The sequence below is a fragment of the Salmo salar genome, chromosome ssa13 (genome assembly GCF_905237065.1).
Source record: "Salmo salar chromosome ssa13, Ssal_v3.1, whole genome shotgun sequence".
Taxonomy (NCBI): Eukaryota; Metazoa; Chordata; class Actinopteri; order Salmoniformes; family Salmonidae; genus Salmo; species Salmo salar.
The window spans coordinates 80,441,630-80,513,718 of NC_059454.1; the positions used below are offsets into that span (position 1 = coordinate 80,441,630).

General features: G+C 43.2%; 1 protein-coding gene across 1 annotated transcript; it reads left to right on the forward strand.

Moving 5' to 3' along the window:
• The first annotated feature begins 36,335 nt into the window (after nt 1–36,335).
• Nucleotides 36,336–53,257, forward strand: LOC106568063 (WSC domain-containing protein 1). Its single transcript, XM_014138067.2, has 8 exons — nt 36,336–37,036; nt 37,285–37,399; nt 38,441–38,634; nt 40,578–40,699; nt 47,286–47,466; nt 47,665–47,829; nt 48,087–48,287; nt 51,539–53,257. Exons 1-8 carry the CDS (start codon nt 36,628–36,630, stop codon nt 51,883–51,885), a joined length of 1,734 nt encoding a protein of 577 aa, XP_013993542.2. The 5' UTR covers nt 36,336–36,627; the 3' UTR covers nt 51,886–53,257.
• The last annotated feature ends 18,832 nt before the right edge of the window (nt 53,258–72,089 follow it).

The window sequence follows — 72,089 nt, forward strand, 5'->3', positions numbered from 1 at the left end:
CATCACTAACACAGAGAGGCTGCTGCCTACATACAGACTTGAAATCATTGGCCACTCTAACAAATGGATCACGAATCACTTTATTAATGCCACTTTAATAATGATGTTTTCATATCTTGCATTACTCATCCCATATGTATATACTGTATTTTATACCCTCTATTGCATCATGCCTTTGCCGCTCGTCATTGCTCATCCATATATTTATATGTACATATTCTTATTCCATCCCTTTACTTCAATTTGTGTGTCTAGTTAGTTGTTGTAGAATTGTTAGATTACTTGTTAGATATTGCTGCAATGTCGGAACTAGAAGCACCAGCATTTCGCTACACTAAGTGACAGTAAGTAGGAATACAGTACATAAAGAGAAAATACCCTCAGTAAAGAGATGACTGAAGACTTCAAGATCACATACAAAAGAGCAATCCTTGTCTTTTTAGTGAGATGCATTTCACAACTGGCTTTGATTAAATTATTCAGGGTCAATTTGTCATCATTTAAAACAGTGTGTTCTTCACTATTTGACAATACCAAGCCATGACAGTGAAGGAGGAAATATGCAGCGGCCCTTTACGGTACCAAGGTCAAGAGGACTCATCACTACACTCACACACTCAGTACTGCTGTGGGAAGACTAACAGGGACTTTTAAAGGTCACACTTTCACATGCTACAGAACTACTATGCACAGATTTCTGACAAACAATATATACAGTATCTAGTCCACCCACAGAAATGAGACCACCGCCTAACACTGAAATGGTGATGGTTTATTTATCATGCTTCATATATTGTCTGTGGACAACAATAATCAAATATAAACATGCTCTGAAAGTCTATGGGATAAAGACTGCATGCATAATGTTCACCCCAAAGGTCTCCCTGTAATACTATAAATCTGTTATGGTAGTTAAATTGTGTTTCATTGCACCGGTTACAGGTAAATTCTCCCAAAGCATTGGACCTTGACTGATTAATTGTAATGACTATTGGGGTAGAAAGTTGCCTGGCTTCTCCGTAACTTAACATCACTGATTTGGTGACTGCTATGAAACCGGCTATAAAAACAGACCTTTTCAGTTCCTCCATGATTTTTCTGTCTGCTATCTCCTCCCATAGGAGTCCTTTTATATCTGCACCCTCTCCTCTCTCCTTCCTCTCCCAATTTGCCTGTGTTTCTCCTAAAAACACAAACATCAACAGTACTTCTCTCTCAACACTACTTCTCTCTACTGCTACATTTCCACAAAGACCAGAGCAATGCACTAAAGTGGTGACAACAATGTCCGCTTGGGCGACTGCACCAACCATGTAAAAATACACACACACACACACACACACACACACACACACACACACACACACACACACACACACACACACACACACACACACACACACACACACAAATATTGAGAGTTGGGTAATTGTGTTGTTGACTGGATGAGAAATTGTTGCAAAGCTGGCAAATTTGACCCCTGGGCTTTTCCAAGACAATAGTTCAAGAACGACAAGGAAATCCAATAAAGTGGCTGTTAGCAAGATACATACTAATTGTAATAATAATCGTATTATCAACATAGCAGCAGCGTAATGGTAATAGTGATCAATATAGTCACTTTAACTGTAGTGTATGTGGTGAGTGGGTTTGTGTGTGGTGATGAGTGTGAGTGCATGTGACTGTTTGTGGTGGCAGATGTGAGTGTGTGAACATGTGTGTATGTTAGACCTGGGTTCAAATGCTATTTCAAATATCTCAATTACTTTCACCTACATTCAAAGTAAGTATTCAGATATATTGTATTTGAATAGACAAGTAGTTTAATATTTGAATGTATTTGGAAATACACTTGGAAAATATTTAGAAAAACTCAAATACACTGACTCAAATACACTCCCTTGCATTTAACCCAGGTATTTGAAAATAGTATTTGAAATAAATATTCCAACATTCTATCAAATACAATTTGGCAGACGATATGGTTTTTACAAATACTCAAATAAAAGTACATGTTTTGGGCTGTGCATTAGAAAATACTCAAAAACAGAAAAAGTGTTATTTTTATTATTTTTAAAAATAATAATACAAAAAAAAATGTCACACCAAATGCAAACATACACAGATTTTTATTTTACTTGGCAGGTCAGTTAAGAACAAATTCTTATTCACAATGATGGCCTAGGAACAGCGGGTTGTTCAGGGGCAGAACGACAGATTTTTACCATGTCAGCTCGGGGATTTGACTCTAGCAACCTTTCGGTGACTTGGCCAACGCTCTAAATGCTAGGCTACCTGCCACCCCTATGAACAACAACTTACAGAAGCACACAAACAATGACTACATCTCCTCTGACCAGACCCACATGCTCACACCGCCATCCCTAGTGCCTGTGTTACTGTTTGCCATATGGCCTTAAATTGTAACAATTCGTTTTTCTTGGTTGCCCATGGTATTTCAATATGTAACACCCTAGAGTTGATTGACGCACCAGAGTTGATTGACGCACCAGAGTTGATTGACGCACCAGTCAATCTAAGTAACATAATAAAAAAATCCCCATTAAAATCTGTCAATTTAAACTAGAGATATCTCAATCCACCGTATCTGCCAATGTCGCACTTCGTGGCAGAGCTAGAGCAGTGTTTGTCAGACCATGAGACATCCCGAAAATCAGTCTTCTCACAAAAACGTATGTAATGTCCGAACGGTTTGACCTACAGATTATTATGACCACTCTATGGCAAGGGGAGACTCTCATGAACACGATGGTGTTCTCCGTCTCAGGACTCAACTGAAGGTAACTGGTACCGGTTGAAAAACAATTGTGAAGAGTGAAGGTAGTTTTGTGCCTACCCAAAAATATTTTTTAAATATGTGTAAAAAAATAGCTGCAAATATTTCCTCAGCTTTCTTATATATCCTAGATATAGGACAAACACTTCAAAACCTTGTTTCTCCCAGAGTCCTGTGAAATACTGCAACAATTGGAAGTGCCCATTGAAATCCAAGATATGGTCACTATGCATGGGTTCCCTTCAAATAAGAGAGGCACTGTGCCACCTTGTTGGCTTGGCTGTGCCTCTATGTAAAGATTTCAGAGCAAATTAAATTGATATTTACTAATGATAGAGTAACTATCTATCTTTGATCGCCAGCACATTTCAGCAGTAAGCTATCTCGACACAGAGCGTGCTCATGACGCACAGAGTGCACTGAGTATAACGTTGTCGTATTATTCAAACTTTTTAACGGCAGTCAAACAAAAGTCAAATGACCAAAGTTGATAAACTTGCTAGATAACCTCCTTCAACAAATGACACAATATCTCCTATTTGGCAAAATCGAGTTGATCTACTCTCATACCGTTTGTTGATCACACATTCTGTACCGAAGCTCTCATATGGGCAACAAGTACGAGACAGCACAGAGAAGCTGGCAAAAGATATAGCGGTATTTTGACATGGACAGGCAACAGACTTGCTTTGAACATCTTGGCCATGTTCTATTATAATCTCCACCCGGCACAGCCAGAAGAGGACTGGCCACCCCCCATAGCCTGGTTCCTCTCTAGGTTTCTTCCTAGGTTTTGGCCTTTCTAGGGAGTTTTTCCTAGCCACTGTGCTTCTACACCTGCATTGCTTGCTGTTTGGGGTTTTAGGTTGGGTTTCTGTACAGCACTTTGATATATCAGCTAATGTAAGAAGGGCTATATAAATACATTTGATTTGATTTGATTTGATTGATAATGCAACCTATGGATTACAGAATAAAGTGAGGAATTTCCATGCGAGACAGGAGTTAGGATTTTGGGTTTCAGTGGGATTAGGACTGGATAGCAAAATAGCCTCAGCTCTAGGACAGGAGAAGATTGACATGTCCCTTATGGCTCTGAATTGTTAACAGACATAATTTCTGTGACAGAAATGCCTATGTAGTTTTGTTGGGTGGTGATTTTGATGGGTGGTGATTTTTTTATGCAATTGAGAAAGGTCATGATTTAATACAGTTGAAAAGTTTACAAATTAGATGCGCTGAAATGAAAGTAATTTCCTAAAATGAACACTCGAATTATAGTGATATTATGTCTGATCCCACATACATATGTAAAATCTGTGTATGTGCAACGCATTCAGAAAGTATTCAGAGCCCTTGACTTTTTCAACATTTTGTTACATTACAGCCTTATTCTAAAATCGATTAAATAAATGTTTATCCTCATCAATCTTCACACAATACCCATATTTACAGAAGCATTCAGACCCTTTGCTATGAGACTCGAAATTTAGCTCAGGTGCTTCCTGTTTCTTTTGATCCTCCTTGAGATGTTTGTACAATTTGATTGGAGTCCATCTGTGGTAAATTCAATTGATTTGACATGTTTTGGAAAGGCACCCACCTGTCTATATGAGGTATCACAGTTGACAGTGCATGTCAAAGCAAAAACCAAGCCATGGGTCAAAGGAATTGTCCGTAGAGCTCCAAGACAGGATTGTGTCGAGTCACAGATCTGGGGAAGGGTACCAAAAATGTTCTGCAGCATTGAAGGTCCCCAAGAACACTGTGGCCTCCATCATTCTTAATTGGAAGAAGTTTGGAACCACCAAGACTCTTCCTAGAGCTGGCCGCCCTGCCAAACTGAGCAATTGGGGGAGAAGGGCCTTGGTCAGGGAGGTGACCAAGAACCCAATGGTCACTCTGACAGAGCTCCAGAGTTCCTCTGTGGAGATGGGAGGACCTTCCAGAAGGACAACCATCTCTGCAGCACTCCACCAACCAGGCCTTTATGGTAGAGCGGCCAGACAGAAGCCACTCCTTAGTAAAAGGCACATGAAAGTGTTTGCCAAAAGGCACCTAAAGGACTCAGACTATGACAAACAACATTATCTGTTCTGATCAAACCCAGATTGAACTCTTCGGCCTGACTGCCAAGTGTCATGTCTGGAGGAAACCTGGCACCATCCCTACGGTGAAGAATGGTGGTAGCAGCATCATGCTGTGGGGATGTTTTTCAGCTGCAGGGACTGGGAGACTAGTCAGGATCGAGGGGAAGAAGAACAGAGCAAAGTACAGAGAGATCCTTGATGAAAAACATCTCCAGAGTGCTCAGGACCTCAGACTGGGGCGAAGGTTCACCTTCCAGGAGGACAACAACCCTAAGCGCATAGCCAAGACAACACAGGAGAGGCTTTGGAACAAGTCTCTGAATGTCTTTGAGTGGCCAATCTAAAATCTCTGGAGAGACCTGAAAATAGCTGTGCAGCAATGCTCCCCATTCAATTTGACAGAGTTTGAGAGGATCTGCAGAGAAGAATGGGAGAAATTCCTCAAATACAGGTGTGCCAAGCTTGTAGCGTCATACCCAAGAAGACTAAAGTCTGTAATTGCTGTCAAAGGTGCTCCAACAAAGTACTGAGTAAAGGGTCTGAATACTTATGTAAATGTGATATTTCAGCTTTTATTTGTAATACATTTGCAAAAATGAAATTGAAAAACCTGTTTGTGCTTGTCATTTTTGGATATTGTGTATAGACTGATGAGGGACATTTTTGAATATGGCCGTAACATAACAAAATGTGGAAAAAGTCAAGGGGTCTGAATAGTTTCCGAATGCACTGTAGGTGTAATCTAGAGCTAAGCATTTAGATTTTAATTGGCATGGATATCCTTCTCTTGACCCACTTGTTGAATTATGCAGTTGAATGTGACAACAACATGATTGATTAATTAATGAGGCAGTCTAAACAGTGCAGGTGGGCCTAGAGACAGAGCACATTTTTGGTGGGTGTAGCACTGTTCCACCCTTCTAAATCAATTAATTAATGAATGCAAATACACCCAGTGTTTTATATGGAATTAAGGCACATATCTTTTTTTTTTATCAAAAACTATATTAAAAATCCTGATATAATAAGAAAATGTAATAATGGAATTCCCACCAAAATGCCTGAACATTTATTATTTATCTGTGCCAGTACAATGTTTTATGTGCTAATTCAGTCAATATCTGATTGATTTGACAATACAAAAAGTTTGGAGTCTCTTCATCCATTGTCCAATTGTTGCATTTATTACTATTGTTTTTAAACCTTTTAACAATTTCAATGACTTTGGTCACAGTTGTACAGTAGTGGCATGTACAGTAGTGGCATTTTCCTGAATAAAAACCAAGATGGTGTCACTATGGGATTACAACTCTGAGAGAGTTACTGTGCGAATGCAGTGTTTGTTATGTGATCAAACCCAGGTTGAGCATTGGGTATACTCCTGTTATAAATATAAGCAATGTGCTTAATATTAGGAAAGTTGAGAAATAAATATAGTTGAACTAGTCTATAGAAAGCTGATGTGATCCTCTTCTTTTTAGTAGAGGCCATCACTCTGTTTTCTCACACAATTGCATAGCCTATAGAAATGTTGCACAACAAGAGCTCATGGGCTCTCATGAACTGTTTGATTACATTTTCGTTTACATTTGCATTTTTGTCAGAGTGATTAGAGGGACAATAGAGTGCTGAGTACCAGGCAAGTTTTGGTAGGCAATTTTTGGTAGACCAGCAGCAGCATCAGATCATGGAGAAGCCTAATTACCGTGATTAAATGGTCATGTGGAATTTGACTGGCTTGTAACCGCTGGTGTGGCGGTAATACGCAACAGCCCTAGTTACATTCACTCATTTTGCCCTCAGAACAGCCTCAATTCAACGGGGCATGGACTCTACAAGGTGTCGAAAGCATTCCACAGGGATGCTGGCCAATGTTGAATCCAATGCTTCCCACAGTTGTATCGAATTGGCTGGATGTCCTTTTGGTGGTGGACCATTCTTCAACAGGAAACTGTTGTGCCGTGAAAAACTCAGCAGCGTTGCCGTTCTTGACACAAACTGGTGCGCCAGGTTTCACCTGGATTCACCCTGTCAGTCTATCTCGTGTAAAGAGCAGGTGTCCTTAATGTTTTGTACACTCAGTGTATAGGCAAACTGCTTGAACATCACCTAGTTTCCATTATAATTTTGTAGATCTTTACGTATAATGTCTGTAAATAAATAAAACCAATTTGGAAAACCGTATGGTAAACTATTTACATGGTTAAACAATGTTTCTGTGCTGAACAAATGTGTATTATAATTCCATATAGTGTATAATGAATAGTGCAAATACAGAAATGTAAATTGTCTCAAGGCTTAAATAGAAGACGGGAGAGAGTGAGATGCCTTCTCCCCCCTCTAAAGCAAGTCCTTCACTCTTCCTCCCCAGAGGTCGTCTACAGCACGTGACCTGGAAAGACCAACAGCTCACTCACTCTCTGCCAGAAACACCACACATTCAGTTCAGTTGGTATTCTGCAGCCATTCATGTAGATTTCAAATTATGCAGACGCTAAAAGGTTTTCACTGGGATCATAAAGGAGAGAACATTACATCATTGACTCAGTCTGAGCTTGAAATACTTAAATAATGTAATGTAAATGGACAGACATTGGAGAGTACACAAAGCCCTCTGCCTCACTGCCTTGAAATGCAATATGAACATGTCATCATTATTCATTATCATGTTTACAAATCCAGAGGACTACAGCAGTCAGGCACTGACAGAGCCTGTACTACAGTACACTTCATAGTTGATGCTTCTGTTAGTTTCGTTCTTTGTCTAATTGGCTGATTGAATAAAGGGTCAACCAACAATCCCAATGTTTAACTTATTGTACACTGTCTAACGGGAACATACTCTCCATCTAGTGAAATCAACTCAAAGATAAATGACAAGATGGTCTACAAAGGGATATTTAATTAACCAATACGAAAAAGAAAAAAAAGTGTAAATGCCTCAGTGAATAGTCATCCACTAAACATCAACAGTCACATGGAATAGAAACATGAAGGTGAAGGACCCTGTGAGTAGCCTACACAGCAACCTCTTGTCACACAGATTATGAGGATCACATCTCTCACTAGCTGTTTTCCATCAGCTTTGGAATCCAGGGGAGTTTCATTTCTTCCCGTGATTACTTGTGGATGATTGAATCAGAAAAAGGCATGTACAGATGTAGGATCTTAATATGATCACTCTTTTATTGCTGAGAATTCTTCTGCACATCAGTGTATTAGGTTTAAAAAGGCATCCAACGTTTGCAATTTCCACTTTAAAATGTCAGAGTTGATTTGCCCTAACGAAAAATGCAACCACCTCTAAAATAATATTTGTTAATTATAATCGACATAATATTTCACATTTCCTGTTTACATTTTAGTCATTTAGCAGACGCTCTTATCCAGAGCGACTTACAGTAGTGAATACATACATTTCATGCATTTTTTTTTGTACTGGCCCCCCGTGGGAATCGAACCCACAACCCTGGCGTTGCCCACACCACGCTGGTGTTGCAAACACCATGCTCTACCAACTGAGCCACAGTTGCTGCAGGATTACTTCCCTGCTGTAGCAAACTGGCTCAAATTAAGATCCTACATTTGTAGAGACATACTGAAGCCTTAACTCCACAGCCATCCGAGTGCTTTAGTCCAGTTTATCCCCCAAAGGCAGACATGGAGGATTGATCATAATCAATCTCTTGATTGTTCTGTGACCTTGAGCAAACCAATAATAGGATTACTCACAATGACGAGATCCGAGCTGGGCCATGGTTGGCAGTTGGTGGTTGATACTACCATTGTCTGCCCGTGAGATCCACACAATGAGACAACATTGGCCCCTGAGCTGATTGATCCTAACAAAGAGAATTAAAGTGAACTCATCTCATTTAACTTTTATTCCAAGCTAGTTTAGTTGGGCCCCTAAGATCAGGGTTGGCAATAGATCTGTAGAGGGCAATAGCCTAAAGACTTGCACCCACTGCTAGCTTTCATGTAGCCAATGTGGATTTAATTTAAGTCGTAAAATCTTGAACGGTTTTCAACTGTTTACAATCTTAATTTGATCATGCCTCCTTGCAAACACCTGTAGCAATGTGACAAAATCAACAATCAGCTAATAATAGATAGAACAGTCCAGTCTAAACCAGCAGCATCACCAGAAGCTTGCAATCCATCTGAACAAAGAGGTCTCTATTAAAGCAGTGGTGAATAGCACTACTTGATTTACAGTGTCTGGGAGGCTTGGTCGATGCACTGGACATCACGTAGGTACAAATGTCACTCATTCCCTATCTGATTTCATCAACTTTTATAGCCAAGGTCAACACAGAGGATACAACAGTGGTGACTGCTGAAGTGGTGTGGCCAAGTTATTAAATGGACAGGTCACCATAAAGTGAATTGTGGACATTTGGCCGTGAGCATACAAACGTATAGTATAACTTTGCCTGTATCCTGCTATGAACCAGTGAATCCAGTGGTGGTGAGAAGTGTAGAGAGACAATATTACAATCTCAAACCCTGTGTGTGGGCAAGCTGCTTGTTCCTGTGTGGCTGGACAGGGCCCAGTTTTAGAGGGTAGAAAAGCTCTTGGCAGGATTAGTCATAAAACAGAGAAATGAGGCAGATGTCTCAACAAAGATTTGTTAGAGGAGTAAAAAAAATAGAGCCATTTTCTTTTCAAAGTTATAGAACACAACACATAGAGGTGATACAGGATCATTAGTCCCAGAACATCCTATTATTGTCAGAGCCCAGTTAATGTGTGTGCGTATGTGTGTGTGTGTGTGTCAAATCAATTAAAATAAAATTGCATTGGTCGTATACACATATTTAGCAGATGTTATTGCAGATGTAGTGTAATGCTTGTGTTCCTAGCTCAGCAGTGAAGTAATATTTCACAATTCACAACAATACACACAGATCTAAAAGTAAAATAATGTAATTAAGACATTTATAAATATTATACAGTGCATTCGGAAAGTATTCAGACCCCTTGACTTTTGCCAATTTTCCAATACTTTTTAAATAGTTTTTTCCCTGTCACAACGTCCACAGAAGGTGGCGCCACTCCCCGGTCGGGCAGCGCTCGGCGGTCGTCATCGCCGGCCTACTAGCTGCCACCGATCTATGTTTCATGTGTCTGCTGGTTATGTCTATTTAGTACGCACCTGTTCCTTGTTTGTAATTAGTGGGAGGGTATTTAGTTTGTCCGTTTCTTGTTAGGGATTTGTGCGGGATTGTTTTGTGTTACGTCGAGGTTAATGGGCTGGATTATTTTTTATATGTGTTTATGTACGCGACTATTTTGATAGGCCTTAGGGTTGCCGGGCTGCGCCCAGTGTATTTTTGAGTTTGGAGCTGTTCTCCCTCTTGTTTGTGGTTTGCACCCTGCCTAGTCTCTGTATTCACTCTGGACTTTATTAAACATATATTCTACGGACCTTTAGTCTCCTACGCCTGACTCACCCGTTTCCTGCTACCTTGAAATCCGTGACAAAATCCCGCACCACAAGATGGAGTCAGCAGGAGCCGAAGCACCATCCATGGCAGATCAAGTGTCACAAAATGCCAGCCTCCTTCAATGACTGGGCACGGCCATGGATCAGGTGCTGGCCCGTTTGGAGAGCTGGGAGAGAGCTGCTCCCTCACCCCCCCAGTGCCTACTCACCACCCTGTGCCCCTACCAGCACCCACCGAACCCAACACGAGGGGATCCGGATCATGGCTCCCAGGGAGTTTGATGGGGCGGCCGCCGGGTACAAGGGTTTTTTGCTACAATTAGATCTGTACCTGGCGACCGTTCGCCCTCTCCCCTCGGGCGAAGAGAGGGTGAGCGTCCTCGACTCATGCCTCATGGGTAGAGCCCTAGAATGGGCCAATGCAGTCTGGGAGGGCCCAGACTTGGCAAGGAGCGACTACCCGGAGTTCGCCCGCCGCTTCTGGGCGGTATTCGATCATCCCCCGGAGGGCAAGGCGGCGGGTGAGCGATTATTCCATTTGAGGCAGGAGACGAGGAGCGCTCAGGACTTTGCCCTGCATTTCCGGACTCTCGCCGCCGGATCGGGGTGGAATGAGCGGGCCCTGATTGACCACTACAGATGTAGTCTTCGTGAGGACGTCCGTCGGGAGCTGGCTTGCCGGGACAATACGACCACTCTGGACCAGCTTATTGATTTGTCCATCAGGCTGGACAACCTGCTGGCTGCCCGGGGGCGTTCTAGTCGGGGTCTGTTTGTTCCACCTCCCAGCCCTCCTGCTCCAACGCCCATGGAGATAGGAGGGGCTGCAGCTAGGAGGGCCGGAGGGGGGGGGCCTCTCCTGCACCCATTGTGGTCGTAGAGGGCACACTGCGGACCGGTGCTGGAGAGGTCCACCCGGGAGTTCGGATGGCAGGCAGAGCACCACATCGACCCCCCAGGTGAGTCAGCACCAGTCACACCCAGAGCCCCCTGTCGATCACAAGTACACCTCTGTTTGTTTCCCTGAGTTTTCCCCTCACTTCCAGTATAAGGCACTAGTCGATTCAGGCGCAGCTGGGAGTTTTATGGACCGTGGGGTCGCCCCTAAGTTAGGTATACCCCTGGTTCAGTTGGACCAACCCTTTCCTGTGCACGCCCTAGATAGTCGACCACTAGGGTCCGGCCAAGTGAGGGAAGTCACAGTGCCACTAGTCATGGTGACGCGGGGGGGGTCATGAGGAACGTATCAGCCTGTTCCTCATTGATTCCCCGGCGTTTCCGGTGGTACTGGGAATTCCCTGGCTGGCCACTCACAACCCTAAGATTTCGTGGAGGCAGAGGGCTCTTAAGGGGTGGTTAAGGGAGTGTTCAGGCAGATGTATAGGAGTTTCCATCGGTGCGACCACGGTGGAAAGTCCAGAACCAGTCTCCACCGTGCACATTCCCTCTGAATATGCCGATTTGGCTATCGCCTTCAGTAAAAAGAAGGCGACTCAATTACCCCCTCATCGTCTAGGGGATTGTGCGATAAACCTCCAGGCTAACGCGGCCTTTCCTAGGAGTCACATGTATCCTCTGTCTCAGGGGGAGACAGCGGCTATGGAGACATACGTCGATGAGTCCTTGAGACAGGGATACATTCGGCCATCTAAGTCACCCTTCTCCTCGAGCTTCTTTTTTGTGAGGAAGAAGGAGGGAGGTCTGCGCCCGTGTATTGATTATAGAGGTCTAAATTCCATCACGGTGGGTTTCAGTTACCCACTGCCTCTCATTGCCACGGCAGTGGAGTCTTTTCACGGGGCGCGCTTCTTCACAAAATTAGATCTCAGGAGCTTGGTGCGTATCCGAGATGGAGACAAGTGGAAAAACGCATTTAGTACCACATCTGGCCATTATGAGTACCTCGTCATGCTGTAGGCGAGGTTCTTCGAGACCTGCTCGGTCAGGGTGTGGTGGTATACATCGATGACATTTTGATCTACTCCGCCACACACGCCAAGCATGTGTCTCTGGTGCGTAAAGTGCTTGGGCGGCTGCTGGAGCATGACCTGTATGTCAAGGCTGAGAAATGTGAGTTCTTCAAACGAGCCGTCTCTTTTCTGGGATATCACATTTCCACCAATGGGGTAGAGGTGGAATGTGACCGCGTTACAGCCGTGCGTAATTGGACGACTCCAACCACGGTGAAGGAGGTGCAGCGGTTCTTGGGGTTTGCCAATTACTACCGGAGGTTTATCCGGGGCTTTGTTCAGGTAGCGGCTCCCATTACCTCACTGATGAAGGGGGGGCCGGTGCGGCTGCAGTGGTCGACAGAGGCGGACAGAGCCTTTAGTCGTCTGAAGGCTCTGTTTACCGAAGCCCCAGTGCTGGCTCATCCGGACCCCTCTTTGCCATTCATAGTGGAGGTGGACGCGTCCGAGGCTGGGGTAGGAGCAGTGCTGTTGCAGCGCTCGGGCGCGCCTCCAAAGCTTCGCCCCTGTGCGTTCTTTTCTAAGAAGTTGAGTCCGGCGGAGCGCAACTATGATGTGGGGGACCGGGAGTTGTTAGCTGTGGTCGAGGCCCTGAAGGTGTGGAGACATTGGCTTGAGGGGGCACGTCACCCTTTCCTCATCTGGACTGATCACCGTAACCTGGAGTACATCCGGGCAGCGAGGAGACTTAACCCTCGTCAAGCCAGGTGGGCCATGTTTTTACGAGGTTCCAATTCACCTTGTCGTACATTCCAGGTTCCCGGAACCGGAAGGCCGACGCACTGTCGCGTTTCCATGACATCGAGGAGCGGACCATCGATCCTATTCCCATCCTCCCTGCCTCCTGTCTGGTGGCACCAGTGGTTTGGGAGGTGGATGCGGACATCGAGCGGGCGGGGCAGTCAGAACCTATTCCACCTCAATGTCCCGCTGGTCGGAAGTACGTCCCTTTCGGTGTTCGCGATCGTCTGATCCGGTGGTCGCACACTCTACCCTCCTCGGGTCATCCTGGTGTGGAACAGACAGTGCGGGCCCTGAGAGGGAAGTACTGGTGGCCCACCTTGGTTAAGGATGTCAGACACTATGTCTCTTCCTGTTCAGTGTGCGCCCAGTGTAAGTCTCCTAGTCACCTGCCGCGAGGGAAACTACAGCCCCTCCCTGTTCCACAGCGACCGTGGGCCCACCTGTCGGTGGATTTCCTTACGGATCTCCCGCCTTCTCAGGGGAACACCACGATCCTGGTCGTTTTGGATTGGTTCTCTAAGTCCTGCCGTCTGATCCCTTTGCCCGGTCTTCCTACGGCCCTACAGACCGCGGAGGCCCTGTTTACGCATGTCTTCCGGCACTACGTGGTGCCCGAGGACATCGTCTCTGATCGGGGTCCTCAGTTCACGTCCAGGGTGTGGAGGGCGTTTATGGAGAGGCTGGTGGTCTCGGTCAGTTTGACTTTGGGTTTTCACCTCGAGAGTAATGGGCAGGTGGAACGTATTAACCAGGATGTGGGCAGGTTTCTGAGGTCCTATTGCCAGGACCGGCCAGGGGAGTGGGCAAAGTTTTTGCCATGGGCCGAGATGGCGCAGAACTCTCTGCGTCATTCCTCTACTAACCTGTCGCCTTTCCAGGTGGTATTAGGATACCAGCCGGTCCTGGTGCCATGTGGCTCAGTTGGTAGAGCATGGTGTTTGCAACGCCAGTTCGATTCCCACGGGGGACCAGTACGGAGAAGAAAAAAAAATGAAATGAATGCATTCACTACTGTAAGTTGCTCTGGATAAGAGCGTCTGCTAAATGACTAAAATGTAATGTAAATGTGCCTTGGCATCAGAGCCAGATAGAAGCTCCTGCGGTGGAGGAATGGGTTCAGCGCTCGAAGGAGATCTGGAGTGCCGTCCAGGAGTGCCTTAAACGAGCTGTAGGATGGCACAAGGAGAGCGCTGACCGCCACCGCAGTGAGGCCCTGTGTACAAACCGGGGGACAGAGTCTGGCTCTCGACCCGGAACCTGTCCCTCCGCCTGCCCTGCCGGAAGCTGGGGCCGCGATTTGTGGAGCCGTTCAAAGTCCTGAGGAGAATAAACGAGGTGTGTTATAGGTTACAACTTCTATCATATTACCGTATTAACCCCTCGTTTCATGTGTCTCTCCTCAGGCCGGTGGTAGCTGGTCCGCTACAGGACGCTGAGGTGCAGGAGGTCCCTCCGCCCCCCCTGGACATTGGGGGGGCCCCGGCATACACAGTCCAGTCCATTTAGGACTCCCGACGTCGGGTAGGGGGCCTGCAGTACCTCGTGGACTGGGAGGGGTACGGTCCGGAGGAGAGGTGCTGGGTCCCGGTGGGGGACATTCTGGATCCAACCCTGTTGCAGAGATTCCACAGCCTCCGCCCGTGTCGTCCCCGAGGTCGGCGTCGGCGTGCTGCGGGAGCCGCGCATCGGGGGGGTACTGTCACAACGTCCACAGAAGCTGGTCTTACTCCCCGGTCGGGCGGCGCTCGGCAGTCGTCGTCGCCGGCCTACTAGCTACCACAGATCCATATGTCATGTATCTGCTGGTTATGTCTGTTTAGTACGCACCTGTTCCTTGTTTGTAATTAGTGGGAGGGTATTTAGTTTGTCCGTTTCTTGTTTGGGATTTGTGCGGGATTGTTTTGTGTTACGTCGAGGTTAATGGGCTGGATTATTTTTTCTATGTGTTTATGTACGCGACTATTTTGATAGGCCTTAGGGTTGCCGGGCTGTGCCCCGTGTATTTTTGAGTTTGGAGCTGTTCTCCCTCTTGTTTGTGGTTTGCACCCTGCCTAGTCTCTGTATTCACTCTGGACTTTATTAAACATATATTCTACTGACCTTTAGTCTCCTGCACCTGACTCACCCGTTTCCTGCTACCTTGAAATCCGTGACAATCCCCCTCATCAACATACACACAATGCCCCATAAGGACAAAGAAAAAACAGGTTTCTAGAATTTTAGCAAATTTATAAAAAATAAAAAAATTAAATATCACATTTACATAAGTATTCAGACCCTATACTCAGTACTTTGTGGGAGCACCTTAGGCAGTAATTACTGCCTCGAGTACGCCGTCATTGTAAATAAGAATTTGTTCTTTACTGATTTGCCTAGTTAAAAAAGGTTAAAATAAGAAAATATTTGGCACAACTGTATTTGGGGAGTTTCTCCCATTCTTCTATGCAGATCCTCTCAAGCTCTGTCAGTTTGGATGGGCAGCATCCAAACTGTTCTCTCCAGAGATGTTTGATCACTTTCAAGTCCGGGCTCTGGCTTGGCCACTCAAGGACATTGAGAGACTTGTCCCGAAACCACTCCTGCATTGTCCCTAGAATTTCTAAGCAAACGGCTGGAGGTAGGGCTTTCTCCTATAGAGCTCCATTTTTATGGAATGGTCTGCCTACCAATGTGAGAGACGCAGACTCAGTCTCAACCTTTAAGTCTTTACTGAAGACTTATCTCTTCAGTAGGTCCTATGATTAAGTATAGTCTGGCCCAGGAGTGTGAAGGTGAACGGAAAGGCTGGAGCAACGAACCGCCCTTGCTGTCTCTGCCTTGCCGGTTCCCCTCTTTCCACTGGGATTCTCTGCCTCTAACCCTTTTACAGAGGCTGAGTCACTGGCCTACTGGTGTTCTTCCATGCCGTCCATGGGAGGGGTGCGTCACTTGAGTGGGTTGAGTCACTGACGTGGTCTTCCTGTCTGGGTTGGCGCCCCCCCCTTGGGTTGTGCCATGGCGGAGATCGTTGTGGGCTATACTCGGCCTTGTCTTAGGACGGTAAGTTGGTGGTTGGAGACATCCCTCTAGTGGTGTGGGGGCTGTGCTTTGGCAAAGTGGGTGGGGTTATATCCTGCCTGTTTGGCCCTGTCCGGGGTATCATCGGATGGGGCCACAGTGTCTTCTGATCCCTCCTGTCTCAGCCTCCAGTATTTATGCTGCAGTAGTTTATGTGTCGGGGGCTAGGGTCAGTCTGTTACATCTGGAGTATTTCTCTTGTCTTATCCGGTGTCCTGTGTGTATTTAAATATGCTCTCTCTAATTCTCTCTTTCTCTCTTTCTGTCTTTCTCTCGGAGGACCTGAGCCCTAGGACCATGCCTCAGGACTACCTGGTATGATGACTCCTTGCTGTCCCCAGTCCACCTGGCCGTGCTGCTGCTCCAGTTTCAACTGTTCTGCCTGCGGCTATGGAACCCTGACCTGTTCACCGGACGTGCTTGTTGCACCCTCGACAACTACTATGATTATTATTATTTGACCATGCTGGTCATTTATGAACATTTTAACATTTTAACATTTTGACCATGTTCTGTTATAATATCCACCCTGCACAGCCAGAAGAGGACTGGCCACCCCTCATAGCCTGGTTCCTCTCTAGGTTTCTTCCTAGGTTTTTGGCCTTTCTAGGGAGTTTTTCCTAGGGAGTTTTTCCTAGCCACCGTGCTTCTTTCACATGCTTTGCTTGCTGTTTGGGGTTTTAGGCTGGGTTTCTGTACAGCACTTTGAGAATATCAGCTGATGTACGAAGGGCTATATAAAAATAAATTTGATTTTGATTTGATTGTCTTGGCTGTGTGCTTAGGGTCATTGTCCTGTTGGAAGGGAAACCTTCACCCCAGTCTGAGGTCCTGAGTGCTCTGGAGCAGTTATTCATCAAGAATCTCTCTGTACTTTGCTCCATTTATTTTTCCCTCGATCCTGACCAGTCTCCCAGTCCCTGCCACTGAAAAGCATCCCCACAACATGATGCTAACACCACCATGCTTCACCGTAGGGATGGTGCCAGGTTTCCTCCAGAAGTGACGCTTGGCATTCAGGCCAAATAGTTCAATCTTGGTTTCATCAGACCAGAGAATCGTTTTTCTCATGGTCTGAGAGTCTTTTAGGTGCCTTTTGGAAAACTCCAAGCGGGCTTTCATGTGCCTTTTACTAAGGAGTGGCTTCCATCTGGCCACTTTACCATAAAGGCCTGGTTGGTGGAGTGCTGCAGATATGGTTGTCCTTCTGGAAGGTTATCCCATCTCCACAGAGGAACTCTGGAGCTCTGTCAGAGTGACCATCGGGTTCTTGGTCACCTCCCTGACAAAGGCCCTTCACCCTCGATAGCTCAGTTTGGCAGGGCAGCCAGCTCTAGGAAGAGTCTTGGTGGTTCCAAACCTCTTCCATTTAAGAATGATGGAGGACACTGTGTTTTTTAGGATCTTCAATGCTGCAGAAATGTTTTGGTACCCTTCCCCAGATCTGTGCCTCGACACAATCCTGTCTGGGAGCTCTATGGACAATTCCTTTGACCTCCTGGCTTGGTTTTTTCTCTGACATGCACTGTCAACTGTGGGACCTTATATAGACAGGTGTGTGCCTTTCCAAATGATGTCCAATCAATTTAATTCACCACAGGTGGACTTCATTCAAGTTATAAAAACATCTTAAGGACGATAAATGGAAACAGGATGCATCTGAGCTAAATTTCAAGTCTCATAGCAAAGGGTCTGAATACTTATGTAAATAAGGTATTTCTGTTTTTTATTTGTAATACATTTGCAAAAATGTCTAAAAACCTGTTTTCGCTTCATCATTGTGGGGTATTGTGTGTAGATTGATGAGGAATTTATTTGATTTCATCCATTTTAGAATAAGGCTGTAACATAACAAAATGTGGAAAAAGTCAAAGGGTTTGAAAACTTTCAGAATGCACTGTATATGTGTGTATTGTATGCTCCGTTTATCATTCCCTCCATCCTGAACAGTCTCCCAGTCCCTGCCGCTGATGTATGTATGTATGTCCTGAAATGCCTTTCCTTTTTAAGGCAATTAAATGGAATGTTCTGTGCTCTTAATGGAAAGATACACATTTTGAAAACAAGTCCCCTCACCTGCATAAAAAGCAATGCCTGCAGCCAGAGAAACAGCCCCACAGACCCACAGCTGGCAGCAGGAGTCATCCTGACTAATCATCAGTTTATTTGAATCACCTCGCAGCAATTACCCTCTCTCGTCTCATCTAAGGAACTCAGGCTCACCACGGTGCACTGCCCTACAGCATAATGAAATTAATAGATTACAAGTTGAAAGAGGATTGCAAATGGGGGCTCTTTGCAAAACATGTAGGCCAGGGAAGGAAGGAAATAGAGAGGGCAGAATCATTGAAGGGTTGCATATCTATTACATGTAATAGGCCCTTATATATGGGCGCACCTCCTCATGGAGAATTCTGTTTGACTCTTGACAGGCAGGGTGTTTGAGCCACAGTTTAGACATATGACAGGAAGAGAATACCCTATGTACTGATGCCCCAGACGCATATGTCATTTACACATATTCCATATTGATTCCCTGAATATTAGTGCAAAATGAGACATGTCTTACTTTAATAGTCAGTTGCATGTTTTAAACAGTTGAAGAAGACTTCATCAATGTGAGGAGAAGTACAAAATCTTGTGAGCTGCAAGCCCACCGGTTGATCTAACAGCTCAGATTCCTGGTCAGCAATTACATATTGGTCATAAAAAACTCAGAAGTCTACATACTATTTTCATATATTAAGGTTAATCAAATTAGATCAAAATACATAATGGGCAGCCAATTCACTACAATTGCTGCAAGGCTACTTGTGCACTGTTAGTGATGCTTGTTTGAATCATTCCTACAGAAACAAATCTACATTGTAGGTTATTAATATGTGGTTACCATTTTACCATGCAATTTCTGGGAAAATATCTAGTAATTTCTATGTGGAAAGAAAGGACTACCTTCCTTAACCTACAATAGTTTTGCTCTGAAAGAAAGATAACTCATACCTTGGAAGTAACCGTCAGAACTTGCGCTATCCGTGGTGCTGATGTCTTGTGTAAAATGCTACATGCTTCGACAGTCAGCTCCTCTCCTTATCTGATGTATTCATTCTCTGCACGGATAATGGAGAGGCTTCTAATGAATGAACACAAGGGCTGAATGGTCCATTTTCAATGTCAGAATGGGCAGCAGATGGACAGCACAGTAACCGTGAGATGGTTAAATGGTTTGAACTTCATTCATGTGTAGATATTGGCAACATGCAGCTTTCTACAGTAACCATGGGATCATAACATACCATATCTAGAGGTTCATGGCAGCTGGGGGACACATCTCCCACACTACAGCGGGCTGGTGACGCATCGGGGATGGCCAATGCAAATGAGTATGCTCCCTCATTCCCTGCCTTCACGTTTTGTAACGCTCTACTCTGCCACGGAGAGGGAGAGAGAGAGTAGGGAGAAAGAAGAGGAGCCGAGAGACAATTTTTAAAGATCGTTACAATACAAACGCATCTTCACTTCTTTAGGATATAGAATAGGAAATAATGTTCTAAATCTTCAGAGTACGTGGGAGAGAGATTCGATCCTGATAGCTTTCTGTATGGTTAAACGCAGTTCCAAAAGGGTTCCACATCTAAGGTAGGCTAAATGGTATTCAGATTTGTATTTTATCACAATGATTCTAGCTGAGTAAATGTGCGCTTTGCAACTTGTTTTGATTAATGACTGGTGTTTAATAATGTTGTTATGCATTATACATTACTCTTAGATTAAAGCTGACAAAAGCATAGTTTATTACTTTCCAAGGGGCAATATTCTCGAAAATGTGGCCACTTTATACTTAGAAATTACTGACAATGTTGACCAGAGTTAGAGAAACTGGTAGTTCCCGAAAGGATAGATGCAAATTCCATGTTGTGGTGGAAGCCTAGTGTATGTGCAAACTGTTGCTTCCCTTGGCTGGCCTGGTAGCTTATTATTCCCAAGAATCCCACGATGAGGTAGCCTGATTGTCCCAGAAGGTTATATCTATTGAACTGGGGATAATGTTGGAACAGTGGAAAAGTCATTCAATTGGAATTAGTGGCAATAAAAGTACAAAAAGAAACTGTCATGACAATAATTCTGTAATATGACATCTGGTCCAAATGCTGTATTTGTGCTGAAGGTCTAGAGATAATAGGACAGCGAAATATCTAATGTTAATGGATATCTTTAGCCTGTCATGCACTACCTGGCATTTATCCATTAGGCTACTATTACAGAATTAGTGGTGGTTGGCACTACCACTGTCTGCCCATAAGATTCACACAATGAGACAACAACGCCCCAGGTCTGATCGGCCCTAACAAAGAGAATTAAAGTGAACTCATCTAATTTAACTGATCAGGGTTTTGATTCCAGGCCAGTTTAGTTGGGCCCCTGGATCAGGGTTGAAGTTAGATCCGTAGAGGGCAATAAATAGCCTAAATACTTGCACCCACTGCTGCCTTTCATGTGGCCAACCTGTGGCTTTCATTTAAGCCGTAAAATCTTAAAAGGTTTTCCACTGTTTAGTCTTAATTTGCGTGTCATGCACAACCTGGCAGTCCTCCATTAGGCTATTATTATAGAATTATAGAAAAAACGTGTCTAAAGTGCTGTTCACAAACAGAATCAAACATAATAAGCAAGATTGTATAAAGCCTACACCAGTGGCGAACCTTGACTATTAGAGTAGGACCAGTGGGGGAAAATAATCTCCAAAGCCATCAAACTTCAAATTCATAAACCAAGATAAATAACAGAAACATCATCACTTAATACGCATTACATTATATCTAGCTCTCATGCAGGAGTAGGAATGCTTTTTGATGACATCATGAATTAATCAAACAGGCCTGAGCAACGCATCGGCTGTCACTCATGCTACCAGCAACAACAACAACAATCACTTAAACAACCTGTGGTAGCCTAAAGGCGCCCGCTTGCTTCCCATCCAAAACAGTTTGTGCATATATTATGACGACATTTTGTGATGTTTTTGTTCGTTTCGGTCTTTGACAAGGGTTTGTTCATGCACACAACATTTTTTCCTGAGACAAGCCAAAGTTCAGTAGCCAACGTCCACGGCCCTTCGTTGGTGATTGGTCAACAGTTGGGATTCTTCAATTAAGTATTTGTTGTCATTCAACGAGAGACGACACGTTTTCATGCAAATTTTTTCACTTGAGAAATACTGCACCAAACATTTTATTTAGAAAAATCGCGTGACAAAGACCTCAGCAAAAACGTCAAAATTAATTACTAATTATCTTACGTTAAGTCTGATTATTTTGAGGACGCGTATACTGGCTATGGCATCGCAAGAGGGACAAACAGTACTATTGCCGCTATTTTCTTTTATTCAAGTGGAGGTTCAAGTGGAGGGAGTATGCGAGGCACAGACATTCACTTCGCCAAGCCGAGTTCTGCTAGGAGCAAACTGAACCAGGTAGCCTTTACACCATCATTATCACACTATCACAAATAGCCTAGTAATGACAACAGCGACACATCAAAGATGACAGGCGTGTGGTGCTGAAAGGACAGCGACCGTAATCTGCTCACTCCGTTTAGGATAGAACACTTTATGTAAAACACACAGACACGACCGATAGAAAGAAAGCAGTCACACACAGCATACTGTTAAAAGAAACCCATTCATAATAACCCTGTAAGCCCCCAATCATAACAAAAACACAACCATTAAGCATTTACTTATCAAAATGTGTAACTATTACTTCCCATTGCAAACCTATTTTATCACGTTCAGCGCACAAAATAACCTGTGATCTAAAGTTTAAATGCAACAATGTTTCACACACATTATTTTCAAAGAGAGAGCTAACAGCATTCGACCTAAAAAAAAAAACAGTGCTGCTCACCAAATTATGATAATTTGATACTTAACTTCTTGTTGAAAGTTAATCTTGAAGGACGATGTTAAAAAGCGACCGTCCCTAAAAGCAACTTCTAATTTAGAAAATGACCTATGTGGCATCTATATGAGTCAGAAACATTTATTATGTTGTCAAAATTGACTACCAAGTGTAAATAGGATAATTTTGGTCATGAAGTCAGTCTCGTCCAAAACTGAGATTTGCAAGATGATAGAAAAAAAGGGTGTGTCACGGTACTGTAACAGTTTTCCTTCGGTTGGGTTTCTTTCAATCCTGCCTACATGCCCATAGTTGGCAACACCCAAGTAATCATCAATTCGGAACGCAGCTGCACAGCAACCCGATCTTAATGCCCATGGTCAGCTTGGTTTGACATTTGATATCCCTATGGTGCTAGTTAGGGACCATCAGTAAATTACACAATATTTAAAAATGGCAATAACTCCAAATTTCAATGACAAATAAACTATAAATTGTAGAAATTAATATACAAATCTCTATATATATTTTTAAAAGCTTTTATTTAAATGAGTCACCATTGAGACCAGGGTCTCTTTCACAAGGGAGCCCTGCATATACAAGTCATAGATCAATTCAAAATCAAAATCAGTAAAAAAAACTAACTAAAATACAGCACAACAAACAATCAAGAAAAACAGCCATATTCCCCAATCAATATTTTGTATTGCCCAAGCAGCATCAGAGCAACCAATTGCAGTTTATTTTGCAGTTGGCTCCAGCAATGAGGTGCATTAAAACTAAAAGGGGATTTACCTAATTTGGTGGAGAGGAACCTCAAGAGTTAACCAACCCTGTGAGCAGGTTTGGTATTTCATGTTTCTTTTTAAATACTATAATAATGAAGTTAGGTAAGTTGGAAGCTTGTTTAGTAAGCAAAGAGGGAGTAATGAATTGATCTATGGGACTTTTTTATTTCATCTTTATTTAATTAGGCAAGTGAGTTAAGAACAAATTCTTATTTTCAACAATGGCCTAGGAACAGTGGGTTAACTGCCTTGTTCAGGGGCAGAACAACATACTTGTACCTTGGGGATTTGAACTTGCAACCTTTCAGTTACTAGTCTAACACTCTAACCACTAGGCTACCCTGCCACCCCAATTTAATGAGGACCAGCCAAACTTTTGATACAGGATGCAGTGGTGAGTATTAAAACTGCCAACAGTGATAAAACAAATGGCGCTATGGTAGACGGCATCCAGATTGCATCCAGATTGGTGCTGCAATCTGGTATATGATGTCACCATAATCAAGAACTGGTAGGAAAGTTGACTCTACAATCTACTTCCTGATATTTAGGGAGACAAGATCTATTTCTAAAAAAGAAGTCTACTTTAAATCCTAGCTTTTTAACTAGCTCATCCGTATGTTTTGTAAACATTAAGTCTTTGTCAGTGCAAATGCCCAGATATTTGTAGGCGGGAACCCGATCAATGGGAGAACCATCCAATGAATAAATATGTAGATCATCTGAAACATTCTTGTGAGAACTAGAGAACAACATGTATTTAGTCTTGCCCCTATTAATTACCAGTTTTAAACCAACCACTGCTTTCTGTAACGTAACAAAGTCAGATTGTAGCTCTAACATAGCCTGGTCAACAGTTGGGGCAATGGCAAACATAACAGTGTCGTCTGCATACAGATGAATATTAAAGGATTTAACAGATAGACCAATATTATTTATGTCAATAGTAAAGAGAACAGGTCCAGTACCGACCCCTGCGGTACACCTTTTATAATATCCAGGAAACTTAACACCATCGGAGATCACACATTGAGTCCTGTCTGACAGATAATTTTCAAACCACTTGCAAGAAGCCTGATCCAGGCCTATTTCAGTCAACCTTTGAATAGGAACGTGATGGTCAACGGTATCAAACGCCTTGGAAAGGTCTATAAATATGATCCAAGTAATTTAACACATCCTGGAAAACAAGCATAGCAGCTGAAACTGTGCTATGTCCAGGTCTAAAACGGATTGGTGCACATTGAGAATAGAGTGAGAAGTTTAAAATGTTCCTAGCTGAAAGTTAGTCAGGGATTCTAAAACTTTGTAAAGGCAAGATCATTTGGAAATTGGACAGTAAAAATCAGAAGGATTTCCTCCTTTACGTAGAGGGAGGACATGTGCCGCTTTCCAGATCTTAGGGATAACATCACATCAAATCAAATCACATTTTATTTGTCACATACACATGGTTAGCAGCTGTTAATGCGAGTGTAGCGAAATGCTTGTGCTTCTAGTTCCGACCATGCAGTAATATCTAACAAGTAATCTAACCTAACAATTTCACAACAACTACCTTATACACACAAGTGTAAAGGAATGAATACGAATATGTACATAAAAATATATGAATGAGTGATGGCCGAACGGCATAGGCAAGATGCAGTAGATGGTGGCATTTATTACATCAATTTTTGCATTATTAAAGTGGCTAGAGTTGAGTCAGTATGTTGGCAGCAGCCACTCAATGTTAGTGATGGCTGTTTAACAGTCTGATGGCCTTGAGATATAAGCTGTTTTTCAGTATCTCAGTCCCCGCTTTGATGCACCTGTACTGACCTCGCCTTCTGGATGATAGCGGGGTGAACAGGCAGTGGCTCGGGTGGTTGTTGTCCTTGGTGATCTTTATGGCCTGGAGGGCAGGTAGTTTGCATGTTGTGCAGTGATGCGTTGTGCAGACCTCACTACCCTCTAGCCTTATGGTTATGTGCGGAGCAGTTGCCATACCAGGCGGTGATACAGCTCGACAGGATGCTCTCGATTTTGCATCTGTAAAAGTTTGTGAGTGTTTTTGGTGACAAGCCGAATTTCTTCAGCCTCTTGAGGTTGAAGAGGCGCTGCTGTGCCTTCTTCACCATACTGTCTGTGTGGGTGGACCATTTCAGTTTGTCCGTGATGTGTACGCCGAGGAACTTAAAACTTTCCACCCTCTCCACTACTGTCCCATCAATGTAGATAGGGGGCTGCTCCCTCTGCTGTTTCCTGAAGTCCACGATCATCTCCTTTATTTTGTTGACATTGAGTGTGAGGTTATTTTCCTTACACCACACTCCGAGGACCCTCACTTCCTCCCTGTAGGCCGTCTTGTCGATGTTGGTAATCAAGCCTGCCACTGTAGTGTCGTCTGCAAACTTGATGATTGAGTTGGAGGCGTGCATGGCCACGCAGTCGTGGGTGAACAGGGAGTACAGGAGAGGGCTGAGAACGCACCCTTGTGGGGACCCAGTGTTGAGGATCAGCGGGGTGGAGATGTTGTTACCTACCCTCACCACCTGGGGGCGGCCCATCAGGAAGTCCAGGATCCAGTTGCACAGGGCAGGGTCGAGACCCAGGGTCTCGAGCTTAATTACGAGTTTGGAGGGTACTATGGTGTTAAATGCTGAGCTGTAATCGATGAACAGCATTCTTACATAGGTATTCCTCTTGTCCAGATGGGTTAGGGCAGTGTGCAGTGTGATGGCGACTGCGTCGTCAGTGGACCTATTGGGGCGGTAAGCAAATTGGAGTGGGTCTAGGGTGTCAGGTAGAGTGGAGGTGATATGGTCCTTGACTAGTCTCTCAAAGCACTTCATGATGACGGAAGTGAGTGCTACAGGGCGGTAGTCATTTAGCTTAGTTACCTTAGCTTTCTTGGGAACAGGAACAATGGTGGCCCTCTTGAAGCATGTGGGAACAGTAGACTGGGATAAGGATTGATTGAATATGTCCGTAAACACACCAGCCAGCTGGTCTGCGCATGCTCTGAGGATGCGGCCGGGGATGCCATCTGGGCCTGCAGCCTTGCGAGGGTTAACACCTTTAAATGTTTTACTCACGTTGGCTGCAGTGAAGGAGAGCCCGCAGGTTTTGGTAGCGGGCCGTGTCAGTGAGCAAAGAAGTTGTTTAGTCTGTCTGGGAGCAAGTCATCGTGGTTCGCGACAGGGCTGGTTTTTCTTTTGTAGTCCGTGATTGACTGTAGACCCTGCCACATACCTCTCGTGTCTGAGCCGTTGAATTGCGACTCCACTTTGTCTCTATACTGACGCTTAGCTTGTTTGATTGCCTTGCGGAGGGAATAGCTACACTGTTTGTATTCGGTCATGTTTCCAGTCACCATGCCCTGATTAAAAGCAGTGGTTCGCGCTTTCAGTTTTGTGCGAATTCTGCCATCAATCCACGGTTTCTGGTTGGGGAATGTTTTAATAGACGCTGTGGGTACAACAACACCGATGCACTAGGTAATAAACTCGCTCACCGAATCAGCGTATTCATCAATGTTGTTGTTCGAAGTTATGCGGAAAATATCCCAGTCCACGTGATTGAAGCAATCTTGAAGCGTGGAATCAGATTGGTCGGACCAGCGTTGAACAGACCTGAGCGCGGGTGCATCCTGTTTTAGTCTCTGTCTATAGGCCGGGAGCAACAAAATGGAGTCGTGGTCAGCTTTTCCGAAAAGAGGGCGGGGGAGGGCCTTATATGCGTCGCGGAAGTTAGAATAACAATGATCCAGGGTTTTGCCAGCCCGGGTTGTGCAATCGATATCCTTATGGAATTTAGGGAGCCTTGTTTTCAGATTAGCCTTGTTAAAATCCCCAGCTACAATAAATGCAGCTTCAGGATATGTGGTTTCCAGTTTACATAGAGTCGAATGAAGTTCTTTCAGGGCCGTCGATGTGTCTGCTTGAGGGGGAATATACACGACTGTGATTATGATCGAAGAGAATTCTCTTGGTAGATAATGCGGTCGGCATTTGATTGTGAGGAATTCTAAGTCAGGTGAACAAAAGGACTTGAGTTCCTGTATGTTGTTATAATCACACCACGTCTCGTTAATCATAAGGCATACACCCCCTTCTTCTTCTTACCAGATAGATGCTTGTTTCTGTCGGCGCGATGCGTGAAGAAACCAGGTGGCTGTACCGACTCTGATAGCGTGTCTTGAGTGAGCCATGTTTCCGTGAAACAAGGACTGTTACAGTCTCTGATGTCTCTCTGGAAGGCTACCCTTGTTTGGATTGCGTCTACCTTGTTGTCAAGAGACTGGACATTGGCGAGTGGTATGCTCGGGAGCGGTGCGCGATGTGCCCGTCTACGAAGCCTGACCAGAAGACCGCTCTGTCAGCCCCTTCTATGGCACCATTGTTTTCGGCCGCCGGCTGGGATCCGATCCATTGTCCTGGGTGGTAGGCCAAACAGAGGATCCGCTTCGGGAAAGTCGTATTCCTGGTCGTAATGTTGGTGAGTTGATGTTGCTCTTATGTCCAATAGTTCCTCCCGACTGTATGTAATAAAACCTAAGATTTCCTGGGGTAACATTGTAAGAAATAACACATAAAAAAAACAAAATACTGTATAGTTTCCTAGGAACGCGAAGCGAGGCGGCCATCTCTGTCAGTGCCGGAAGTTAAATCTACATCAGAAACAATTGTGAAGTTAAAAATATAGGTCAGTGGTTCTGCAATAAGTGGGGCAGAGAGCTGCAGTATGAAGGGATCAAGTGAATCAGCCCCTATGTTGTTGGCACTTAGTACATCATAGACATCAAAGGTTTGAAATGAAAATAAAATATGGAAGTATGTTAATCCATCATTCTGTACAATCTGTTCTGAGGTGACTATCCTTTCAAACAGGTGGCCAGCTGAAGCAAAATGGTTATTAAAAGCATCACAAATTTCAATTTTGTCTAGAATGGGACTAGAGGCTGTCAAAACCTACTAGGGCAGGTTTTGTTTCAAAGATTTGACCACTTTCCAGAAAGGGGCTGGATTACCACCACTCTCTGATACACAATTCAAGAAATATAGTATGTTGATTTTTGTTTTTAACCAAGGATAAACCTCAATTTTTCAAATGTCTTAATGGCTACCAATCAGACGTAGAATCAATCCGTCTAGCCTTAAACCAAGCAAAATGTATTTCCTGTAATTTCTCAGATAGTTTATGCGGAAACCAAGGATTACATCAGTCTTTAACCCTTAGTTTTTTTGTTTGGCACGTTTATCTGCAACAGAAATAAAAGGTAAATTAAACAATGAAGGGCCTGATCCGAGTCAGTGATAGTTGACACAATCCCCCAGTCACTCAACCCCAGCTCAGAAAAAAATGTTTTGCTCATTAAAATTCCAAAAATGTCCCTTTGTAATAATGCGTGAGCGAGATTTAGGAAGTTTAATATGTCTTATACAAGCAATGGAACAAAGGTCACTGAACTAATTGGCAAATATCCTGTTGGTTGTAAACTTATGAGGGAAATTTGTTAGAATAATATCTAATAGATTATTCAGAGTGTTTAAATTTGGGGCGAGTTGGTTTAATTATCAGCTGAGTTAGATTTAGCTCAGTGCAAATATCTTTCAGCCCATCAGATACTGGAATCAACCAGTCTAGATTAGGATCACCCACTATCAGTAATTCAGATTGAGCATAGTTATCCTGTTAGGGCTAGGGGGCAGTATTGACACGGCTGGATAAAAAACATACCCGATTTAATCTGGTTACCACTCCTACCCAGTAACTAGAATATGCATATACTTATTACATATGGATAGAAAACACCCTAAATTTTCTAAAACTGTTTGAATGGTGTCTGTGAGTATAACAGAACTCAAATGGCAGGTCAAAACCTGAGAGATTCCTTTACAGGAAGTGGCCTGTCTGACCATTTCTTGAACTTCTTTTCCATCTCTATCATTTACTAAGGATCTCTGCTCTAACGTGACACTTCCCACGTCGTCCATAGGCGCTCAGAGCCCGGGAAAAAACAGAATGTCGTCATTCCAGCCCCAGGCTGAAACACATTATCGCCTTTCTCAAGTGGCCAATCAAGGGACACTGGGCTTATGCGCGTGACCCCGACCGCCCCCGCCTTTGGGATTTTTTCCTCTGTTTGCCGAAAAGGAGATTCCCTGTCGGAATATTATCGCTTTTCTATGAGAAAAATGTCGTAAAAATTGATTTTAAACAGCGGTTGACATGCTTCGAAGTACGGTAATGGAATATTTAGAATTTTATTGTCACGAATTGCGCCATGCGCGCGACACTTCTTTACTATTTCGGATAGTGTCTGGAACGAACGAACAAAACGCCGCTATTCGGATATAACGATGGATTATTTTGGACCAAACCAACATTTGTTATTGAAGTAGCAGTCCTGGGTGTGCATTCTGATGAAGACAACAAAAGGTAATCAAACTTTTATAATAGTAAATATGATTATGGTGAGTGCTAAACTTGCCGGGTGTCTAAATAGCGAGCCCGTGATGCCTGGGCTATGTACTTAGAATATTGCAAAATGTGCTTTCACCAAAAAGCTATTTTAAAATCGGACATATCGAGTGCATAGAGGAGGTCTGTATCTATAATTCTTAAAATAATTGTTATGCTTTTTGTGAACGTTTATCGTGAGTAATTTAGTAAAATGTTAGCGAATTCCCGGAAGTTTGCGGGGGGTATGCTAGTTCTGAACGTCACATGCTAATGTAAAAAGCTGTTTTTTGATATAAATATGAACTTGATTGAACAAAACATGCATGTATTGTATAACATAATGTCCTAGGGTTGTCATCTGATGAAGATCATCAAAGGTGAGTGCTGCATTTAGCTGTCTTCTGGGTTTTGGTGACATTATATGCTGGCTTGAAAAATGGGTGTCTGATTATTTCTGGCTTGGTACTCTGCTGACATAATCTAATGTTTTGCTTTCGTTGTAAAGCCTTTTTGAAATCGGACAGTGTGGTTAGATTAACGAGAGTCTTGTCTTTAAATGGCTGTAAAATAGTCATATGTTTGAGAAATTGAAGTAATAGGATTTTTAAGGTTTTGAAAATCGCGCCACAGGCTGGCAGTGGCTGTTACGTAGGTGGGACGCAAGCGTCCCACCTAGCCCATAGAGGTTATACAGTAGGTCAACAATTTGCTAAGAGCACATATGGAGGCCAAGGGAGGGCGATAAATTCCCATTAGCGTCAGATGGGCATTCTTACCAAGTCCCACGTTTAGGACTAGACATTCACATTTCTTAGGGACAAAGGTGGTGATGGTTACAGAAACATTTAACTCTATCAGATGCATGCCAACTCTATCAGATCTAAAAACATTATAGCCAGTCAGATACACATCAGAGTCCAGCATAGACTTCTTTAGCCAAGATTCAGTTATAACCAGAATGTCCTCATTGGTTTGAGATGCCTGAGTTACAATACAATACATTTTAGAAATCAAACTTCTGTCATTTACAGTACATGAATCAGACCAAGACTGCAGCTGCAGGATTTCAGATCAGACAAAGTTTCTAAAACAAACATGCCATGTTCAACAGTTAACTTCCTACTAGAAAATACCATGGGGTTAGCTTGAATTGGAATAGATGCATTATGCCTATGCCTCGAACTATGCTCAGTTGGCAACCCCTTATTTGAAAGCATTTAATGAGACAACTAAAAGAAGTGCAACATGAAAATATTGTCCGATTTACATTATGTAATTTATTTATCGGTCCCTAACTAGCCCCAGAGATAGGCTATCCAATGTGAAATCAACTTTGCCATGGTCGCACACCAGCCAGCAGAAGCTAATTGGCAAAATAAGTTGGCTAGCAGTAGCTAGCCTAGGCGACTTCAAGACACAATACCTGGTTAGACTGTTTCAGGTTATCTACTGTCGAAGGGTGAGTGACTGTAACTGTGTACTGTTTTGGCAGAGTGAACGTACAACCGCTTGCCACGTGCGAACACCCACATTAAACCATCCCCCAAGACAACTCTTGTTTAGCTTTAGTCATGGCCGCTGCATTTCACTCTGAGTGGTTGTTTTGGGCCCTGTACAGGGCCATTTGAAAGCTATTTGAAAGCTACAGGCCTTGTCTTTATGGAAATCAAACTCAAATATTACTGCTGGCAATGTCATAAAATGTCTTTAGGAGCTTTGCACACCTGGATTGTACAATACTTGCACATTATTCTTAAAGAAAATCTTCAAGATCTGTCAAATTGGCTGTTGATCATTGCTAGACAGCCATTTTCAAGTCTTGCCATAGATTTTTGTCAAAACTGTAACTCGGCCAAGGCACTTAGGAACATTCAATGTCGTCTTGGCAAGCAACTCCAGTGTATATTTGGCCTTGTGTTTTAGGTTATTGTCCTGCTGAAAGGTGAATTTGTTTCCCAGTGTCTGTTTGAAAGCAGACTGAACCAGGTTCTCCTTTGGGATTTTGCCTGTGCTTAGCGCTATTCCATTTATTGTTATCCTAAAGTCTTTGCTGATGACAAGCATACCCATAACATGATGCAGCCACCACAATGCTTGAAAATATGAAGAGTGATACTCAGTGATGTGTTGTGTTGGATTTCACCCAAATATAACACTTTGTATTCAGGATATAAAGTAAATGTCTCCCACATTTTTTGCAGTTTTACTTTAGTGCCTCGTTGCAAACAGGATGCATGTTTTGGAATATTTGTATTCTGTACAGGCTTCCTTCTTTTCACTCTGTCATTTAGGTTGTATTGTATTGTGGTCTTTGTGCTTGAATCTGTTCTTGAAATTCATTGCTCAACTGAGGGACCTTACAGATAATTGTATGCGTGGAGTACAGAGAAGAGGTAATCATTCACAAATAATGTTAAACACTATTATTGCACACAGAGTGAAACTTACTATGTGAAACTTACTATGCAACTTACTATGTGACTTGTTCAGCACATTTTTACTCCTGAAAAATAGATTTGCCAAAACAAAGGGGTTGAATACTTAACTGAATACTTACTGACTCAAGATATTTCAGATTTTCATTTTCAATGAATTTGTAAAAATGTCTGAAAACATAATTCCACTTTGACATTATGGGGTATTGTGTGTAGGCCAATGACATAAAATCTCAATTTAATACATTTTAAATTCAGGCTTTAACACAACAAAATGTTAAAAAGGTCAAAAGGTATATCATTCATGTTAGACAAAAAGAAATTGCACAAGCCCTGCACATTTAAAATGGGTGTGTTCCTATGAGAATTGTTGTATGTTTAGAGCGCCACGATTAGGTAAAAGACCTGACAATTGTATTATTATACAGTTGAAGTTGGAAGTTTACATACACCTTAGCCAAATACATTTAAACTCAGTTTTTTACAATTCCTGACATTTAATCCTAGTAACAATTCCCTGTCTTAGGTCAGTTAGGATCACCACTTTATTTTAAGAATGTGAAATGTCAGAATAGAATTAGAGAGAATGATTCATTTCAGCTTTTATTTCTTTCATCACATTTCCAGTGGGTCAGAAGTTTACATACACTCAATTAGTAGTTGGTAGCATTGCCTTTAAATTGTTTAACTTGGGTCAAATATTTTGCGTAGCCTTCCACAAGCTTCCCACAATAAGTTGGGTGAATTGTGGCCCATTCCTCCTGACAGAGCTGGTGTAACTGAGTCAGGTTTATAGGCCTCCTTGCTCGCACACACTTTTTCAGTTCTGCCCACAAATTTTCTATAGGATTGAGGTCAGGGCTTTGTGATGGCCACTCCAATACCTTGACTTTGATGTCCATAAGCCATTTTGCCACAACTTTGGAAGTATGCTTGTGGTCATTGTCCATGTGGAAGGCACATTTGCGACCAAGCTTTAACTTCCTGACTGATGTTTTGAGATGTTGCTTCAATAAATCCACCAAATTCTCCTGCCTCATGATGCCATTTATTTTGTAAAGTGCACCAGTCCCTCCTGCAGCAAAGCACCCCCACAACATGATGCTGCCACCCCCGTGCTTCACGGTTGGGATGCTGTTCTTCGGCTTGCAAGCCTCCCCCTTTTTCCGCCAAACATAACGATGGTCATTGTTTCATCAGACCAGAGGACATTTCTCCAAAAAGTATGATCTTTGTCCACATGTGCAGTTCCAAACCGTAGTCTGGCTTTTTTATGGCGGTTTTGGAGCACTGGCTTCTTCCTTGCTGAGCGGCCTTTCAGGTTATGTCGATAAAGTACTCGTTTTACTGTGGATATAGATACTTTTGTACCTGTTTCCTCTAGAATCTTCACAAGGTCCTTTGCTGTTGTTCTGGGATTGATTTGCACTTTTCGCACCAAAGTACGTTCATCTCTAGGAGACATAACGTGTCTCCTTCCTGAGTGGTATGACGGCTGCGTGGTCCCATGGTGTTATACTTGTGTAATATTGTTTGTACAGATGAACGTGGTACCTTCAGGCATTTGGAAATTGCTCCCAATGATGAACCAGACTTGTGGAGGTCTACAATTTGTTTTCTGAGGTATTGACTGATTTCTTTGGATTTTCCCATGATGTCAAGCAAAGAGGCACTGACAAGGTAGGCCTTGAAATACATCCACAGATACACCTCCAATTGTGTCAATTAGACTATCAGAAGCTTCCAAAGCCATTACATAATTTTCTGGAATTTTCCAAGCTGTTTAAAGGCACAGTCAACATAGTGTATGTAAACTTCTGACACACTGGAATTGTGATGCAGTGAATTTTAAGTGAAATAATCTGTCTGTTACCAATTGTTGGAAAAATTACTTGTGTCATGCACAAAGTAGATGCCCTATCCGACTTGCCAAAACTTTAGTTTGTTAACAAGAATTTTGTGGAGTGGTTGAAAAATGAGTTTTAATGACTCCAACCTAAGTGAATGTAAACTTCCGACTTCAACTGTATATATTTGTTTTATCCTTTTGGAGCAGTAATTGTTGACAAATGTTATCTCAAATCTAAACTTTCAAATCTCTTATTTCCCAACTTGGGGACGATTGGGGAGACCCATTTGTTATTGGTCTATTAACAGATTCACTGCATGGTAATGTCACCATAGAAATCCCAAACTCTTGTGTAGATTATATTTTCAACCAGCAACTATCAGGAAATAACACCAATCTATTTTTGTTCACCTTTTTACAGTGTTCGTTTCATCAGCTGTTGTACCAAATGATTCAAAACACAGAAAAAAATGCATTTTTACTGCACATTCTCCTCAATAACACTTGTGGCTGCAGCCGCATCACACCTATGTTCCTAGCCGCGCACTACAACAAAAGCTACGTAGACTGTTGGAAAACTAAGCTAATTCTTATGCTCTCAGGAGTTACATGTCTAGGCCTTCTAGGCATTTGAGATTTCCCTGTCACAAAATTCTGCCCTAATACAGTTGATTGGCAGATGCCTTCTGTCTAGATTCGGAGAGCCTATCCAATGGCTGACTTAGCTAACTAGATTTTTCTCCCTAGAGACCGTCAAAGAAAAATCCTGATTGGATCTTTTTGTTTTTGCTTCAGCGTTCCCTTTTCAAAACAAACTGAAGAAATTATATCAGAATATCAATTAAATGATAGAAAATCTGAAATAGAAGTTATTAAAAATAATAAATAATTTTATAAATCCTTAGGCCTTCTCTGAAGCAGTGGAGGCTGCTGAGGGGAGGATGGCTCATAATAATTTCTAGAACGGAGCAAATAGAATGGCATGAAACACATAAAAACCATGTGTTTGGTACCATTCCACCTATTCCGCTCCAGCCATTACCACAAGCCCATCCTCCCAAATTAAGGTGCCAGCAACCTCCTGTGCTCTGAAGGCGTAGAAGGCCCTTATGATTTCCAACTGACCTATACTCTCTTTGAGTATTACAGGTCACAGCTAAACACTTAATTCACTGCTATACATTACCAAAATACTGAAAAGAGTTTATTATTTTTAACACCCTCCTGCATCACATTATTCTCCAATCTCCATGGTAGAGTTTAACCTGTGTAGGTGGAGGAGCAGAGGGCTCGGAGATCTGTGAAGCGACTAAAGCACGTGTCAAACTCATTCCACTAAATGTTAAGTGGCAGCCGGTTTTCACTCCTCCCTTGTACTTGATTGATGAATTAAGGTCACTAACTAGTAACTCCCCTCACCTGGTTGTGTAGGTCTTAAATGAAAGGAAAACCCAAAACTCTGCAGAAGCTAGGCCCTCCATGGATTGAGTTTGACACTGCTGGATCAAAGCACATGAGTCAATATCTCCCCCAACCAGACTCTTCCCAGGGCAGGCACTCTTCTACAATTTTTTCTCATGTAAAGCCCTTGATTTATCCATATTTTGAAAGTTAAAACTCTATAGTCGGGTCACATGTGTGCTATGATAATCTTCTTTCATTGGAGCCAACCATAAATATCCCCCCTCAAGACAGTTTTATCACGTCATCATTTCCCACTGTGGTAATAGTGTATCTAGTGAAATAATCTATTAGGAACTTTATTTAGATTTGGAAGCTGCAGGCAGATATTAACATGTTATCTGAGAGCACTACTACTTTCAAAGGAATAGTTCACCCAAATTATAAAATGGCATATTGGTTTCCTTAACCTATAAGGTATGACAGCAATCCATGCTTTGGTTTTGTTTACAGCTGGCACTGTTTCCAAAACATTAAAAAATGTGTGACATAGATCCAATTCATGGTACCTGTGTTAGTATTTTTCGCTCATCATGTCCAAATCATCTATAAGTGACTTAATTGAGCTACCTAATCAATTTGAGATAATTTAGGATGATTTGGACAAAAAATGCTAAGATACTGTAGGTACCATGACTTGCGTTGGATTTGTGCCACAAGTGCTAAAACGTTAGCATTTGGATTGCTGTCGTACCTTGTCCATAGACTGCTTACAGGGTAAGGAAACCAACATGAAATTTGTAATTTGGGTGAACTATCCCTTTAATGCTTTTGATGTGGGTCACAAATCCAATTGAAAATGCTATTGAAAATCACTAATTTCCATAACTCTCAATCCGAGTTGCCGCTTAAACATAATTGGTTTGATATGGTACAAATTGTCAAAAGATGGTTCACAAACCCATGTCTGTGGAGCTTTACAAATGTACCAACACACTGAGGAGAGTCAGGGAAACAAGAACATAATACAGATGGTGCTGTGATACTGTCATGCTGCCAGTGTAATTGAGGCAGAATGATGGATATTTTCTAAGCCAAGACAAGCGTAAAGCTGAGAAACTGTTCTGTAGCTAACAGGAAGATAACCTCTTCCCACACACCCTCTGACACCAGATATAATATCACACCAGGTTCAGAGGAAAGACAAACAACAAATAGCAAGGGAAATGACTTTATGCTCACTGCTCTAGAACAGAAAAACAATCTTATATGTCAACATGAACTGTAGATCTAATCCACAAAGCATTTGTATATACGTTTCCCTTGTATATTCTATAGGGGTTGTATACAAAGATAATTATATTCTGCCTATTAAAATCTTATTTGCTTCAATTTTGTTGCCCAAGGTGAAACTACTGGCTTCCAGGGTTTGCTGGCTGTTCTGTTGCCTTGGAGATTACTGTAAAGTCTGGTGCTGCTGTGACTCATCTGAGGGATCTGATTACACAGTGGTCTTTTTGGTCTCCTGTCCAGAGGCATGGCTATTAAGCGCGGAGCCTCATTAACCATCTGAAGCTGCAGCCAGGTAGCCTACCTACTGTCACTGGACTGATGGGCTTATAATGAAGCTGTAGATCCCTCACCCCTCTCTCTGGAATGGTGGCTCACTAAGGATCAAATAGCCACCAGCTGGACATTGGGAATGGCCACGCCCCTCTACAGGCTGTGTTGCTTCCTGCGGCGAGCTCAGATGCTCCTCCTCTTCTTGGGTATCGCCTACCTGATGGCAGGGAGCATTCTGCTGCTGCAGCGCTCCAGCCTGACCCTGAGGACCACCCAGCCACCAGGCAGTGCCAGCCTCTCTTCTCTCATGGCACTGCCAGCGCCTCCCACAGCCGTGAGGGCTGCCCCCGGCCTGGGGATGAGGGCGCGCTCCAGATGGGCAGCCCCCCAGGGCGTGTTGGGTGGTGGAATAGGCATCAAGATGGGGCGGCACTGGCCCACATCCCGGCACCTGGGGGTCCAACATCTGCACCGCCGCTGGTTCCACGGTCTGATGCCAGACGCACAGGAGCAGAGGGGTCCTCTACAAAGCAATACCAGGCACAAAGGTACCACCTACCCACTGCAACATTGTTTACTTTATTGCCAACATAGGTATAGTTTAACCGCTGACTGCATACCAGACCTGGTTTAAATAGTATTTGTTCCAGACTCACTGACAGGACTGAGAGCCTAAAATCTGTTGCAAACCTGTGTCACCATCACTTCTCAATAGTGTTGTACTAAATTATTAATATTGTTGTTTGAATGGATATAATATGGCTTTTCATTAACTGCTTTGTTTTGACATGGCAAGGGACCTACATGGGCTGCTTCATGCATGATGCCAATGATCAAGCCCTGGGGGGAACCGTATTGTATGACCTGCGCAAAATGACCAGTTCTTTGTGTCAAGACACCTGCTCAGAAAGGTAATGAGTCTGGAACCATGGAGAGCTGCGGCTATTTGGTTAATTATTCTGTCTCAGTCGCTGGGATGAATAGATCCTGTGTTCCAATGGGGAAGAATGGTGGTGTGTGTGTGTGTGTGTGTGTGTGTGTGTGTGTGTGTGTGTGTGTGTGTGTGTGTGTGTGTGTGTGTGTGTGTGTGTGTGTGTGTGTGTGTGTGTGTGTGTGTGTGTGTGTGTGTGTGTGTGTGTGTGTAGTGGAAGGCCAGATCTGCGTTAGAGATGCAGAATAAGATTTAATGGGTATTAGAGGAGTGTTAGTATACATTCAAATTATTGACAAAACTGCATAAATCAATTTATGCCAAAACCAGCAGTGCAATATTCCACAGTACGTTTAGACACAGGAAATGATTGCCACAAAAACAATTAGCCAAAGCAAACAGAATCAATCCATGTGGACTGCTGGGAGGATATTCAGCCAGAATCATATGCCTGCTGAACCTTTCCTCCACCCACGTGGAGAGTAGAGTCATGCTTTTAGCTGTCAACATTGAAATAAAGCACAAATAAAAGTCTCGGAAATGTTTGGTGGAGCTCAAAGCAAATGCAAAAAGGTCATTTTGAATAGGTCCTCTCTTTCCAAGGAGAGAGGATAAAGGTACTTGAGGTAGGATGACTCATTTCGCCCTTGGGATTAGAAAGGACCTCCATCATCCACCCAGAGCTATTACTGTGATCTAGTCAATGGTGAAAACTGTTACCAGCCAGCACCACAGAGCAATGAATGCTGTGCTTCTCCGCTGCCTGCCCTGATTGATTCAATTAAAATGTTTAGTATTTATTCACATGCTGGCCTGGGGTTATGCAATCTGGTGTCCTTTGGGGAAAATTAGCCCAAGGCTAATGATGGTTAAAGACAGCCCTGGGCTAAGGCACTGAGGTGAGAGGGTCTGTGTGTGTGTGTGTGTGTGTGTGTGTGTGTGTGTGTGTGTGTGTGTGTGTGTGTGTGTGTGTGTGTGTGTGTGTGTGTGTGTGACCTATGTGCTCGTCTCCTCTCTGCAGTGGGTACCGATTTGCAGGTCTGGAGTACGGAGCAGAATGTCACTGTGGTAACCACATCAGCAGCTCGCGGGCCCAGGAGGAGGACTGTAGCCTGGTCTGCAGGGGGGAGAGAGGCGAGAGGGGAGTCCCCTGTGGGGGTGTGGGGCGCCTCTCAATCTACAAGGTGGAGGAACAGCTCCCGGGACAGAGGAAATGTAAGTACACTCAATCAGGATAGAGCACTGGCTGATTGAACGGCTGTAATACTTTACTAATCTCTGATCTTAACTTTTTTTGTACATAATGTTTCCGCCGTCATTTCCTATGATCATCAGAACAGCTATTACTAACCTCGATTTGGAGGAGGACTTCCATTTCAGGCCCAACTCCCCGGCACCTGAAAAATTTGCGTGCTTATTCCCCTCCTGTACTCCCTGTTCACCCACGACTGCGTGGCCGCACACGACTCTAACACCATCATTAAGTTTGCCGACGACATGACGGTGGTGGGCCTGATTACCGACGACGATGAGACAGCCTATAGGGAGGAGGCCAGAGACGTGCCAGGACAACAACCTCTCCCTCAACGTCAGCAAGACAACAGAGCTGATCGTGGTCTACAGGAATTGAAAGGCCAAGCACACCCCATCCACATCGACTGGGTTGTAGTGGAGCAGGTCGAGAGCTTCAAGCCCCTCGGTGTTCACATCACTAAGAAATAATCATGGTCCACACACACCAACACAGTCGTGAAGAGGGCACGCCAACGGCTCGTCCCCCTCAGGATGCTGAAATGATTCGGAATGGGCCCTCAGATAATCAAAAGGTTCTTCAGCTGCAACATTGAGAGCATCTGAACTAGTTTCATCACCGCTTGGTATGGCAACTGCTTGGCATCCGATCACAAGGTGCTTCAGAGAGTAATTAACCAATAGCTACCCGGACTATCTGCATTGACCCTTTTTGCATTGTCTTTTGACTCATCACATACGCTGATATTGCTGTTTATTATCTATCCTGTTGCCTAATCAAATCAAATCAAATCAAGCTTTATTTCTACAGCACATTTCAGACATGGAATGCAACACGATGTGCTTCACAGGAAAAAACTAATTAAAAAAATGACAATATTTACTACACAACAAACATAAGAGGATAAAAAACGAAAGAATAACAATAAAAACTGAACGACTAAAAAGCACCCTAAGGAAAACTAAGCTAAAAAGGTGTGTTTAAGATTTCTTTTACAAATGTCCACAGTTTCGGCCCCCATCAGGTTCTCTGGCTATGCCAGAGGCTGGGGACATAGTAACTAAATGCTGCCTCTCCATGCCTCTTGGTCCTAGGCTTTGGGATAGTTTAAAGGCCAGTGCCAAAGCACTTGAGGGACCTACTGGGTACATAACGTAAAAGCATGTTTGACATGTATTGGGGTGCACAATCGTGGATTGATTTAAATAGAAGAATCTTCAAATTAATTCTAAACTTACAGGCAGCCAGTGCAGAGACCTTAAAACCAGTATTATGTGTGCTCTCCGTCTGGTCTTGGTCAGGACCCATGCTGCAGCATTCTGTATGTTTTGCAATGGCCAATGGCTTTCTTGGGTAGACCAGACAGGAGAGCATTACAGCAGTCAAGCATGTTTGTAATAAAAGCATGGATGAGTCTCTCTCTATCAGGCTGGGAGAGAAATCCTATTGCCTAGTCACTTTATCTATACCTATATGTACCTCAATTACCTCGCACCCCTGCACATCAACTCGGTACTGTCACCCCGTGTATATAGCCAAGTTATCATTACCCATTGTGTATTTATTCCTCGTGTTATTGTTTCTTTTTTTCTATTATTTTTAAAAATGTGTCACTGCATTGTTGTGAAGGGCCAGTAAGTAAGCATTTCAGTGTTAGTCTACATCTGTTGTTTACAAAGCATGTGACAAAATACAATTTGATTTTAAAATTTGATTTAGCAATTTGAAAAGTTGATAATAGGTAGATTTCTATGGCCAATGTTTCCTTTAAGCTTGGCAGTGTAAGACTATGCTTGTAGATCATTTGCAATTATCAATACAGAGAAACAGAGGAAATACATTCAAGGAATGTAGCTATGTTTATACGATGTGGTCTGATGTCTGCATACCTCTATTCTACTCACAGTCAGAAACGTCCGCTACGGTGGCTGCTTCAAGGTTCCAAAGAACACCACCAACACCTTCCCTGTCTACTCCTTTCAACCAAACTCCACTTCACAGACCTGCATCGAGACCTGCACAGATAAGGTTTGATTCTGTTCCCAAAAAGAAACTCTGAAAATCACTGAACCATTTATTTCATCTTCACTCCCAGCCCAGACCCCAGTCTTCCTCACACAGACCTAGGAGTGAGGTATCATCGATCATGGCCTGTCTGCTCCCTGGAGATGGGAGATGGGAATGGCATGGCTCTGTGTGATTGAGAGCCTGGAACACCATTTGACTGTTTAAGGTTTAATGTCCCTCTAAGGAGAAATAGATGGGCTCTGGAATCAGTCCTTCACGCTGAATGGGTGCATCAGTTGGGTCAAATCAAATCAAAGTTTATTGGTCACGTACACAGATTAGCAGATGTTATCTCAGGTGCAGCAAAATGTGTGTGCTTCTAATTCCAACAGTGAAGTTTTTAAAAATAAATATCAGTACAAGCAATGTCAGAGACAGGAATATAAATATATAGAATACAGTACCAGTCAAAGGTTTGGACATACCTACTCATTCAAGGGTTTTTCTTAATTTTTTTACTATTTTCTACATTGTAGAATAGTAGTGAAGACATCCAAACTATGAAATAACACATATGGAATCAAGTAATAACCAAAAAAGTGTTAAATATATTTTAGATTTTAGATTATTCAAAGTAGCCACCCTTTGCCTTGATGACAGCTTTGCACACTCTTGGCATTCTCTCAACCAGCATCACCTGGAATGCTTTTCCAACAGTCTTGAAGGAGTTCCCACATATGCTGAGCACTTGTCAGCCTGTAGGTGTGTTGGGTCATTGTCTTGTTGAACAAAATTATAGTCCCACTAAGTGCAAACCAGATGGGAAGGCATATCGCTGCAGAATACTGTGGTAGCCATGCTGGTAAAGTATGTCTAGAATTCAAAATAAATCATTGACAATGTCACTAGCAAAGCACCCCCACACATCACACCTCCTCCGTTCTTCACGGTGGGAACCACACATGCGGAGATCATCCGTTCACCTACTCTGCGTCTCACAAAGACACAACGGTTAAAATCAAAAATCTCAAATTTGGACTCATCATACTAAAGGATCGATTTCCACCAGTCTAATGTCCATTGCTTTTTTTGTTGTTGGCCCAAGCAAGTCTCTTCTTCTTATTGTTGTCCTTTAGTAGTGGTGTCTTTGCAGCAAATCGATCATTAAGGCCTGATTCAAGCAGTCTCTTCGGAACAGTTGATTTTGAGATGTGTCTGTTACTTGAACTCTGTGAAGCATTTATTTGGACTGCAATTTCTGAGGCTGGTAATTCTAATGAACTTATCCTCTGCAGCAGAGGTAACTCTGGGTCTTCTGTTCCTGTGTTTGTCCTCATGAGAGCCAGATTCATCATTGCGCTTGATGGTTTTTGCAACTGCACTTGAAGAAACTTTTGAAGTTCTTGAAATGTTCTGGATTGACAGACCTTCATGTCTTAAAGTAATGATGGACTGTCGTTTCTCTTTGCTTATTTGAGCTGTTCTTGCCATAATAAGGACTTGGTCTTTTTACCAAATAGGGCCATTTTTTGTTTAACAAAGCACACCGGTTAATTCCAAATCAAAACACATTTTATTGGTCACATATACATGGTTAACATATGTTATTGCGAGTGTAGCGAAATGCTTGTGCTTGTGCAGCAATATATAACAAGTAATATCTAACAATTCCACAACAAAAATGTAATACACACACATCGAAGTAAAGAAATGGAATAAGAATGTATAAAAATATGGATGAGCAATGTCAGAGCAGCATAGTATAGAATACAGTATATACATATGAGATGAGTAATGCAAGATATGTACACATTGTTAAATTGGCAATATTATAGTGACTAGTGTTCCATTTGTTAAAGTGGCCAGTGATTTCAAGTCTGTATATAGGCAGCAGCCTCTCTGTGCTAGGGATGACTGTTTCCACCTTCTCCTCTGCTGTCCCGTCGATGTGGATAGGGGTGTGCTACCACGATCATCTCCTTTTGTTTTGTTGACGTTGAGAGAGAGGTTATTTTCCTGACACCACACTCCAAGAGCCCTCACCTCCTCCCTGTAGGCTGTCTCGTCGTTGTTGGTGATCAAGCCTACGACTGTTGTGTCGTCTGCAAACTTGATGATTGAGTTGGAGGCGTACATGGCCATGCAGTCATGGGTGAAGAGGGATTACAGGAGGGGGCTGAGAACGCACCCTTGTGGGGCCCCAGTGGTGAGGATCAGCAAAGTAGAGATGTTGTATCATACCTTCCCTACTTGCGGGTGGGCCATCAGGAAGTCGAGGACCCAATTGCACAGGGTGGGGTTGAGACCCAGGGCCTCAAGCAATGGGTACTATGGTGTTGAATGCTGAGCTATAGTCAATTAACAGCATTCTTATATTCCTCTTGTCCAGATGGGATAGGGCAGTGTGATGGCAATTGCATCATCTGTGGACCTATTGGGGCAGTAAGCAAATTGAAGTGGGTCTAGGGTGACAGGTAAGGTGGAGGTGATATGATACTTGACTAGTCTCTCAAAGCACTTCATGATGACAGAAGTGAGTGCTACAGGGCTGAGAACGCCGTCCGCGAATGTTTGTAAGAAGTCATAGAACGAAGTCTCTCGGACATTCGTTTTCCGTTTTATAAAATTCTCAAATGTTTGTCATTTTTCCGCTGCCCCTAGTAAGGGACCATACATTTGCACTATGGAGTTTCTCATCAACCATACAGCAAATTCCAAAATGTTCCCTTCATGTATGGAATGACTACTCTGTTTGTATTCTGCCATATTCCCAGTCACCTTGCCATGGTTAAATACGGTGGTTCGTGCTTTCAGTTTTGCGTGAATGCTGCCATCTATCCACAGTTTCTGGTTAGGGTAGGTTTTAATAATCACAGTGGGTACAACATCTCCTATACACTTCTTGATAAACTCAGTGACAGTTTTGGTGTACACATCCATATTATTCTCAGAGACTGCCCGGAACATATCCCAGTCCGCGTGATTAAAACAATCTTGAAGCGTGGATTCCAATTGATCAGACCAGCATTGAATAGTCCTTAGCACGGGCGCGTCCTGTTTGAGTTTCTGCCTATAGGAAGGGAGGAGGAAATGGAGTCGTGGTCAGATTTGCCGAAAGGAGGGCGAGGGAGGGCCTTATATGCATCCCAAAAGTTAGAGTAACATTGGTCCAGTGATTTTCTAGCACGAGTGCTACAGTCAATATGCTGATAGAATTTAGGTAACCGTTTCCTCAAATTTGCTTTGTTAAAATCCCCAGCTACAATAAATTCAGCCTCAGGATATATGGTTTCCAGTTTGCATAAAGTCCAGTGAAGTTCCTTGAGGGCCATCGTGGAATCGGCTTGAGGGGGGATATACACGGCTGTGACAATAACCATAGAGAATTCTCTTGGGAGATAATACGTTCAGAAATTTATTGTGAGGAATTCTAGGTCAAGTGAACGAAATGACTTGATTTCCCTTATGTTGTTTCAATTACACCATAAGTCGTTAATCATGAAACATACATCCCCGCCCTTCTTCTTCCTGGAGAGATGTTTATTCCTTTTGGCACGATGCACTGAGAATTCATGTGGCTGTACCAATTCCGAGAGCATATCCCGAGAGAGCCATATTTCCATGAAACAGAGTATATTACAATCCCTGATGTCTCTGGAAAGCAATCCTTGCCCTGATCTCGTCTACTTTGTTATCTAGGGACTGGACATTAGCGTGTAATATACTCAGAAGCGGTGGGTGGTGTGCGCGCCTCCTAAGTCTGACTAGAAGACCTCTCCGACTCCCTCTCCTCCGGCGTCATTGTTTTGGGTCGGCCTCTGGGATCAGTTCAAATGCCCTGGGTGGTGCGAAGAAAGGGTCTGCTTCGGGAAAATTGTATTCCTGGTCGTAGTGCTGGAAAGTTGACGCCGCTCTGATATCCTCTTAGTTTTTTCCGGCTGTATGTAATAACACTTAAGATTTTCCGGAATAACAATGTTATAAATAATGCATAAAACAACAAAATACTGCAACACTTCCTAAGGACTAGAAGCGAGGCAGCCCCCTCTGTTGGAGCCATTTTGCAAATTGAAATGCATACCAGGTCATGAAGCTGGTTGAGAGAATGCCAAGAGTGTGCAAAGCTGTCATCAAGGCAAAGAGTGGCTATTTGAAGAATCTCAAATTTACATTTTTGTCATTTAGCAGACGCTCTTATCCAGAGCGACTTACAGTAGTGAATGCATTAAAAAAAAAAATTGTACTGGCCCCCCGTGGGTATCAAACCCACAATCCTGGCATTGCACACACCATGCTCTACCAACTGAGCCACAGGGAAGACCGTGGTCAGATTTGTTTAAATAAAATATATTTTGATTTGTTTAACACTTTATTTACTACATGATTCCATATCTGTTATTTCATAGTTGATGTCTTCACTATTATTCTACAATGTATAAAATAGTAAAAATAAAGAAAAACCTTTCAATTAGTAAGTGTGTCCAAACTTTTGACTGGTACTGTACATGTACTTATGTGTGTGTATATACAGTGTGAACAGTATATGAATAGAAAAGTTGTGTACAGTAGTAGTTATGTAGAATGAGCCATGAATAGAATATAGTTTAATTACAGTGCAATCAAAAAGTATTCAGACCCCTTCCTTTTTTCCACATTTTGTTACGTTACAGCCTTATTGTAAAATGGATTCAATTACATGTTTTCCTCATCAATCTACACACAATACCCCATAATGATGAAGCAAAAACAGGTTTTTAGACATTTTTGCAAATGTATAAAAATTCAACATAAACTGAAATACCTTACATAATTATTCAGACCCTTTGCTATGAGACTCGAAATTGATTTCAGGTGCATCCTGTTTCCATTGATCATCCTTGAGATGTTTTTACAACTTGATTGGAGTCCACCTGTGGTAAATTCAATAAATTGGAAAGGCACACCTGTTTATATAAGGTCGCACAGTTGACAGAGCATCTGGCTAGAACAGTGACTGAGGTTCAGGGCACTGGGCGGAGGCCGGCTAGTGGTGACTGATTAACAGTCTGATGGCCTGGAGACAGAAGCTGTTTCTCAGCTTCTCGGTCCCAGCTTTGATGAACCTGTACTGTCTCCACCTTCTAGATGGTAGCGGGGTGAACAGGTCTTGGCTCGGGTGGCTGAGGTCCTTGATGATGTTCTTGGCTTTCCTGTGACACCGGGTGCTGTAGATATCTTGGAGGACAGGCAGTGTGCCACCGGTGATGCATTGGGCTGACCGTACCAACCTCTGGAGAGCCCTGCGGTTGGGGACAGTGCAATTGCCTTACCAGGCAGTGATACAGCCCGACAGAATGCTCTCAATGGTGCATCTGTAGAAGTTTGTGAGGGTCTTCTGGGCCAAGCCAAATTTCTTCAGTCTCCAGAGGTTGAAGTGGAGCTGTTGCGCCTTCTTCACCATGCTGTCTGTGTGAAGGGACCATTTACGGATGTCAGTGATGTGCACGCCGAGGAACATGAAGCTTTTGACCCTCTCCATTGCGTCTCCATCGATGTGGATGGGGGCGTGCTCTCTCTGTTGTCTCCTGTAATCCACTATCAGCTCCTAAGTATTGTTGAGGGAGAGGTTATGATCCTTGCACCACTCTGCTAGGGCTCTCATCTCCTCCCTGTAGGCTGTCTCATCAATGTGTGTAATCAGGCCTACCACTGTTGTGTCGTCAGCAGCTTGATGATTGAGTTGGAGATGTGTGGCCACACAGTCATGGGTGAACAGGGAGTACAGGAGGGGGCTGAGCACGCGTGGCAGAGGTGTTGTTGCCTAGCTTCACGACTTGGGGTCGGCCCGTCAGGAAGTCCAGGACCCAGTTGCACAGGGAGGGGTTCAGACCCAGGGCCCTCAGCTTAATAATGCTTGGAGGGCACTATGGTGTTGAAGGCTGAGCTGTAGCCGAAGAACAGCATTCTTACATAACTATTTATCTTGTCCAGGTGGGATAGGGCAGTGTGCAGTGCAATGGTGATTGCGTCGTCCGTGGATCAGTTGGGGCGATATGCGAATTGTAGTGGGCCTAGGATGTTGGGTGAGGTGGTCCTCTGCTCTGCTCTGCTTTACACACAAATGGCTGGAAGAAATATCACAGCCTTGTCTATGTGATGATAATAGTGTATTTGATTTAGCCTATTCACTCTGTATGTGTTTGTACTTTGTGCTTTGTGTGTTTTAACATTAGCTTATCTTCCAGTGCCGTGTCAATAAACAAAGAGAACTGTACCAGCATATAACACAACTGCCTCTCTCCAGAGTCAGTCTCGATAGAAGTTGTAATTCCATATTGTGTGGAGGTGATGGGGGCTATACTGGGGCTATACAATATCGAATAGGAAAAATCTAAGACAACTTGTGCAAAAAACATCTGAACTTTAGAATCAAAGGAATCAAAGAAAATGGAGCAGAAGTGGTTCAGACATCTTATATAACCCACCCATCATGTCACTCAAGGGTAAAATCACATCCAATCCACCAGAGGAGGAATGAGTGACCAGTCATATTCCTTGCACTGTAAATTACTGCTTGAAGTTATGCCTCTGATGTTTTTTATTGATCCTGGTTCGGTTTCTACTGCAGGAGCTCCCACTGGCTGTGTTGAGGAAGCCACATTGTTACTGTGTCTGGGCCTCGTTTCTGTTTAGACTGAGTCAACGTTTGCCACTGGACCAGCCATGTCTGGAGACTAATGGCACAGAGCACACTGATGCATCCCCGTCTGACCAAGACTACTTCCAGGTCTACCAGACACCTGTACTTGGTGAGAGCCTTGAATAACCTTTAGTTTCACCGATACTACAGTCCAAGTTTTCAACCATAAAAAATATATGGACTTTATAATTCACTGCAACTGTAATTAAGCTCTTAGCAACAGCATGCTACAATACACTATCTCAGAGATAGATCAATGGCGTGTTTTTATGGCGATGATCAACCCTGCTGATTCTTCCTCATTCAGACTCTAGGTGCAAAGAGAGGACATTTCTGCCTGAGAGGTCTACCTCCCTGGTTGCTCTCTCTAGCTTCCCCGGAGCTGGAAACACCTGGGTACGCCACCTGATCGAGCTGGTGACGGGCTACTACACTGGTAGCTTCTACTTCGATGGCTCGCTTTACAATAGAGGTGAGGCTGTGAACACAGCTCGGGTGTTGTGATGGATAATAGCACATACTGTGAATGCTTGATGTTTCTCTACTGAAATGTATCATTGCATGTTTTTGAGTATGCGCAAAAAATTGTTATACCATGGAGCTCTCATAGAGAATTTCCAATGAATGCACTTGTACAGTACCTACAAATGGCAATAACAGCTTGAATGCTCTGTGACGCATAAGTTTTCAGAGGTTTGATCATCTTGGGTATCTGGGTTTTTCTACCAGGTTTCAAAGGGGAGAAGGACTACTGGAAGAGTGGGCGTAGCATCTGTGTTAAGACACATGAGAGTGGACAGAGAGAAATAGAGATGTTTGACTCTGCCATCCTGCTGATCCGTAACCCCTACGGTTCCCTCATGGCAGAGTTCAACCGGAAGTGTGCTGGACACCTGGGCTATGCCACAGACGCACAGTGGAGGAGCAAAGGTAACACCACACAACAAGCACAACAAGCACAGTGGTTAGGGAAATGGACTGGGGGTTATGTGGTAACTAAGGAATGCAAAATGATTAAGGCATATAAAAAAAACAAGATTTGGGGATTTTGGTCAACTGTTTGCCTTGAACAAAAGTCTGTTTCAAACAGACGTTCATGACTGGTGACAAATGTTCACGTCAGCTGCTATACCTCGCTGCATAGACTCTGAACGTGAGATGTCAGCATAGTCTCCACACATCACACATTGATAAGATACACTACATTACCAAAAGTAGGTGGACACCTTCTCATCGAATATCTCATTCCAAAGTCATGGGCATTAATATGGAGTTGGTCCCCCCCCCCCCATTGCTGGTATAACAGCCTCCACTCTTCTGGGAAGGCTTTCCACTAATGTTGCAGGGACTTGCTTCCATTCAGCAACAAGAGCATTAGTGAGGTTGAGCACTGATGTTGGGTGATTAGGCCTAGCTCACAGTCGGCGTTCCAATTCATCCCAAAGGGGTTTGATAGGGTTGAGGTCAGGGCTCTGTGCAGGCCAGTCATGTTCTTCCACACCAATCTCAACAAACCATATCTGTATGGACCTCGCTTTGTGCATGGGGACATTAGCATGCTGAAACAGGAAAGGGCCTTCTCCAAACTGTTGCCACAAAGTTGGCAGCACAAATCATCTAGGATGTCATTCTATGCTGTAGCGTTAAGATTTCCCTTCACTGGAACTAAAGGGCCTAGCCCGAGCCATGAAAAACAGCCCCAGACCACTAACTTTACAGTTGGAACTGATTCATCCGTCAGACTGCCAGATGGTGAAGCTTTTCAATTCAAATCGAATACAAAAGGTGTAGACGTTACAGTGAAATACTTACTTACAAGCCCTTAACCAACAATGCAGTTTTAAGAAAAATAGCCACCCCCAAAATAAATAAAAGTAACAAATAATTAAAGAGCAGCAGTAAAATAACAATAGCGAGGCTGTGTACAGGGGGTACCAGTACAGAGTCAATGTGCGGGGGCACTGGTTAGTTGAGGTAATTGAGGTAATATGTACATGTAGGTAGAGTCATTAAAGTGACTATGCATAGATAATAATAGAGAGTAGCAGCTTAAAAGAGAGGGGGGCAATGCAAATAGTCTGGGTAGCAATTTGATTATATGTTCAGGAGTCTTATGGCTTGGGGGTAGAAGCTGTTTAGAAGCCTCTTGAACCTAGACTTGGTGCTCCAGTACCGCTTGCCGTGCGGTAGCAGAGAGAACAGTCTATGACTAGGTGGCTGAAGTCTTTGACCATTTTTAGGGCCTTCTTCTGACACCGCCTGGTATAGAGGTCCTGGATGGCAGACCTCTATACCACTACCCTCTGTAGTGCCTTGCTGTCGGAGGCCGAGCAGTTGCCATAACCAGGCAGTGATGCAACCGGTCAGGATGCTCTCGATGGTGCAGCTGTAGAACCTTTTGAGGATCTGAGGACCCATGCCAAATCTTTTCAGTCTCCTGAGGAGGAATAGGTTTTGTCGTGCCCTCTTCATGACTGTCTTGGTGTGCTTGGACCATGCTAGTTTGTTGATGATGTGGACACCAAGGAACTTTAAGCTCTCAAACTGCTCCACTACAGCCCCGTCGATGAGAATGGGGGCATGCTCGGTCGTGGAAACCCATTTCACGAAGCTTCCGATGAACAGTTATTGTGCTGACATTGCTTCCAGAGGCAGTTTGAAACTCGGTAATGAGTGTTGCAACCGAAGACAGACGATTTTTACATTCTACATGTAACCGATGTGAAATGGCTAGCTAGTTAGCGTTGGTGCGCGCTAATAGAGTTTCAATCAGTGACGTCATTCGCTCTGAGACCTTGAAGTAGTTATTCCCCTTGCTCTGCTTTTGTGGCGCAATGGGTAATGATGCTTCATGGGTGTCTGTTGTTGATGTGTGCAGAGGGTCCCTGGTTTGAGCCCAGGTAGGGGCGAGGGATGGAAGCTATACTGTTACATTGATGCTGTTAATCCAGACCACTGGTTGCTGTGGAAAAGGGGGGTGAGTGTAACTGATGTGAAATAGTTAGTGGTGGTGTGCGCTAATAGCGTTTCAATCTGTGACGTTTCTTACTCTGAGACCTTGAAGTAGTTGTTCCCCTTGCTCTGCAAGGGCAGTGGCTTTTGTGGCACGATGGGTAACGATGCTTCATGGGTGACTGTTGTTGATGTGTGCAGAGGGTCCCTGGTTCGAGCCCAGGTAGGGGTGAGGAGAGGGATGGAAAATAAACTGTTACATTGATGCTGTTGACCTGGATCACTAGTTGCTGCGGAAAAGGAGGAGGTCAAAAGGGGGGTGAGTGTAACCGATGTGAAATGGCTAGCTAGTTAGCGTTGGTGCGCGCTAATAGCATTTCAATCAGTGACGTCACTCGCTCTGAGACCTTGAAGTAGTTGTTCCCCTTGCTCTGCAAGGGCCGTGGCTTTTGTGGCGCGATGGGTAACGATGCTTCGTGGGTGTCAGTTGTTGATGTGTGCAGAGGGTCCCTGGTTCGAGCCCAGGTAGGGGTGAGGAGAGGGATGGAAAATAAGCTGTTACATTGATGCTGTTGACCTGGATCACTAGTTGCTGCGGAAAAGGAGGAGGTCAAAAGGGGGGTGAGTGTAACCGATGTGAAATGGCTAGCTAGTTAGCGTTGGTGCGCGCTAATAGCATTTCAATCAGTGACGTCACTCGTTCTGAGACCTTGAAGTAGTTGTTCCCCTTGCTCTGCAAGGGCCGTGGCTTTTGTGGCGCGATGGGTAACGATGCTTCGTGGGTGTCAGTTGTTGATGTGTGCAGAGGGTCCCTGGTTCGAGCCCAGGTAGGGGCGAGGAGAGGGACGGAAGCTATACTGTTTCATACGTGCTTCGGCACTCGGCGGTCCCGTCCTGTGAGCTTGTGTGGCCTAACATTTTGCGGCTGAGCCGTTGTTGCTCTTAAAAGCTTCCACCTCACAAAAACAGCACTTACAGATGACCGGGCAGCTCTAGCAGGGCAGAAATGTGATGAACTGACTTGTTGGAAAAGTGGCATCCTATGACGGTGTCATATTGAAAGTCACTGAGCTCTTTAGTAAGGCCAGATTGCATTGCTGTGTGCTCAATTTTATACACGTCAGCAATGGGTGTGGCTGAAATAGCCGAATCCACTAATTTGAAGGGGTGTCCACATACTTTTGTATATAAAGTGTACCTATTTTCCCCCTCTCCTCTGTTTACTTCAGAATGGCCAGAGTTTGTTGACAGCTACGCCCCCTGGTGGGCATCCCACGCTCTGAGCTGGCTGCAGTTTGGCCGTCGGCTGCTGGTGGTACACTACGAGGACCTGCAGAGGGCGCTCTTCCCCCAGCTCCGCCTCCTCACTTTGTTCCTCAACGCCACCATGATGGAGGAGAGGCTGATGTGTGCCAAAAGCAACCAGGACGGACACTTCAAACGCTCTGGGGGGGCCCAGCGGCCTTCCTTCGACCCCTTTACAACAGAGATGAGGAGCACCATCGATTCCTACATACTCAAGGTGGACCAGGCCCTGAGGGACAGGAACTACAACGGCCTGCCACACAAATACTAACCCAGATGATCACCAGCTCATCCACACTACAGCCCAAAAGGACATGACAACAACTGAAGGGGGAAGGTGCAATCTCTGCCACCACTCCAAGGGGAGTTGTCCAGTCAACTAATTAGCATGGTTGGGTGAAAGTTTTTAGATGTGTTGAAGAATTCTGTGAGCTACAAATCATTTCCAGAAGAGTGGCTCAGAGGGAAGGTGACTGTATGAACACACCAATGATGCACTTGACATTGCCAACCCACTGTGAATGGCTGCAGAGAGTTGTGGAGTAACAATGAGTTAGACTTTAGTGTGAACTGTCAGTTTCACTGGGATGAAAACATTGCTGAACATTACAGCTCCTGCTGAAAGTGACACATTCCCCTTTTTACTGCAGGCATTCAGAGTATGGAACAATTTCCTGTCTGCACAAACAATTCCATCAAGCATTGTAGACTGTGAGGCCTTTAGCTTGTAATGGAATCTTTAGGTCGTTTGAATTTGTTTTGGATTTTTGTGATGTTTAATATCAGTTTTACTGATAGAGGGCGGTTAAACAGAAAACATGCCATCCAACAATGTAATCTGGTGGTTGTATTGGACTTTTGCTAATTAAATGTCCTATGTTTAGCTCTATTGTCAGGTTTTCCATTATTGGTTGAATGATGACTCATATCTTGTTGTGGTAGTCAGTGGGTAGTGAAACTGAGGTGTTTGGTCTTATGCAGGCTTTTTTGTTTGTTTGTGGTTGTATCAGTTTGTAAGTGGCTTCCATTTCTCTGAGAGACATAAAGTGACACTGTACTGGGTAAACAGCCCATTCGTAGCACTGTGTACCATATCTTGTACAAATTGTGGCTGGTCTAATAGCTTTGGTCTAATTTGGTCTAGTAGCTTTCCCATGTTTATAGGGGAAAGTGTACCGCTTGAGAATAGAATATGGACACTTGAGTGCAAGATATTTTCCCAAATTATAATTTTTAATTGCATGCTTAATGTTCAGTCTGTTACTGCAAACAACAAGTCAACACATTGGGAAGATAATGGCCAGAAAGGTATTTGAAGATAGACAAACAAACAATTGGTCATATTAATGAATCTAAAAACTGGATCCATGCACAGACAGACGGCAGCACTGGCATCTGTTTATGTAGATTAGCGGCATAGTTGTGGAACAAAACAAACACAGACTAATTAGAAAATAAATATGGTGCAATTCTCTGGCTGTCTGCCATTGTGTTTGGCTGATGACAGACTATAAAGAATTTCACACAAAGACAACGGAAAACTAATCAACTCATTGAACCCTATCATTTAAATTAGAATTTGTTGAGTTTTTTGGGGTGTGTTACAATGCATTTGCATAGTGATGTGGGCTCTAAGCCACTGAGTCAAGATGTTGAAACACTTCCTATCAAAACCCTCAGTGATACTATTAACCCATCTGTCAAAGGCTGAGTCTGTAACTCAGTCATTACAACATCTAACCCTGGCACAAGGGTGACAACTATAGTGTAACTAGCTCATTGAACTATAGTCAGCTCAATGCATTGCTCTCAATGTGTTTTCAAATGCAGCTTTTTTTCCGGAGGTGGAGTTCATTGGTTTAATCCAAAAGTAACAACTTTGGAACTATAAAATCAAGGCCTAGATTCAATCAGATCAAGTGTATTCCTGCGATAGCCGACACCCGCATAGATGATGTTTTGGCAGGGTCGGACGTGTAACTGCATTGGAGCTGTCAAATCGGTGAGCAGCTGCTCTTGATCATTGTTACGAAGCCACCCGCGTCCCACTCGCATTAGAAGTTCAGAACGAGAAAGTGTAGCTAATATAGAAACAATGACGCTCAAATTTAAAATTATTAAATGAAATAATGATGATTTCTATCAGCATAATCAAGAATTCCAGTGTTTGAACTTGTAAACAAGGCTACATGGCAATTCTATTAAAGCAACTCCGTGCAGCCACTGGCAATGTCCGATTTAGGTATAATGCCAGGAGCTGCTTGTGGATTTGATAGCTCTAACGCAGTTCCACCTCCGACACCGCCTAAACAACCGCTATGTGGATGTCAGCTAAAGCGGGTCTAATTTAATAGAGCCCCAAGTAACAGCTAAGTTCGAAGAGCACTGTCCACTATAAAGTCAAGGGTTTTGAATTAAAGCTGGAATCCTTAGTTGCAATATCTATTTTTGAACATTTAAATGAATTATACAGTGCCTTCCCAAAGTCATACCCCTTGACTTATTCCACATTTTGTTGTGTTACATCCTGAATTCAAAATTGATACAATTAATATTTTTATCAGTCATCTACACACAATACCCCATAATGAATAAGTGAAAACATGATTTTTAGAACATTTGTGAAATTTATTGAAAATGAAATACAGAAATATCTCATTTACATAAGTATTCACACCCCTGAGTCAATACTTTGTAGAAGCACCTTTGGCAGCGATTACAGCTATGAGTCTTTCTGTATAAGTCTCTAAGAGCTTTCCACACCTGGATTGTCCAACATTTTCCCATTATTATTATCAAAATCCTTCAAGCTCTGTCAAATTGGTTATTGATCATTGCTTGACAACCATTTTCAGGTCTTGCCAAAGATATAAGCAGATTTAAGTCAAAACTGTAACTCAGCCACTGAGGAACATTCACTGTCTTCTTGGTAAGCAAGTTCAGTGTAGATTTGTCCTTGTGTTTCAGTTTATTGCCCTGCTGAAAGGTGAATTAATCTCCCAGTGTCTGGTGAAAAGTAGACTGAACCAGGTTTTACTCTGTGATTGTGCCTATGCTTAGCTCCATTCTGTTTATTTTTTTCTCCTGAAAAACTCCCCATTCCTTAACAATTACAAGCATACTCATAACATGATGCAGCCACAACTAACTATACTTAAAAATATGGAGAGTGGAACTCAATAATATGTTGTATTGGATTTGCCCCAAACATAATACTTTTTATTCAGGACAAGAAGTTACTTTGCCACATTTTTTGCAATATTAGTTTAGTGTATTGTGGCAAACAGGATGCATGTTTTGGAATATTTGTATTCTGTACAGGCTTCCTTCTTTTCACTCTGTCAATTAGGTTAGTACTGTGGAGTAACTACAATGTTGATCCATCCTCAGTTTTCTCCTATCACAGCCATCAAACTCTGTAACTGTTTTAAAGTCACCATTGGCCTCATGGTGAAATCCATGAGTGGTTTCCTTCCTCTCTGGCAACGGAGTTAGGAACGACGCTTGTATCTTTGTAGTGACTGGGTGTATTGATACACGATCCAAAGTGTAATTAATAGCGTCACCATGCTCAAAGGGATCTTCAGTGTGTTCTTTTTTTCATTTTTACTCATCTACCAATAGGTGCCCTTCTTTTCAAGGCATTGGAAAACCTCCATTGTGTTTGTTTGAAATCCATTGCTCAACTGAGGGACCTTACTGGTAATTGTAAACTCAGCAAAAAAAGAAACGTATTTTCAGCAAACATAACATGTGTAAATATTTGTATGAACATAACAAGATTCAACAACTGAGACATAAACTGAACAAGTTCCACAGACGTGACTAACAGAAATGGAATAATGTGTCCCTGAACAAAGGGGGGTCAGTATCTGGTGTGGCCACCAGCTGAATTAAGTACTGCAGTGCATCTCCTCCTCATGGACTGCACCAGATTTGGCAGTTCTTGCTGTGAGATGTTACCCCACTCTTCCACCAAGGCACCTGCAAGTTCCTGGACATTTCTGGGGGGAATGGCCCTAGCCCTCACACTCCGATCCAACAGGTACCAGAAGTGCTCAATGGGATTGCGATCCGGGCTCTTTGCTTGCCATGGCAAGAACGAGCAGTATGGCTGGTGGCATTGTCATGCTGGAGGGTCATGTCACGATGAGCCTGCGTAAAGGGTACCACATGAGGGAGGGGGATGTCTTCCCTGTAACGCACAGCTTTGAGATTGCCTGCAATGACAACAAGCTCAGACCGATGATGCTGTGACACACTGCCCCAGAACATGATGAACCCTCCACCTCCAAATCAATCCCGCTCCAGAGTGCAGGCCTCGGTGTAACGGTCATTCCATTCAACGATAAACGCAAATCCGACCATCACCCCTGGTGAGACAAAACTGCGACTGGTCATGGAAGAGCACTTTTTGCCAGTCCTGTCTGGTCCAGTGATGGTGGGTTTGTGCCCATTGTCGACGTTGTTGGCGGTGATGTCTGGTGAGTACCTGTCTTTCAACAGGCCTACAAGCCCTCAATCCAGCCTCTCTCAGACTATTGCAAACAGTCTGAGCACTGATGGAAGAATTGTTCGTTCCTGGTGTAAGTCGGACAGTTGTTGTTGCCATCCTGTACCTGTCCCGCAGGTGTGATGTTTGGATGTACCGATCCTGTACAGGTGTTACACGTGGTCTGCCACTGCGAGAACGATCAGCTGTCTCCCTGTAGCGTTGTCTTAGGCATCTCACAGTATGGAAATTGTAATTTATTGCCCTGGCCACATCTGCAGTCCTCATGCCTCCTTGCAGCATGCCTAAGGCACATTCACACAGATGAGCAGGGACCCTGGGCATCTTTATTTTGGTGTTTTTCAGAGTCAGTAGAAAGGCCTCTTTAGTGTCCTAAGTTTTCATAACTGTGACCTTAATTGCCTACTGTCTGTAAGCTGTTAGTGTCTTAACGACCGTTCCACAGGTGCATGGTTCATTGAACAAGCATGGGAAACAGTGTTTAAACCCTTTACAATGAAGATCTGTGAAGTTATTTGGATTTTTACAAATTATCTTTGAAAGACAGGGTCCTGAAAAAGGGATGTTTCTTTTCTTGCTGGGTTTATGTGTGGGGTACAGAGATGATTTTTGAATGAGTGAGTCCATGCAACTTACTACGTGACGAAAATCTTTACTCCTGAACTTATTTAGGCTTGCCATTACAAAGGGGTTGAATACATGAGACATTTCAGCGTTTCCTTTTAAATTTGTTGCCAAAATTACATTTTGAAATTATGGATCCCCATTAGCTGCTGCCAAAGCAGCTCTTCCTGGGGTACAACAAAATTAAGGCCGTTTATACTATACATTCAAAGATTTCACAACACACTGTGTGCCCTCAGGCCCCTACTCCACCACATATCTACAGTACTAAATCCATGTGTATGTATAGTGCGTGTGTTATTGTGTGTGTATGCATGCGTCTGTGCCAACATTTGTTGCTTCACAGTCCTGCTGTGTGTAGGCCAGTGACAACATCTAAATGTAATGCATTTTAAATTCAGGGTGTAACATATTTTTTTTTGAAAAAGTCATGGGGTGAGAATACTTTCTGAAAGGCACTGTATAATATACTGCTCAAAAAAATAAATGGAACACTAAAATAACACATCCTAGATCTGAATGAATGAAATAATCTTATTAAATACTTTTTTCTTTACATAGTTGAATGTGCTGACAACAAAATCACACAAAAATAATCAATGGAAATCCAATTTATCAACCCATGGAGGTCTGGATTTGGAGTCACACTCAAAATTAAAGTGGAAAACCACACTACAGGCTGATCCAACTTTGATGTAATGTCCTTAAAACAAGTCAAAATGAGGCTCAGTAGTGTGTGTGGCCTCCACGTGCCTGTATGACCTCCCTACAACACCTGGGCATGCTCCTGATGAGGTGGCGGATGGTCTCCTGAGGGATCTCCTCCCAGACCTGGACTAAAGCATCTGCCAACTCCTGGACAGTCTGTGGTGCAACGTGGCGTTGGTGGATGGAGCGAGACATGATGTCCCAGATGTGCTCAATTGGATTCAGGTCTGGGGAACGGGCGGGCCAGTCCATAGCATCAATGCCTTCCTCTTGCAGGAACTGCTGACACACTCCAGCCACATGAGGTCTAGCATTGTCTTGCATTAGGAGGAACCCAGGGCCAACTGCACCAGCATATGGTCTCACAAGGGGTCTGAGGATCTCATCTCGGTACCTAATGGCAGTCAGGCTACCTCTGGCGAGCACATGGAGGGCTGTGCGGCCCCCCCAAAGAAATGCCACCCCACACCATGAGTGACCCACCACCAAACCGGTCATGCTGGAGGATGTTGCAGGCAGCAGAACGTTCTCCACGGCGTCTCCAGACTCTGTCACGTCTGTCACATGTGCTCAGTGTGAACCTGCTTTCATTTGTGAAGAGCACAGGGCGCCAGTGGCAAATTTGCCAATCTTGGTGTTCTCTGGCAAATGCCAAACGTCCTGCACGGTGTTGGGCTGTAAGCACAACCCCCACCTGTGGACGTCGGGCCCTCATACCACCCTCATGGAGTCTGTTTCTGACCGTTTGAGCAGACACATGCACATTTGTGGCCTGCTGGAGGTCATTTTGCAGGGCTCTGGCAGTGCTTCTCCTGCTCCTCCTTGCACAAAGGCGGAGGTAGCGGTCCTGCTGCTGGGTTGTTGCCCTCCTACGGCCTCCTCCCTGTCTCCTGATGTACTGGCCTGTCTCCTGGTAGCGCCTCCATGCTCTGGACACTACGCTGACAGACACAGCAAACCTTCTTGCCACAGCTCGCATTGATGTGCCATCCTGGATGAGCTGCACTACCTGAGCCACTTGTGTGGGTTGTAGACTCCGTCTTATGCTGCCACTAGAGTGAAAGCACCGCCAGCATTCAAAAGTGACCAAAACATCAGCCAGGAAGCATAGGAACTGAGAAGTGGTCTGTGGTCACCACCTGCAGAACCACTCCTTTATTGGGGGTGTCTTGCTAATTGCCTATAATTTCCACCTGTTGTCTATTCCATTTGCACAACAGCATGTGACATTTATTGTCAATCAGTGTTGCTTCCTACGTTTGATTTCACAGAAGTGTGATTGACTTGGAGTTACATTGTGTTGTTTAAGTGTTCCCTTAATTTTTTTGAGCAGTGTATATAACCCAAACATCACATATCTGTCATAAGACATGGCACCAAATTTGTAGAATAGCAGGAAATTTGCTTTAAAATGCTCAATTCTGTCTCATTGTAATGTCTAGAATAGCTATGAAACTGCAATTTTTTTCTCTAAGCCCCATGGCAAAATGTGTAGAATTGTAGGAAAGTCGGTGGAGTGTGCGGAGGAACGGGGTGATATGAGAGAACTTGGGAAGGTTGAAAACCAGGCGGGCTGCAGCGTTCTAGACAAGTTGCAGGGGTTTGATTGCACAAGCGGGGAGCCCAGCCAACAGAGAGTTGCAGTAGTCCAGACAGGAGAGGACAAGTGCCTGGATTAGGACCTGTGCGAGGTAGGATCGTACTCTATGGATGTTGTTGAGCATTAACCTGCAGGAGCGGGTCACTGCTTTGATGTTTGCAGAGAAGGACAGGGTGTTGTCCAGTGTCATGCCAAGGTTCTTGTACTCTGGGCGGGCGACACTGGAGTTGTCAACCGTGTTGGAGAGGTCTTTGAGCAGACAGGCCTTCCCCAGGAGGAGAGCAGTGCCTTCTTGTCGAGGTTGAGCTTGAGGTGGTGGGCCGACATCCAAGTTGAGATATTAACCAGGCATGCAGAGATGCATGTCGCCACCTGGGTGTCAGAAGGGGGGAAGGAGAAAAGTAGTTGAGTGTCATCCACTTGATAGGAGTGATAGGAGACCCCATGTGAGGATATGAGAGAGCCGAGTGACTTGGTGTATAGAGAGAAGAGAGGGCCTAGAACCTAGCCCTGAGGGACAACAGTAAAAAGTATGTGGTACAGACACAGATCCTCTCCACGTCACCTGTTAGGAGCAGCCTGCCAGGTAGGATGCAATCCAAGAGTGGGCAGAGCCTGAGACACCCAGACATGAGAGGGTGGAGAGGAGGATCTGTTGGTTTACGGTGTTGTAGGCAGCGGATACATCTAGGAGGATGAGAAAAGAGGATAAAGAGTCAGCCTTGGCAGTGCGAAGAACCTCCATGACACAGAACAGTCTTAGTTGAGTGACCCGTCTTGAAGCCTGACTGGTGAGGGTCAAGAAGATTGTTTCAAAGAGAGATAACAAGAAAGTTGAGACAGCACACTCAAGTATTTTAGAAAGAAAGGGATACAGGTCTATAGTTTGACGTCAGATGAGATGAGTGTTGGTTTCTTGAGGGGAGCAACTCGGGGCATTTTAATGAGGGAAGTGCAGAATGGGAGAAGGTCTCCAGAGATGGTCTGGAGAAGGGAGGAGGGAAATGGGGTCAAGCGGGCAGGTTGTCAAGCAGCCAGACCTTACTTGTTGCAGAATGTCATCTGGAGAGAGAGGGAGAAAGAGGTCAAGGCATAGGGTAGTTCTGTGTGAGAGAGACCAGTGGACTCAATAGGCTGAGTGAATGAGTAGCGGATGTCATCAACATTTTTTCTAAATGGTTAACAAAGTCATCTGCAGTGGTGGATAATTAAGGAGGGAGGAGAAGTTGAAAATGAGTTTCCTAAGGTTAGAGTCAGAAGCTTGAAATTTAGAGTGGTAGAAAGTGGCTTTAGCAGTGGATACTGAGGAAGATACGGTATAGAGAAGGGAGTGAAAGGATGATAGGTCCACTGGAAGTTTAATTTTCCTCCATTTTCACTCAGCTGCCCGCAGTCCTGTTCTGTAAGCTCGCAATGAGTCACTCAGCCATGGAGCAGGAGGGGAGAGCCGAGCTGGCTGGAAGGAAAGGGGACAGTGCGAGTCAAAGAATGTGGAAAGGGAGGAGAGTAGGGTCGAAAGAGGCAGAATCAGGAGATAGGAGGGAGAAGGATTTAGCAGAAGGGAGAGATGATAGGATAGAAGAGGAGACAATAGTGGGAGAGAGAGCGAAGATTGCGACGGTGCATGATCATCTGGGTAGCGGCTGAGTGGTTAGAGTTGTTGGAAAGGGAGACGAAAGGAAACAAAGTAGTGATCAGACACCTGGAGGGAGGTTACAGTGAGATTAGTAGGCGAGCAGCCTCTAGTAAACTATGCCCATTGTCTGGCTTGTGAGTTGGAGGATATTGGGAAAGGGTGAGGTCAAAAGAGACGAGGGGAAAGAGTTGTAAGGAAATCAATCGAGGGCAGACATCGCCAAGAACGAAGAGTGGTGAACCATCGTCAGGAAATGACCGTCAAGCTCATTGAGGAATTCTCCAAGGGCACCTGGTGGGCTTTAGATGACAATAATGCTAAGCTTGAGTGGACAAGTGACAGCATGGAATTAAAATGAGATGGACAGTTGAGAGAGGGAGAAGAGAAAATCTCCACTTAGGAGAAATGAGTAGACCTGTGCCACCACCGTGATGACCAGATGCTCTCTGACTATGAGAGAAAATAGTCAGATGAAGAGAGAGCAGCTGGGGGTGGCAGTGTTCTCTTGGGTGATCCATGTCTCTGTCAGGGCCAAAAAGCAAAAGGGACTGAAGGGCAGCATAGGCCGAGATGAACTCTGTTCTTTATCTCAGTTCCAAATGCTGCCAGAGACCCGGAATTCCACACGGATTGTGCGCGCAGGGTACACTAAATTAGAAGGGTTGCAGCCAAGGGGTGGGGAATGCCTGTAAAGCCTACATGGAGAGGTGCGAACAGGTATAGAAAACTCACACATAGATGACAAAGCTACAAAATACCAAAATTAGATAATCTGTAAAATGCTCAAGTGAGAGAGTGGTGTGGAGCTTTCCTCTCTTTCCTTCCTCGAACAACTCCGCAGAACTGTCTTTGTTTCGGCAATGGTCTTAGTTTTCCGCTGAGGAACCAGGGGAGACTGTAGAACTAACACTAATTGCTAATTGCCTAGCAGAGGTGGAGAGCACGCCTCCCTGTACTAATTGCTGATTGCTTAGGAGAGGTGAAACGACTCCCCCCTTCAATACAGCCACTGATTACCAAAACAAGACACAAATTGCCCTGCCCCTTGATCCTGGTTGATGTGTCAACAACTATCTGCAAATGATGAGCAGTCAGCAGTTCCCACACCAAGTAGGCCACTGGGAAGTCAAGCAGCACTTAAAGTAGATGGCCCTAGCTAGCAAAAATACAGTACTAGACAACAACAGATGAAGACAAAATAAATTACACTTTTCACTCCTGAAGATATCAGGACTCCTCTAGCTATAGAATTAAGTACTTTAAGAATATAACTTTAATGCCTCGTGAGCTTAGTTCAACTGTCATACCAAATCAGAACCCAAAATACCAGCTTGTTTTACTCCAATGTTTGTAAACAATGTAAATATAAACAAGCACAGTATAGCCTCAAAACATGGTTAAAATTATAATTTTGATATCATGGATGGTCAGTCCTTGCATCCATAGCTCAGTCTATGAATTTGAGAGTGGTTAGAATTCTCCAGGCTCACCCCTCCGCTTTTTACCAAAACACCGACTGGGTGACAGCGTTGTTATTGTTTCAAGGATTCTAGCTTTACGGATACTCTACTCTAAAACATTACAAAAGCATTTGGAGAAATGTTGCCCAGGGTAAGTCTAATAAATTATGCATCTTTGGAAAAAAGTAAAGTATGAGAAGCATTTCCCAGGGGGATGCAGAGTGAAGTATAGAAATTAATGATATCCAAACTTAAACCACCTTTCCTTATAACACTGACAGCTCTTAATTTCTGCGTCCAGAGTGACAAGTGTATAGTTGGCCATCATGTTGATTGCCTTACCTACTAGAACAGGTCTGTCTGTCATCTCACTGTTCTTTCTCTCAGCAACACTTTACAGTGTGAATAATAGGGTTAAAATATGTATGTGAAGGCATAATGGACCCCCTGTGTGGTAGCCTGCCAAACAGTTCTATTGGACTGACTGACTGTCTGTGTTGAATTGACGGACCAAACGGACGACTCCATCTGCTAAGTAGTATGTGACATTAAAACCCACAGGAACAGTCAACATGGTGACAACAAAACACAATCCCTTTCTCCACAGCCAGAGAGAGCATTTCCTTCTGTTTCTCACATTGTGGCTAAAGGATTCTTATTTTCATTGCAAATAGATTATACAAAAAAATATATTGGCCCATCTACCGCTTCGGAGGACAAAAGTAACTTGGTTTGAATTTGTTGTATTTATTTTGTTACATATACAGTGCATTATTCATGCCTTTTACATACATGTTACTTTTATACATAGTATTACATGACATACAGTACATATAGTTTGATATACACATTACACATTAAATGGTACTCAGGCATATTTGGTGTACATGATATGGTGTATTCGGTCTTGGCTATTACAGATCATGAGCTTTTAATCCCAGCCCTCAGCTACACTCAGCCCATCCCACCTATCTCCGTGGATCCCCCTCTCTTGATTTCCATGTGCATTTATTTTTCAACAGTGCTGTGATGTTTTTATAATCTCATAGTATCCACAGATTGTAAATTAAAGATCAATATTTTTGTTAAGAATATTATTAGATTATTGATTGACAATGGCTTTCCAAATTGCCCAACAGCACTATTTGTAGGGTTAGGTTTTTAGGTGAATGTTGTAATTTTTCAGCCAATGCTGAACCTGTGACCATAAACTAGCTACATGGGGGCAATACCAGAATAAATTATCTAATGACTATCTGTTTCTTCACAGCAAAATATGCAGAGCTGAATTGGTTGTATGCCCCATATACTGCACATAACATTCTGTTGGTGGCAATCATTTTTTATAATAATTTAAATTGAAGAACTTGTTGAAACAAGATTTGTTTTGTGTATCAAATAAACCATGTGCCATAGAATCTGAACATCGATAATCTCTCCCAGTTATTTTGCAACCTGCAGCTATCAACATTTTGGTCCTGAAATGAATCTGGTATATTTTTCTATTTATGACAATTTTTTCAGCAGATTTTGGTCTTTAATATAAGGCAGACAAACAAGTTCCCTACCTTCTCCCACTTCTCCTTGCCTCCTCCATTTTTGCGATAGTGCTGCAATCAGTTGTTTGTAACTTTGGATAGAGAAAACATTCCCATATATTTTGTTAGCTTCACGTGTGACATAACTCCACCATTCCTATGCATAATATCATGAATAAAGTTTTTTAATACCTATTATCCATAAATAATGTTAATAAAAATATCGATCAGTATATTTGATTTTAACCATAATATTTTGGGGAATATTTGTTCTGTCTTTTCTAGAGGATTAAGTTGAAATTGTAACCAGCTTTGTATGGCTTGTTTTAGAAATGGCGATACGTTGAACAAGGTGTAATTTCAATTAACCGAAAATTAGAGGTTGTAATCTGTAACCTTTAACAAAAGGTGAGCCGTTCTTACTAATCTACTGGATAACCTGATCGGGTTTAAGTATCATTTTTGTATGACCGAAGCTTTTAGTGAGAGGTTTAATGCATTAATATTTAATCATTTTAGCCCCCCAAACTCGTATTCATTATATACGTAAATATGCATGTTTAATTTTGTCTGGCTTACTGTTCCAAATAAAGTGAAAGCTAGCAGTAAAATCTGATTTAGTAACAGATAAAACAACACCTCAGGGCACAACACGGGCTGTGAAGAGACACACACACACACACACACACACACACACACACACACACACACACACACACACACACACACACACACACACACACACACACACACACACACACACACACACACACAAATTGTAATATTGTATTATTGTAGTGTTGTAGAATTTATACTGTAAATGTGCAATAATGGAGTAATAATGTAATAAGTTATTGTATGATATATTGTTTAATTATGATGTAATTGTTTTATTCCTGTGTGGACCCCATGAAGAGTAGCTGCTGCCTTGGCCGAACAAAATAAAGTGAAATATTTTTTGCTTATATAAAAACAAGTAATCTGGAGTAGGCAGCGCCATAAGTAAATAAGTAAACTGTGATATGACTTAAGAGTTAATCAGTGTGATTTTTCCATAAAAAGGTATTTACCTCTCCATGGTTATAAGATCGTGTCTATTTTTGCTAGCTTTCTATAGGATTTAGTGTTCATTCATTTTGTCTACTTCACCATCAGACCAGTTTATTGGTAAATTAGAGGGTACTGTAAAAGTTAACAATCCAATATGTAATATGGTACACATCATAATTAGGAGCTCATTTCAATCAAACCCGCATTGCAGTATTTACGCAATAGATATTTTTCCAATGGTCAAATTAACTCAGACTGATATTGGGTACTGTATAAAAACCTACAACTATTGCCAGGGCAACTCCTTTCACAGGTATGCTTTCACTTTTCAGAATGATAAGTTTGGGCACGGGATGAATATTATAAAAATAAACACACTGTGTAAACATTGCTATGGCAAGTTTGAATGAATCCCAGCCTATGTTTCAGTCCAAATAGATAGAGAAATAGATTATCAACATCCTCAATGAGACCTTGCAGTAATCCAGATTATTGAAAACTTCAGTCATCGGTATACATTGACACTTTTAAGCCCTGGATTTTTAACCTCTAGATGTTATTGTTGGATCTGATTTTAATAGCTAACATTTTGATGGCCATAACAAATAGATATGGAGACAGTGGACAACCTTGTTTAACTTCTCTTGACAGCTTTTCACAGTACAGGATTCTCCATTTACAGTCTCTCATTCAGTCTTCATACTGATATATTTACTTATACAGCTGTATACACAAATCTATCAGTATGCAAATTTCCTCAAAGTCCGTACATATCCCCATTCCTCATTCGTAACAGCATTTATGTTGGTCTACAATACAGCAGGTACATTTAATTCCACAATGCCCATTATTTTAGCACCAAGGCAAAAATATTGTGGGAATATTTTTGAAGAAGTTGAGTAATATGAACTAGGTGAACCTAGACTCCCCATGTGTCAAAAAGTCAGGCCACTCAGCCTACAAAAAACTTTAGCAGGAAAAGCTCAAACCAAGTTTATTCACCCACTGGATCAAACAGCTGCAAAGACAAAGACATGTTAATACAAGCACATATATTTATACCGTCCTACTAGGAGGAGTCACCTCCTTGCATATTTAGATAGCCAACATCTCTGTTGCTAGTCAGGAACTGAATTGGTTCCTCTCACAGTGTAGTCATGACCCCGCCTCCTGCTAGAACCTTTGTGGGTATGTAAACGTGTGTAACAGGAATGTTCCTCCTCACTTCATCTGACCTGACCTCAAGCCGAATTCCTCACTCCTCCCTAATCTACAGCTGTCCTACCTTATTAGTAACTAAACCCAGACTGTTGCCATTTGCCTTCCTCCATAGGATCCATGAGATTTAATAATATGTTTGACAGAATTTAAACTTCCTGCCTCCCTCCATTGTCTCCCTCAGTAACTTTCCATACACCTAGTTCTTATCCACCCTCCATTGACCCCAACATATACATTCATTATACATGTAAAGTAATCAATAAGGTCTAGTATGGTAACATGAATAAGTGTATTTCAAGCTAGAATCCAACAGTTGGAATAAACGCAAATTAACGCATGGTAACTCAGACACTTCTATACTCATAATGCATTCATACAACCCTCTTTGGTCTCAACAGGCCCTTTTCAAATCCATAAACATTATTCTCCTGTGTGAAACGCGGAGCTGCAAAGTTACAATAGGTCGGTTACAACTGCCCTGAGGCAAATTAGACACAGCCTGTTGTGCTTCCATGGATGGCCAATGTTCCAGTGAAATCCAACCTTCGTCCTTTATCGTCTCTCTCCTCTCCCTCTCCCCAGAAAGTTAAATCAGCATGTTTGCAGCAAAATGATAAAGATAAGCCACAAATACAGACAAAATAATACAACTGTTAGATGTGGGCTGAATCTTCCTTCTTTGTTGCTCAGAGTATCATCACCCAGACAGATTGGCAATAAAATAATTTTATGATAACCCGTCTGAATGAGCAGTCGCTATACTGGGCTGTAAATATATTCCTTACGCAAGTAGAGTTTGAGTAGTAGGCTGGTCAGCATAGTGTCAGCTTTCACTGATAGAATAAAACCAAACAGAATCTTTAACTCATCAAATGAAAAATAAATAAAACAATCTCCTTATTACATGAGCAACTCGTGCTAAAACCAAGTTGACTGTACTGGATTTTTGTCATTTTGGAATGGGGTGGGGGCTGTCATTATACAATGCTTTATTGAATAATTTGGTCATTGCTGCCATGGGAGCCCTGATGGTGACAGGCTAAACATGTATTGTGACTATCATAAATCACTCAAAGTTTAAATCTCAGGACAAGGTGTCCAGTCACGCTTACGCCTATTTTACCCCCCACACAGGTAATACCAGGAGAGACGGACGGTTGAGCAATTTGACCAACATTTAGGCTGTCACAGCTGTCGAAAGGCGCGGACCAAAGTGCAGCGTGGTTGTAGTTCCACATTTTATTACATTTGTGAAACTTTGCAATACATAAATAACTGAAAATGACAAAACAAACCGTGACGCAGAGAGAAACAAACACTACTCAAAATATAATCACCCACAAAACCCCTACTTAAATATGATCTCCAATCAGAGGTAACGAGGACCAGCTGCCTCCAATTGGAGATCAACCCAAAAAACAACAACATAGAAATAGAAAAACTAGAACTTAAACATAGAAATAGAAAACATAGAAAAACACAAAACCCCTGTCACGCCCTGACCTACTCTACCATAGAAAATCACATCTTACTATGGTCAGGACGTGACATAGGCTCCATTTTATGGATTTAAGAGCTCAACTATTTGCTCTGGACCTGACACAATGAAGAAGAACCCAAACGTATTGCTCTGTTAATTTAGTATCAGTTCAAGTCAACAAAACACTTGTCTAAGAACATTCAAGACAGACCTTTATGGAAAACTCTATACCTGATATGAATAAAAACTGTTTCTAACTGATATTACCTTAATAACAACAGAAGCAGTGAGAACTAAGAAAAGCATTTTTCTCTCAGAGGTGAGCTTTACTGAAAGCCTCTATACACACCTGTCACAGTTGTTATTACCACTATAAATGTATATTGCCACAATGCTTTTCCTTGCCTTCAGTAATATAATTCACCTGTTAATGGGGCTTGAGTGAACAAACACTCCCCTTTTACTGCCCATGTCTATCAAAGGGGATTACCTAGTCAGTTGTACAACTGTATGCATTCAACTGAAACGTGTCTTCCACATTTAACCCAACCCCTCTGAATCAGAGAGGTGCAGGGGGCTGCATTACTCAACGTCCATGTCATCAGTGCCCGGGGAACAGTGGGTTAACTGCCTTGCTCAGGGGTAGAATGACAGATTTTTACCTTGTCAGATTGGGGATTCGATCCAGCAACCTTTCAGTTACTGGCCCAACGCTCCTACCCGTCAGGCTACCTTTTCTTTCTGTGATGTAGTGGTGGCCGTGCCTCAGACCTGACTCTTATGAACTATATGCAAAGATTATTTTGTATTTCTCAGGAATGCAGAATTATCTCTGCTGCTCTCACTATCCCCCATTCTGTCACACATCTGGGAAGCAGAGGTTATGTTGTGTTGACATCCATAGGTCTGATGGTGTGATTGGAAGTTAACTTTACAGTCATGCTATTGGTCAACAACTCATATTTTGAATCCAAACAGTCAGATGTTATAAGAGGGTCTCAGACTAATTGTGTTGTTCTCTTTTGTTCCTGACCTGCTGACCTATACTGACTGTCTCTCTCTATACTCCCTGCGGACTTTCAGGCCATAAACTCTCTCTCTCTCTGATCATGTCTAGAATGTGATTGCTTTGTTAATGCCAGTACTGCCTTGAAAATGATGGTTATGACTTCTATAATGTAATCACTTATTTTACAATGTAATTTAATATTTTCCTTTGACAATTATCAGACCGTTCATCATAGGGCCTGAGGCACTTAATGTGTTGTGAAATGTATTGTAATGTTCTTAAAATTGTAAAACTGCCTTAATTTTGCTGGACCACAGGAAGAATAGCTGCCTTGGCAGCAGCTAATGGGGATCCCTAATAAATAAAAATACAAATGACTGTAGCTCAACAATAGTCCTGCTTGCACATTGCTATTAATATGGAGTCATATAATTCAATTGAATAGGCTTTGTTCATGTTAATTGCATAGTCATATTACGGGTCGAAGGTGAGGTATAAATGTACAAAATATTCCAGCACAAGTAGTGGGTTATGATAGCACTCAAATCAAAGTTAGCAATCCTCTGACATTCTAACAATCATTCTGTCACGTATACTCCCTCTCCGGCCTCTAGGTCATCAGGCTGCTGATTATCCCGCACTCCTGTCACTATCGTCTCGCGCACCTGCGCCTCATGACACTCAGCTGGACTCCATCACCTCCTTGATTATCTTCCCTATATCTGTCACTCCCCTTGGTTCTTTCCTCAGGTGTTATTGACTCTGTTTCATGTCGGTGTGTTGTTTGTGTTTCATGTTTATTATTTTGTTTATTTATTAAAACACTCACTCCCTGTACTTGCTTCCCGACTCTCAGCGCACTCGATACACATTCAAGATTAACATCTATTAAGAATGCTATTTTCTGATGATTATTCCATATTGGAATTTGGCCTCTAGGTACCCTCTCTAAAGGGCCATCCACACCAAGGATGATAACTACAACGATAACTATAACGATAAATTATACATAACTATAAATGTTGGCAAGCATCTACACCAGCGGACCGTTTAAGAATACTATTTTCTGATGATCATTCCCTATTGGAATTTGGCCTGTACTGTAGGTACCCTCTCTATAGGACCATCCACACCAAGGATGATCACTATAGCAATAACTATAATGATAAATTATACATAAAAATACTGAACAAAAATAGAAACGCAACATGCAACAACTTCAAAGATTTTACTGAGTTACAGTTCATAGAAGGAAATCAGTCAATTTAAATGAATTCATTAGGCCCTAATCTATGTATTTCACATGACTGGGAAGGGGTGCAGCTATGGTTGGACCTGGGAGGGCATTGGCCCACCCACTTAGGAGCCAGGTCCATCCACTGGGGTGCCAGGCCCAGGCAATCAGAATGAGTTTTTCCCCACAAAAGACATACTCCTCAGCATCCCCCCTCCTCAGACGATCCCACAGGTGAAGAAGGTCCTGGACTGGCGTGGTTACACCGGTTGGATGTACTGCTAAATTCTCTAAAACAACATTGGATGTGGCTTGTGGTAGAGAAATTAACATTTAATTATCTGACAACAGCTCTGTTGGACATTCCTGCAGTCAGCATGCCAATTGCACGCTCCCTCAAAACTTGCACAAAACGGCACATTTTAGAGTGGCCTTTTATTGCCCCCACAAGATGCACCTGTGTAATGATCATGCTGTTTTCAGCTTCTTGATATGCCACAGCTGTCAGGTGGATGGATTATCTTGGCAAAGGAGAAATGCTCACTAACAGGGATGTAAATACATTTGTGCACAAAATTTGAGAGAAATAAGCTTTTTGTGCATATGGAACATTTCTGGAATCATTTATTTCAGCTCATGAAAAATACGACCAACACTTTACATGTTGCATTTATGTTTTTGTTCAGTATATAAACTTTGGCAAGCATCCACACCAGCGGATAACACACCAGGGGACATTATATTACATTTCACAACACTTTTCGTTAAGTGTGTGACCTCAAGGCCCTGCTCTACTGCCACATATCTACAATAATAAAATCCATGTGTATGTGTGTGTAGATTGCGGGTGTTAGCATGTGTATGCGTGCGTCTGTGGCTGTGTGTGTCTCTGCTGTTCCATAAGGTGTATTTTATCTGTTTTTTAAATCTGATTCTACTGCTTGCATCAGTTACCTGATGTGGAACAAGTTCCATGTTGCCATGGCTCTATGTAGTACTGTGCGCCTCCCATAGTCTGTTCTGAACTTGGGGATTGTGAAGAGACCTCTGGTGGCATGTCTTGTGGGGTATGCATGGGTGTCCGAGCAGTGTGAAAGTAGTTTAAACAGACAGATCAGTTAATTCAGCATGTCAATACTTGTTACATAAACAAGTAGTAATTAAGTCAATCTGTCCTCTACTTTGAGCCATAAGAGATTGACATGCATATTATTAATGTTAGCTCTCTGTGTACCGTGTGGCTCAGTTGGTAGAGCACGGTGTTTGCAACGTCAGGGTTCTGGGTTCAATTCCCACGGGGGACCAGTATGGAATGTTTTTAAATGAAATGTATGCATTCACTACTGTAAATTGCCCTGGATAAGCGTGTCTGCTAAATGACTAAAATGTAAATTTAAGGGCCAGCTGTGCTGCCCTGATCTGAGCCCTCTTTGTGGCACTTGACCACATGACTGGACAGTAGTCCAAGTGAGACAAAACTAGGGCCTGCGGACCTGCCTTGTTGATAGTGTTGTTAAGAAGGCAGAGAAGCGCTTTGTTATGGCCAGAACTTCTCCCCATCTTAGCTACTGTTGCATCAACATGTTTTGACCATGACAGTTTACAATCCAGGGTTACTCCAAGCAGCTCTTTGTGTTGTAATGATTTCACTAGCTGTAGTAGCTGATGTTTATAGTGTTGAGTCATCCGCATACAGACACACTGCCAGTGGTATGTCATTAGTAAATATTGAAAAAGTACAGCTGCCCTGGGGAATGCCTGATTCTACCTGGATTATGTTGGAGAGGCTTCCATTAAAGAACACCCTCTGCGTTCCCAAGCCAGCTGTAGTAACCATCGTGGATGATGAATGGGCCGGAGTATCAGACAGCCTCACGGTCAGATGAAGGGGAAGCTCTGAGGATCTGAACCCGAGGTAGAAGCCACCAGAGAGGGAGACAGAACAGAGGACGAAGGCGCAGGTACCTCCGAATCTAATCTCTAATCGGAAGCCCACAGACTTATCTGCCTGATTCCAGCCTTCCTGAAGCACCCCCAGATCATCACTGATCTTCCACCAAATTTCACAGTGGGTGCGAGACCTAGAGAAGCCTACAAGCCACAGTGTCTCGCACCCACTGTGAAATTTGGTGGAGGATCGGTGATGATCTGGGGTCTGGGGATGCTTCAGCAAGGCTGGAATCGGGCAGAATTGTCTTTGTGAAGGACGCATGAATCAAGCCACATACAAGGTCGTCCTGGAAGAAAACTTGCTTCCTTCTGCTCTGACAATGTTCCCCCAACTCTGAGGATTGGTTTTTCCAGCAGGACAATGTTCCATGCCACATAGCCAGGTCAATCAAGGTGTGGATGGAGGACCACCAGATCAAGATCCTGTCATGGCCAGCCCAATCTCCAGACCT

Bases quoted from the DNA above. Each gene is read 5' to 3' on its own strand.
- LOC106568063 (XM_014138067.2), top strand. From the start codon at position 36,628: ATGGCCACGCCCCTCTACAGGCTGTGTTGCTTCCTGCGGCGAGCTCAG. The intron at 47,830-48,086 runs GTGAGGCTGTGA...TTTTTCTACCAG, and splicing joins TGGCTCGCTTTACAATAGAG to GTTTCAAAGGGGAGAAGGAC. The intron at 48,288-51,538 runs GTAACACCACAC...TGTTTACTTCAG, and splicing joins CGCACAGTGGAGGAGCAAAG to AATGGCCAGAGTTTGTTGAC.